At 32.4% G+C, this 72,089-nt stretch overlaps 2 protein-coding genes and 1 long non-coding RNA gene across 3 annotated transcripts in view; 2 read left to right on the top strand and 1 right to left on the bottom strand.

Annotated features, from left to right (window-relative positions):
* LOC143047589 (glucose dehydrogenase [FAD, quinone]-like) overlaps window positions 1-32,274 on the top strand; it is a 35,644-nt gene extending 3,370 nt beyond the window's left edge. The window contains exons 2-13 of the mRNA XM_076220692.1: window positions 4,867-4,911; window positions 11,327-11,454; window positions 13,264-13,472; window positions 22,862-23,051; window positions 24,123-24,251; window positions 24,811-24,932; window positions 25,933-26,100; window positions 26,492-26,642; window positions 27,288-27,436; window positions 27,927-28,101; window positions 30,275-30,497; window positions 31,909-32,274. Coding sequence (XP_076076807.1) covers window positions 4,867-4,911; window positions 11,327-11,454; window positions 13,264-13,472; window positions 22,862-23,051; window positions 24,123-24,251; window positions 24,811-24,932; window positions 25,933-26,100; window positions 26,492-26,642; window positions 27,288-27,436; window positions 27,927-28,101; window positions 30,275-30,497; window positions 31,909-32,068 — 1,849 coding nt within the window. The 3' untranslated portion in view covers window positions 32,069-32,274. The remainder of the gene's footprint in view (window positions 1-4,866; window positions 4,912-11,326; window positions 11,455-13,263; window positions 13,473-22,861; window positions 23,052-24,122; window positions 24,252-24,810; window positions 24,933-25,932; window positions 26,101-26,491; window positions 26,643-27,287; window positions 27,437-27,926; window positions 28,102-30,274; window positions 30,498-31,908) is intronic.
* A 4,877-nt stretch (window positions 32,275-37,151) lies between these two features.
* Window positions 37,152-46,077, top strand: LOC143047588 (uncharacterized). The gene is made up of 2 exons (XR_012969603.1): window positions 37,152-37,638; window positions 45,202-46,077. It is a non-coding gene; the product is annotated as an uncharacterized LOC143047588 (long non-coding RNA).
* A 1,003-nt stretch (window positions 46,078-47,080) lies between these two features.
* On the bottom strand, window positions 47,081-57,311 carry LOC143047587 (uncharacterized). The gene is made up of 10 exons (XM_076220691.1): window positions 57,159-57,311; window positions 55,935-56,102; window positions 54,731-54,950; window positions 53,943-54,057; window positions 53,450-53,641; window positions 52,805-52,952; window positions 51,680-51,816; window positions 51,156-51,525; window positions 50,509-50,707; window positions 47,081-47,844 (listed from the first exon to the last, which is right to left on the bottom strand). The coding sequence occupies exons 1-10, from the start codon at window positions 57,217-57,219 to the stop codon at window positions 47,565-47,567; spliced, it is 1,890 nt and encodes a 629-aa protein (XP_076076806.1). The 5' UTR covers window positions 57,220-57,311; the 3' UTR covers window positions 47,081-47,564.
* Between the last annotated feature and the right edge of the window lie 14,778 nt (window positions 57,312-72,089).

The following is a 72,089-nucleotide window of genomic DNA, read 5'->3' as shown; positions in this document are numbered from 1 at the left end:
TATAGAATATATTTATTAAGACAAGCAGTAGAATACAACAAGCACAGTAGTTATATATGCTATACATGATAGTTCTTTCAGAATTTCATTTTAAGCATTTTATTTTAGCACCATGTACTAGGATGTTAATATCATAGGAAAAGGATTAGTTACATATTTGTTTTTCGTTCATTTTTGTTTTTGTCTTTTTTTACATAAATAAGGCCGTTTTTTTTTCTCCTTTAAATTGTTTTACATTGTCTTATCGGGTCCTTTTATAGCTGACTTTGCGGTATGGGGTTTGCTCATTATTGAAGGCCGTACGGTGACCTATAGTTGTTAATGTCTGTGTCATTTTGGTCTTTTGTGGATAGTTGTCTCATTGGCAATCATTACACATCTTCTTTTTTATAGGTTGTAAAACAGTTTTAAAATTTTATCTTTTAGATGATCTTTTTCTGTAGAGTTAAGATTAAGTTTGAAATTAATATTCACTTAGCTTAATTGTTTTTTGGTACACGTGTTTTAGATATCGCATCATTTGTATTTTTGTTTGATTCTGTAATGTTTTCAGTAAGTTTATGAAAGGATTCTTCTTTCGAACATTCCTAGTATATATGGGAAGAGGGTTTAGTTTTAACTACCTTCTTTGTATACACCTTATCTAAATTAAATTGTAACTCTTTTACCATTTTAAAAAAGAAATTCTGCGTAACAGTCGTTGATATCTGAAAACTATTTCTTTCTGGTAATTGCCAAAACTATTTGTAAACATTACTCTTGCTTTCTAAAAATATCACTTTTACCAGCTGATAACGTAATTATATAGATTCATCTCTAATTTACCGACAATTTCATCAAGATTATAATCTTAAAGAAAAGAAATGGATTTTCGCTTGCTTCAAGCAACTCTATACTTTACAATATGTAAATGAATAACATATCACTTATACATTAAACAAACAAAATATATACTCTTATTAACGATTATATTAAGCCATTATGCTTCGTATGCAGTAACCAGATAATGCTTTTCATTCCGGGGATTCTGAGCTCATACATTGGTTATCAAACTGGTTTTTTTTTTTTTTTTTTTAATTTTTTTTTATCATTGATGAAATAGGAGCCATATAATACATTTATATGTCTCTGATTGAATTATACTTAATTAAGATTCTTAATGTGTTATGAACTTTACATTTTTTATTTATTTTATACAACTTGCCAGGCTTTTTGCCAGAATGCTGTGTCAATTTTTTTTTTTACTTTATTGCGTCAAACATGATCAAAATCTACCATCAGAGGGAAAAACACACACACAGGAAAATAGAATAACACATTTTACGCCATATTAAAATCATTCTTGTTCCAGTATTTTATGTTAAAAACAAACACATCTCTCTTAAATATTTTTATTTTGAACCAATTAATAATTAAAAAGTGCACACGTATAGTTCATACATAAATTCATTTGTTTCAAAACATTTTCTGGATGTCTTTTTCTGTTTGGTTTGGCTCGCAGTTTTTCTAAGTAAATTTCCAGCAAGCGGACAAATACAGAAGACAACTTTGACTTCATTCTTTTATTGATAAAAATGATGATATGTTAGTGTTTAATTTCCAGTGGCAAATATTACATGCAGATCAAGATAGGACACGATATATGAATATGAACTCTGTACATGACAGACATGATGAGCCGGATAAAAACATTCCAGTTCACAAGATAACAGCCTGCAGGAATACATGCCAGCTTACCCAAAACCGGACAGTCTTTTTCTTACGTTTTAGAGTATTCAATACACTTTTTTTAAAACATTTTTTTCTCAACATAAAATAATAGTTAATTAGAGGAAACAGTACTATTTATGTAAGGAATCAATCTACCTCTAACAGAGCGAAATAGCATGCATCACTCGCCATGATACTCATATATCCTTACAATCAAATTTCCATTTAGCCTTGTGATCAATGCGTAGAGAACTGTTTTTTTTTCATGAAATTTTGAAAATTCAACTGTATATAATATTCAGCGGATATCTATCTGTACTAAAGCATCATTTGAGATGTCACGCTAAAACAAATGTCCAGTAACTGCGTAATTCAGTGGTTGTCGTTTGTGCTACACACATTTGTTTTTCGTTCTTTTTTTTTATTTATATAGAGAAGGCCGTTAGTTTTCTCTTTTGAATTGTTTTACATTGGCATTCCGGGGCCTTTTGTAGCTGACTATGCGGTATGGGCTTTGCTCATTGTTGATGGCCGTACGGTGGCCAATAGTTATTGTGGTCTCTTGAGGAGAGTTGTCTTATTGGCAATCATACCCCATTTTCTTTTTTATATCCTATACAGGGTTTACATTTCATGCATATTTCTGACGAGATCAAATAAACAATAAATTCAATATACATAGGCTGAGTCGATCGGGATGAATGACCAATCCTGGAAAATGAGGTCAGTTAGGATCGTGGACGACACTTTGCCTTGCGAGTCTGTTATTGTGAAAGAGTGTGGTACTTCCCCCGACGAAAGGTTTCGGATCAAACGTCCTCATTACGATCAGAAGTTGCTGCGTAAATGTATACATCCCGGACCTCCAAATATATGCATTTTTCAGCCAGATGGACGATTTCAAGTTTGGATTTCCTTATCCCTATATACCTCAGTCAACCCTTGGGTTTTGTTAGATATTTAAACAAAATTCATTAATAGATCATTTATAAAACTGTGCGTTCACTAACTTTATTGCTGTCATATGGTGGTTGATATGAATGGATTATCAAATTTGATGTTAAATTTCAAGCATCCATCATTAATTGCATATAAAAAATCATTGAGATACTTTAGTTCATTTGCACTTTTTTACATTTAATTAGCAGCAGCTGATTGATTATTTTTTCCCGCATATTTATTTACCAATTGACGTCATCAGTTTCTCATAGAGAAATATATCATGTCTATCTTTGACAAGTAATCAGAAAGTTTACCTTGGAACAATTCTTAAATAGACCTGACTTAAGACCGAATTTATTTTAAAGAAACATAAAACTGCATTCAAATTTTATTCATGTTGTGAAATAAGATAAATATTTGAGTAAAAATTAAAACTGCAATATCGAAAGATTAGATAACGTACTTTCTTTTCAAGAAATATGCAAAACTCATATACAAAATGTATGTTTACACTCTTGAATTAATAAAATTAACGGTAACAATTTTCTTGCACCAGATGCGCATCTCGACAATACATGTCTCTTCAGTGATGCTCGAGGCCAAAATATTTGAAATCCAAAGCTTATAAAAGATGAAGAGCTATAACCAAAAAGGTCCAAAAAGTATAGCCAAATCCGTGAAAGGAATTATTTATTTGAAATTAGTACTTTTCTTATAAGAAGATTGCTTTTCAATGGCAGTCGAAAAATGGAAAGACTTTTAAAATGACCACACCCTCTTCCATTTCAAGTTATATTTCTAAAGCTATAAAAACCGATTACATACTATATAGTGGCATGAAGTTCACTACTCAATTTCAAAATAAAAAGCTTTCCTTAAACTAGTATATATTGATAGGGGATTAAATAAGGAATCAAAAACTATTTTTTACAGCAAAAAAACATGTAGAGGTCAATGTGCTTGTTTTCGAGATATTAGCCATTGAAATTTTGGCGGGAAAATATTCTCTCTTGATTTTTCATAGCTTTATAATTGACAAGTTAAAGTTCTCAATAATATTAAAAAATAAATAATATTTTATAAGACTTTAAAATATGGCTTATAGTTATACATGCAAAAGATTTATAAAAAGAAAAATGGGGGTCAACGGGCAATTTTATTGAAAAGGCATTTAAATGGATAAAACCAGAGGATTCCGAAAATCAGACAAAAATTCCAAAACATGACAAGCGAACATCCTTAACATCCATTACAATATTATATGATTTGTACAAACACTGCCATAGATATTTCCTAATCAATCATTTTAAATAATAATTTATTGAACTTTAACATTCTGTACTCTGCAAAATACCCCACTTTTCTCGTTTTCCTCTTTTTAGAAGTAATTTACCATTTCTTTAAACATATTTATTTGTAGTGGATTAGGAAACAAGTTATTGAATTTTTATAAATGTCTTTCCACTTTACGGGTGCGAGTGCTGCCTTTGCTTAATACCTGGAGGCTAAACTTCAAACTGTCAAGAATGTATAATAAATTTAAGATTCAAATTCTAATCGCACGGAACCGGTAGAACACATTTTATGATCTCATATTTCAGAAAATTACATAATCTCTATTTCATTTATAATTTAATATATGTATTGACGTAAGCAAGGAATATCTTAAAGTTGTAAGACATGCACTGTTGATAAAAAGGCGAAGAGAACAAGATCAGTGCTCTCAATAACAAATTTAGCTATAATAAAACACAACATGCTGATAATTACATTTACAGCAACAACACATGAAAAAAACACAGGAAAACACGTAAACTAACCAATTTATAAAGTTTGAAATTAAACAAAAAATAAGTAAGAAACATTTGTTTATATGTACGGTGTATGTAACTCGTCCAAAGCACAATTTGTGTTGTTCCGTCTTTCTATCAGTAGCTTAAAATTAAGGAGTAAAAATATTTATGAAGCATGAACCACTACTGGTCAACCGTACACAAGAGAAATGGATTAGCAACTTTTTCAAAGTCAACAATTTGGACAACGGAAGAAGTGTCAATACATTAAGATGTAGTAAAAGCATAAGATCAAAATAAAAAAAAATTGATTCGAAATCAATATTGTTTTCTCCAGAACAAGGTGTATAGTATATTTGTTTTGTTTTTTAAATGTGTTCAGAAATATCTTTTTAATGTTTCTGTCTTTTTGGATTTTCAGATTTATAACTGCAGCAAACATCCACCATCCTGTGCGAACATCAAGGTAGGTTTCAGAATCAAATCAGTAGTCCTTCGACTTCTTCTATGTTAGGCAATCAACGTTTGATCATCAACAATGGATTCATTAGGGTATAGAGGGTGTACTTCGTTTCTTAATTCTGCAATATTTTATTGCCAATTTTGTTTTTCCGTATTCATATTTAAAAATTTTCTCTATTAATTTTATTTCAACACTCCATTAGTCTTTATTTTTTTCTCATTTTCTCTGTTCTTTAATGTTTGCCTCTTATTCTGCACTTGTTGTCATGTGTACTCCTTTCTGTAAACCTCCCCCTGCTCTTCATTAATTTCTGATTTTTTTTATATCTAAAATGGTTTGATAGTAAACTTGAAATGTTACTACATTACAACATCCATCAAAGGAATTAATTTATTTAACATCAGCTAAAATGTATTAAAACAAGAACGTGTCTACAGTATACGAATACCCCACTTTTATGTTCAGTGGACCGTGAAATTGGGATAAAATTCAAATTTGGCATTTACCGAAGTCCTTAAACTGAAGCGTGGGAGACTAAAGAACGGACGCACAGACCGAAAAACACAATGCCCCTCTACTATCATAGGTTAGGCATAACAATTTCTGACCAAGATTAGAGTAGAAAAATTCAACATTTCAAAAATTGAAGCATTCCGAATACTGTTCTTTTAATAATCAGCGTTCATTAGATAAAGGAAGATTGATAAAGTTTGATGCCAAAAAGATTTTTCCATTTTGCATACAGAACAGTTGCATTCAAAGCCTAAGTCGTCATCCGTGTTTGTAGTATATGGTTTACACTTGAGAACAGTGACATAATATCTGCAACATTGCTTGTCTCATCATTACCTTGATTCACAAATATCACTAAAATCATGTATGTTCAGCTTTTAGGTCATTCTGTTTATGTAGTTTACTATTTAGCATTCAAAACACGAAAACATTATGTGCCGAATATTTGTCTGCATGTAGAAAAAAGTCAGTAGTTATGATGATTCTAACATTTTATTAGTCGTTGATTTCAAAAAACAAAGAAAAGCAGAATGTCATAAATCCTTAGTTGTTAACAAAGGCGGAACAGGTCCGTGTAACACTTATCAATTCAAAGTTTTAAAAAGTTATGAAATTTTATATTTTTGGAATTTTGATCAAAGTTTTAAAATATTAAAATTCCAAATTGTGTAAAAGTTTTGAAATTTTGAAATTTTAACCAAATAATTAAAATATTAAAATTCTAAATACCGTTTTTAAATTTGATAGTTTAGAAATTTGATCAAACTTTTAAAATACTGAAATGAACGTGCAATTTTGATTATTTCACTTTTTGAAAGTTTGATATTTTAAATTTTTGATTAAAATATAGAAAAGGGGCGCAAAGAGGGAAACATATAAACACGGCACTGATTATAATCATGCTTAGTTAGGAATAAATAGCACGAAATATATCAAATCGTTTTTAAATACAAAATAAAAATTAAAAGAAGAAGTTTTTTTTAAATTTAACATTTTAAACATCACATGGAATAACAGTATTGAAATCATAAGATTGTGCATCTATTAAAAAAAATATTCAAACCTATTTAAACCGGCATCAAAAAAGCCAGAGGCTCCTGAATTGGGACAGATGCAGGCCCATAAATGCGACAGGGTTAAACATGTGTCGTGAGATCACAACCATCCCCCTCTACCTCTAGCAAATGTAGAATGAATAACATTCACACAGTTAAACACACTTTAAAAGAAATCCAAGTCCTATGTCAGAATAGGAAACAAAAGAAACTAATCAAAATGACTATGCTAATAAATTAACAAAGGACTACCATATATATATATATATATATTACATTGTTGGGTTGATGTTTAGACGAGTTGTATATACATTATGTACACAGCCATGTATCACCATCATTGATGGCGATCCGATGGATACATCTGTTGTAGGGTTGTCACTGACTCAGACGTACTTATACATCTGTTGTAGGGTTGTCACTGACTCAGACGTACTTATATATCTGTTGTAGGGTTGTCACTGACTCAGACGTACTTATATATATAAGTACGTCTGAGTCAGTGACAACCCTACAACAGATGTATCGATGACGATCCGATGGATACATCTGTTGTAGGGTTGTCACTGACTCAGACGTACTTATATATAACGATGGATACATCTGTTGTAGGGTTGTCACTGACTCAGACGTACTTATATATATATATAAGTACGTCTGAGTCAGTGACAACCCTACAACAGATATATAAGTACGTCTGAGTCAGTGACAACCCTACAACAGATGTATCCATCATATATATATAAGTACGTCTGAGTCAGTGACAACCCTACAACAGATGTATCCATCGGATCGTTGTCACTGACTCAGACGTACTTATATATTATTGTCACTGACTCAGACGTACTTATATATATATATATATATATAAGTACGTCTGAGTCAGTGACAACCCTACAACAGATGTATCCATCGGATCGTCATCAATGATGGTGATACATGGCTGTGTACATAATGTATATACAACTCGTCTAAACATCAACCCAACAATGTTAGATCTGTAAATTTGCTTTCGCAAATTTTTGGTTCTTCCCTCGCCGGGATTCGAACCCATGCTACTGTGATATCGTGACACCAAATCGCCTGCACTGCAGCCGTCCCGCTAGACCACACGACCACCTGGGCTCTCAAAAAAGAGCTTTCGCTGGCCGTGTGTTACCTTTCCAAGTCAGTTTTAATCTAGCGGCGTACTGCAGTACATGATATATAAGGCATGAAGATGTTATTGTTACAGATCAGCTAAATTATCTATAGTAAAGGATCCTACAATTTAATGTAAGATACAGTCACAGAAAATAATTATATTTATAAGTAGGTCTGAGTCAGTGACAACCCTACTGCATGTACTGCAGTACGCCGCTAGATTAAAACTGACGTGGAAAGGTAACACACGGCCAGCGAAAGCTCTTTTTTGAGAGCCCAGGTGGTCGTGTGGTCTAGCGGGACGGCTGCAGTGCAGGCGATTTGGTGTCACGATATCACAGTAGCATGGGTTCGAATCCCGGCGAGGGAAGAACCAAAAATTTGCGAAAGCAAATTTACAGATCTAACATTGTTGGGTTGATGTTTAGACGAGTTGTATATACATATATATAAAGCCAGCTCAAGAGCTCAATTAAACTTATTGAAAGATAATGTCTTCATCATATGAATAACAAGCACAAATCCTCCCTGTTGTATTTCTTGCTATCATTCATGAAATATTTATCACTGGCAACCAACCATCGATAATTCAAAATAGGTTCTTTACATACAAATTTCAAAGAAACTTAGGATTCAGCTCGCTCAGGCAAAGTAGCCCTTATAGATGGATTTTGATATGTTTAATAGATATAGGAAGATGTGGTATGAGTGCCAATAAGACACTCGACATCCAAATAACAATTTATATAAGTAAACCATTATAGGTTAAGTTAAGGCCTTCAACACGGAGCGTTGGCTCACACACACAGCAAGCTATAAAGGGCCCCAAAAATAACTAGTTGAAACCATTCAAACGGTAAAACCAACGGTCTTATCTATATCAAAACGAGAAACGAGAAACGAGAAACACGTATGAACTACATCAACAGACGACAACCACTGTACATAGATTTACTTCATTTTGGCGAAACACCTCTTCAATTAATTCGGTTCTTATATATACTTCACTTTCAAATATTTAGTTTTCAGCGTTCTGAAGGTGAATGCTTTACTTGAAATTCAGCATTTTACAATAAACTGGTTTTTCGAGAGCAACATTAGTGTATGGCCAAAATGGAAAAATCCATCATGCAGCTGACAGCGTGGCACTCTCTTAAATTTACACGTCCCATTCTGATTTGACGTACCTGTGTTATTTTTACTTTGATCAAAGTTGATTATCGTACGATAACTTAAAAATGCATAAATATTAAATAACAAATACGGAAAAACCTTTTCCTTTTATTTGCTATTTAAAAACATAGGTTGATTTAGAGCCCCTTATGGAGCTACGTATATGATAAATGCATATACTTTTTACAAGCATCAGTCCAAACGTTGTCTAAGGGAGCAACCATTTAACTTCAAAAGATGTTTTATTGAAGTGAAAAAAATCGCACAAAGCGCTTAAAATTTAATTTATTAAGTTTTTTTTATCGCTAATGATCAAATTATTTGGTTCAAAATTTAACACTATAAGGTATGGGGGAAATCGGGATTCAGATATTTGTTTTGTCCTCTGCTTGCACAGATTGTTTTCCCATCAAACTGGTGTTCAGAATATTTTTATGTACCATCATTGAAGCCCCTCGTGGAAGTATCGAAGTAAAATAAAAAAAAGTGTCACCTTAGTGATAATATTTATATATTAGATTCTCAAATAAGATTTATCGCTGATATAAACTATTCCAAATATTCTTTTTATTTTCAAAATGCCGACGCCTACAAATGGATAGATGGGGGCATAATGTACAGCGGCAACTTTTTCATAAATATGAAGGATGGAAGTAATGTTTATGGTATACGTTTATAATAAATATAATGAATGTGTTCAGCTTTTACAAAACCAGAACGATAAGTTGGATGTTAACGTTTCTTATTTTTTTTTTTACCTTTTTAATTTAATTTGACTTTATTGGTTGATTCGAGCGTCTTTTGTAGACGAAACGCGCGTCAGGCGCAAATACAAAAATTACACCCGGGTAACTATCTATAAAGAGTTTATGTAGATAAATTTTTATAAGGTATGATACCTTATAAAAATTTCCTGACTCCAGGCTACCAATAATTGATCTTACTCTTAATTTCGGCTTAAAAAGATATTCAAAACCTCCCCCATTGCAGACTAGCACAACATTCATTTGGACACCATGAATTCAGATTTCCTACCGTACCAATACTTAAAACTGAAATCATTGATACAAGGTAATATACGATCGTCATGCAAACGATAAAAAAATGAATACAAAACGTTAAAAGTTACGACCGAAGCGCTTTTCTGGATCAGGACCGCTCAAAGCTGAATATCTAAGGCCAACAATTAATAAAGAAAGGAAATTGTTGTTGATTAAAACGTTAAAGATGATCGCTAAAGATTTATTCTACCGACATGATTGCAGGAAGTAAGAAATCGTAGAGCAAAACAAAAAAAGTTGAAATCAAATGAGATAATACAACGTGTATTGAACAATTTTTGTTTAAAGTCCAGCAGAAAACACATTTATACTCAACCTAACCATACTATTTGACCTACTGCGAGTTTGTCAGTTTTTACTGTTACTCCTAAAATATGGGTACTGAGTAAACCATCATGTAAAAATGGTCATTATCAGAGCCGTGTGTCTTGTTTTAAAATGAATTATCTTCTTTTGAGAAATATTTATTTTGTCATCCTATTTTTCATCTCATAGAACTGTCCGTACCTGTGGTTTTATTTTATACATTTACTGTTATGTATCAGCATGTTTTCATTTCATTCTGTTTCGTTTCGTTTCGCAGTTTACAGGTACCCCTCTTTTTGCCCCTTTTCAATTTTTGATATTTTAATCAAAAGTTTAAAAAATCAAACATTCAAATAGTGAAATAATCAAAATCGCACGTTAGGTTTAGTATTTTTAAAGTTTGATCAAATTTTTAAACTATCAAATTTAAAAACGATATTTAGAATTTTAATATTTTAATTATTTGGTTAAAATTTCAAAATTTCAAAACTTTTACACAATTTGAAATTTTGATATTATAAAACTTTGATCAAAATTCCAAAAATCTAAAACTTCAAAACTTTTTAAAACTTTGAATTGATAAGTGTTACACGGACCGGAAAACAATTGACCCAAATATATAAAAAAAAAATCAACAAAAAGAAAACAACAATCACCAAACCACACAAAATAAGACAAAGTCTCTCTGTTCTCAATAGCCCATAACATGTACTTAGTAAGTCATATGAACCGCATTAGTTGTTTCGTGGTAGCATGTTCGATTCCAGTGCGGAAAATCGTTGGTTCGAACACCAGCCGGGTCAAAAAAAAGACTTTAAATTTGCATAAGCTACTTCTCCTCTGAGCATGCGACATTAAGGAGTAAGAGAAACGTCGGCCCAGAGACTTAATAATATTTCCGGGTATTGTGACATGTCTTCCTGCGAACTTTAACCTTGAGAAGTAGCACTTAAAAATCCTACTCAGCTGGTCAGTTCACTACAAAGCATGGTTAATATTTATATTACTTGAACATGTTCTTGTCCGGAATATGCATTTACTTCGTCATGCACTGGACGTGAAACAGCTATTAATCCCCACTTATGTACATCGCCCTGTCTTTCACTTGTATAACTTTATTTTCTGAATTCAATGTGAAACAATAATACATTTGATATTAATTTGTAGAGGTACCATAGCATGGTGGATTTTATTAGGACTTTTCGTTGGACTTTTTGGTATCGTGTATGTCCATACAGTAGGTGTTGGATATGCAATAGTAGAACACATTAATGGTACATATGACTTCGTGATAAGTAAGTACTTTAAGAAATTAGAGATTTTTTAATTAAAAGACTGGAAAGATGTGGTACGATTGCCGATGACACAACACTTCATGAGAAACTAAGTGACACATAAATTAACACTGTAGGTCATTGTACGGCCTTCAACAATGAGTAATTCCCATACCGCATAGTCAGCTATAAACGGCCCCAACATGACGAATGTAAAACATTGATTGATAATGACGTACAGTGGCAAATATTTCATGAATAAATACATCCGCGCAGTTAAACCAGGACCTTTAAGTTAAGCAATAGTTTTATTTTTGGATGTTTGTTGTTTTTGTATGTCGTTTTTGTATGTCGCTCAATATTTTTGTACATGAATCATGTCGTTAGTTTTCTCGTTTGAATTGTTTCATGTTTGTCATTTCGTTGAGTTTTATAGCTTACTATGTGGGTAAGGGTCTTACTCTTTGTTAAAGGCCCTATGAAAACCCTTTACTAAGTCTAGTAGTTGTTGTCTGTACGTCATTTAATATATGATGTAGACTTGTATCATTGGCAATTACACCAGATTTTATTTTTTGATATATGGATTGTTTTAGATATAGGATACACATTAAAGAATTACTTTGTAGATATTTATAAATATAAGCATTGAAGCATCCCTTCCAGTCTTTAATCTTTGAATTATTGGAGTAAGGTAGTCAGGTAGTCAGTTTCTTTATGAAACATATCTATTAATATACTGTATACTTGAAACAGTAAAGGTAATTAACCTGATACAAAAAAGATTTGCTATTCCACTAGAACAATGCTGCTAATTAATGTCCCGGATTTTGATGGATGCCAAGACTATTACAGTATATAATATTAATTGCAAACATTGTTTAATTATTACAACAGAAACGGTTCATTGTTTACCAACCAAGTACGTCATTAGCAACATTTACCCAACACTTACTAAACTGTAACTAGTATGTAATATCAAGATATTTTTTTTCTCTTCCTTTCTCTCCAAATGTATGCATGATGTTTGTTTCTCTTGACTTTATGTATTTTGGGCTATAATTGTATTTACAGGATCATACAGCAATAAAAAACTCCTTTTTTCATTTTCATTTCTGCTTTTCTCTCTTATTCTCTTGCGTTTACAATATTGTAATCATATTGTTCTAGCCTTCTTTTTAATTCAATACCAAACCCATAACTTCCGTCTCATGGCAACTTAATCATTTGATCGAAGAAGCGTATCCGATCTGTCGAAAGTTTTCTTCAGTCATCTCCAAACACTAAATATATAACAAAACTCGTTGTGTTTTTTATTAAACATGTTCGGTCGCCTTACTGGTAGATCTTGCTTTTTTGTAAATTGTCTATCTTTCTCTAATTTTAAGTTTCATTATTAATATACATTGTATCTCCTATTATTTAATAGAGATTTTTAAACAAATAACAAACAATTTACTCTTAAATCATCCGAAATAGTGCACACTGTCAATTCAAAATAAAGCCATTGTTCATACTAGTAATTAGATATAAGAAGATATGGTATGAGTCCCAATAAGACAAATCTCCATACAAGTCACTTTTTGTAAAAAGTAAACCATTATACAAATTCTTTTATAGACCAATGTATGACCTTTAACAGAGAACCTTAGCTCACACCGAACAACAAGTTACAAAGGGTAAAAAAAGACTAAATGTATAAAAACCATCAATACAGGAAAACCAACTGGCTAATCTGTATACAAAACGAGAAACACTTAATAAAACATTAAACTTTTTTTTTTAAATTTTATAACCATCATAGTTAATGAAGTCTCTTATATATCTAAGTTGGTGGCGGAACAGCAGGGTCGGTGCTTGCCAATCGTCTTTCAGAAGACCCAGGTATAAAAGTCCTTGTTTTAGAGGCCGGCGGAGAGGAGGATAGAATTCCAAATGTAGACATCCCTCTTCTTTCTTCGTTCCTGCGTTATAAAGAGTTTGATTGGAATTACTTTACGGAACCACAGTCAAAATCATTCCTAGGATTCAAAGATAAGGTAAGGAATTTACTTTAAGTTCCCTTCTACGCCCATCCCTCCCGCCGAAAAAAAAAAAACAAAATCAACAGCAAAACCCAAAGAAATCATTGATATCATTTTATCATTTAACATGTCTGATAGTTTGTGCACTACTTCTTTTTCTTTTTCTTCTTAAAACCAAAAACCTATTTTTTTATTCGAGAAATTTTACTAACCTTGATATTTAGATTAAGTTCAAGATATAACAGTTTAAATATTTTCGACTAATTTACTTCACAAATGCTACATTCACCATGATGGGTCTCTCTATTCTTAATGTTCCGTCCTTCCCATTTTCGTTTGAAAAGAAAGCTTCAAGTGCAGCATTCGTGTCCTGGGATACTATCTTATTTCCCCCCACTTACCTATCATTTAATGTTAGAAATTTTTTTTTAAATGTTGAGGTTATGCTAACTGTTTGTTGTTTCATAAAAAAAAAATTGTCAATATCGACAGTGATGGATCAAAAAGGGGTTCCAGGCCTGGGAACCTTATTTTTTGACGATCAATGCTCAGTTTTAAATGGGGTTACATGGCCCCATTTTTATCCTGGATTTAAACCCCCATTTCTCTTTAAATTGTCTGGTTCTGACCCTGATCTAGTCCATACACATTTGTTCACTGATAACAAATCAAATTATAAGTTGAATTTAACCTTTTCTGATGACTTTTTGATATAAAGTGACCATTGATGAAGACGCCAGTGAGCGATACAGGCTCTTCAAAACCTCCAGCTTTGTTCTCGTATATTCCTTGTAAAAAAATTGACATTGCTGCGAAATGATTTAAGCAGTCGCATAACAGTTTAATTCATAGGTAAATACTAGATTGTTTCAGTGAAAAGAAAACTACGAGTACACATGACAATCAATTGTAAAAGATAACAGATCTCACGCCAGCTTACATAACGCTAATGAATGTAGCAGTTGCCACTAGGATGGTATTTATTGGTATAAACAAACATTTGTGTTAATATGAAAAACACAGTGTAGTCAGAATGATATGTTTATTTCAGCTAAATAGGATGTTTCGAATAGACAAATAGCAATGAGATTGCTAGTCAAAATTGAATGATTTAAGCATTAAAGAAAGTAATTACTGTATTCTGTTACCAAGAACAAACAATTGAAATCTACTGCTGTTTAAATATCTTAGAAACCACAGTGACAGGGACCTTAAACAAATAGTCAAAGATAGACCTAGGTGGCCGCGTGTTCTAGGTAGTTACTACTGAAATCACTAGCCAGTCAACACTGCGGGTGCACTCGACTTCAATCTTTATTGACTAGGATTGTCAGTTGTTCTACCGAAGGTGGTTTGTCTCCGGGCATTCCAGCTTCCTCCGCAAATATAATCTGACAGCCACGAAATAGCCCAATAAAAAGTGGCGTTAAACACAATACTAGTTATCAAATCAACTAGTTAAAGCCGTCATAGGTCATGTTTACTGTAAATCAAAGTAATTGGAATCTTAGTTATGAATAACCCTAAAGTGCTCAACAGAAATTGTAAGAACTGTATCAATAAATCATGTCAATGGTGAACCGCTGACTACTGGGTTGATGATACCATATTAAGGATGTTTGCTTGTCATGTTTTGGAACTTTTGTCAGATTTTCGAAATCCTCTGGTTTTATCCATTTCAATGCATTAGAAAATTTTGCCCATGAACCCCCATTTTTCTTTTTATAAATATTTTACATGTATAATTAAAAGCCATCTGTAAAAGTTTTATAAAATCTTATTTATTTTTAAATAGTTTTTGAGAACTTTAACTGGTTAATGATAAAGCTATGAAAAATCAAGAGAGAACATTTTCCCGCCAAAATTTCAATGGCTAATATCTCGAAAACAAGCACATTGACCCCTATATTTTTTTTGCTTTTTTGATTCCTATATTAATCTATCAATATATACTAGTTTTATGGAAAGTTATTTATTTTGAAACTGAACAGCAAACATCCTTAAGCGATTAATTAGCAGTCCACCAGCAGCAGCATACAATTAATTGATTAATTGGATCTATTGATTCCCTCCAATTTCTGTTGACAGGTCAATTGAGGATTACGACCTGTGCCCACCTTGAGTAATGGGGTCTCTCGTTATCAAAACCCGTTTTGTAAAACCAAATATTTTGAAATTGGAAGCCAACATTACAAGATCAAGAGCGAATGGAATCATATGCGTGCGCATTGAATGACCATACGGTATTACTTTTCTTCGAAGCTAAGATGTTAAAATTCTCTAAGATCATTGGAATTTTATAAGACAATCATATTGTAGAGAAAGTTCCACGAAGGATGTTACAACAATTAAAATATACCACCTTCATATTTGAAAAAAGCATGCAGATAAGATGTCCCATTAGAAAGAAATATTACAGAACAGAAAAACAGAAGAGTAAAACAAACAAGAAAAATAAAGGCAACAGTAGTATACCGCTGTATGGAAAAAAAAACAAAATCGGGGTAACAAACTAAAACTGAGGGAAAGGCATTATATATAAGAGGAGAACAACAACACAACATTAAAATGTAACACACACAGAAACGGACTAAGCATTAGACAAAATCCGATGAGAATAACAAATATAACACCAAAACCAAATACATGAGTTTGGGATAGTAAAGTACCGTGACACGTCTTACAGTAATATGAATTCACACTCAAATATAAGAGAAAATAAACGACACAACGGAAACACAAAGAACTTTTTGATTGTACTAATGAACGACAAAAATAACTAAACAGCATATATAGGGAAGCATAGCGTTTTCAACAAAGTGCTGGTCACTTAGTGTAATCGTCCAGAATCTAGCAAAGTTGTAAAACATTTAACAAAAACAATAAACGTCTCATCAAACTATAAAAAAATCCAACAATGACCGTATTCAGAGAAGTCATACAACAATTACCGACAAAGGCCGGACATGGAATTCGAATAGTCGCAGGAAAAAGTGGCGGGGTTAAACATCACTTGAAGAAACAATACCAACACTATCCCCTATCATTAGCTACGAAACCTAAATACGTATGAACAGTCTACGAAGTATGGTCACAAAACGGCTACCTTGGGTAATATATTCACAACTAGGAAGAATTATGCGATTGTAGTAGTATGAATATGTCAGAATATTTACTACTTATGAGCAATAATGTCCCTTTAGTATCGCCTCGCTTTTGCATTCTTTTTAGTTCACCTGGCCTATAGGACCAAGCGAGCTTTGCTCATCACTTGGCATTCGTCGTCCGTCGTCGTTAACTTTTACAAAAATCTCCTCCTCTGAAACTACTATGCCAACTTTTACCAAGCTTGGCCACACTCATCATGTGGGTATTTAGTTTATAAACTGTGTCCAGTGATCCGGCCAACTAACCAAGATGGCCGTCATGGCTAAAAATAGAACATAAGGGTAACATGTAGATTTTGGCTTATAACTCTAAAACCAAAGCATTTAGAGCAAGTCTAAAGGGTTAAATTGTTCATCAGGTCAAGATCTATCTGCCCTGAAATTTTCAGATTAATCGGACAACCTGTGGTTGGGTGACTGCCCTTGAATAAGTAATTTTAAGGAAATTTTGCCGTTTTTGGTTCTTATTATTATAGATATCGATAAACTGTAAACAGCAATAATGTTCAACAAAGTAAGATCTATAAAAAAGTCAAAATGTTCAAAATGGTCAGTTGACCCTGTTAGGAGTTAGTGCCCTTTATAGTCAATTTTTAATAATTTTCATAAATTTTGTAAATTTTTGTATTTCTTTACAAAATATTTACCGTTATCACTACTGGGCTTAGTTCATTATAGATAGAGATAATTGTTAGCAGCAGTAATGTTCAGTAAAGTAAGATCTACATGCACATTACCATCACCAAAACACAATTTTGTCATGAATCCATCTGTGTCCTTTGTTTAATATGCACATAGACCAAGGTGAGCGACACAGGCTCTTTAGAGCCTCTAGTTTAAATATTAAAATAAATCTTGTTGAGGTATACTATTTCTGGTATATTCGTTTCATTTGTAAAAATGGAAGTAAAACTCTCATAACCATTATCTATCTGCACACAGCTATTAACCGCTGCTGATATAAACAGAAACGAATATATACAATAATAGCAATAATATTGATATAAAACAATGATTCTTACCTATCTTATCAAAAATAACCCAAGTACTTCTTCGATTTAATCTTTTCATTAGGTTTAATCATATCGCACACGTCAGATAAATGTATACGTTCCAAAGGCGTTGATTTTGTCTGATATAAACGTCATATGAAGATTCATTTTTGTAGCCGCCGCTAGAATTTTCAAAGCAAAACATTTATATTATCAAGCTATAAAATAACACTTTTCAGATATTAATGAAGCATATGTATCTGTCAGATATCAGTTTTTACATTTTAGAATGTGGGCTTTGTTTTTCGATTACATTATTTATTTGTATTAATTCTATAAAATGTATTGCATGCAAAACTGCCAAAATTGCCATAAAAGAGCACAATTGTTTGAACTTTTCAATAAATATATCATGCGATTTAAAAGCTTTATTGCCGAAAAGGAAATTTGGTACATAAAAAGTATAACCAAAGATGGTATGGTTGGTACAATAAATCTTTGTTTACGGTTGCCGCACGTGTCTATTTAAAAAAAAAAAACAATTCGGATAACGCCAATAAAGGTTATATATTATTTTCGGTATGTTTGTGAGGTTCCAACTGACATTTTTTGCACAATAGAACGCCACTATAATTGTCGTTTATTAAACTATCACGTGTTGATACAATGAAAAGAAATACAAATGTTATTATGTTATCCATTTCGTCTCAATGGCAAATTCATCAATATACATCCACATCTATATATATTTCATATTTGCGGATCTTTTTTTTTACCTCGATCACACTGTTAAAGAATAGGATCATCCAGACTTCTCATACCAAGCCGGCAGTCAAACAAATGCTGTGAGGATATCCGTTAACTGATATCATGCTGTATAAATACTTTCGATTGGAATGGGGTCTTTTAAATCTAATGGAACTTGTTTGGAGAATATTACGATCTTTGTCATTTTAGAACCATATACATAAACGTTTAAGTGCAAGCTTGTGGCTGTCCGTATTCGGATTGTTCTTTTTGCTCAGGGGCGGTTAAAATTTCCACCTTCATTACAATTTTCCAATTATACAGAACTTACCTATAGGACTTTATGTTTATTTGTGTACATCCTGATATGCATGGACGATTTCACTAGGACATTTAGTAAGCACAGACATCCAAGTCGAAATATATCCATGTACTATTTGACACTGGACATTAAGCAAAACACAATAAATCAACAGTACTGCATATTAAATATTCTTCGACATGACTAACATCAATTTTGAAACTTTGGTAATGACATATATTTTACTATTTAATATCTTAGACGTTGATATTGATATAGAATATTAATTTTGACATCACTATAGTATATGTTGATGGTAATGAACACTACTACTTGTTTTATCAAAATCATTGTCTTAGTTCAGACAAGATTTACGGTATCTGATTCAGTACATCAACTTGTTCACATTTGCACACGAAATGACAAAACTGTTGTGAAATGTAAAAGTTTTAATTAACAAAAATACCAAACTCCGAGGAAATTCTAAGCAAATGGCAAAATCAAAAGCTGTAACACATCAAACGAATGGATATCAATTGTCATACTCCTGACTTAGAACAGGCGTTTTCCTGTGTAGAAATAATCAAATTTGGATTTAACCGGGTTTTATAGCTAGCTAAACCGCTCATGTAAATGGCAAGTAACATTTTGACATGATACTTCCAAATAATTTAACTATACGTACGGTATCCAGGCAACGGAAACTTATTACGTCAATCATTCTTTTTTTCAAATTGTGGACTTTAATCTTGGAATTAACAAAGATTCCAAAATTAAAGTTGAATATTCAAAGATTAAAGTCGACAATGTGAAAAAAAAAAAAAAAAAGGATGGCCCTAGAAGGCTTCCGAACCAGGCGTATATGTTCGACATACGTATGTTACAGATTTCTTAGGACAACCTGTCACAATATCTTTTACGTGTTACATGTTCGATGCCATTACTTTTAATGAACACCAAGTTCACCTCCATTTTTGAACACTCTTTGTGCAAAGTTTATATTCCCCTTATCTACCTCACTGGTGTAATATATGTATCGCTTATTCTAGAAGTTCTGATACCTAACAAATTTGCTGGTTGTTCGTTTTTACAGACTTCTTAGACCTTGAATTAGAAATGTAAATGTTTTAAATCAAATTGAGAATGAAATTGGGGAATGTGTCAAAGAGACAACAACCCGATCATAGATCAGACAACAACAGAAGGTCACCAACAGGTCTTCAATGCAACGAGAAATTCCCGCACCTGGAGGCGTCCTTCAGCTGGTCCCTAAACAAATATATACTAGTTTAGTGATGATGAACTAAACTCCAAACTGTACACAAGAAACTAAAAGTTAAAATAATACAGGACTAACAAAGGCCAGAGGCTCCTGACTTGGGACAGGCGCACAAATGCGGCGGGGTTAAACATGTTTGTGAAATCTCAACCCTCCCTCTATACCTCTAGCCAATGCAGAAAAGTAAACGCATTACAATACGCACATTAAAATTCAGTTCAAGAGAAGTCCGAGTCTGATGTCAGAATATGTAACCAAAGAAAATAAACAAAATGACAATAATACAAAAATAACATCAGACTACTATCAGTTAAATGTCATGCCAGCTCCATACTTCAATTAAACTGATTGAAAAATTATGTCTTCATCATATGAATATCAGGCACAATCCTCCCCGTGAGGGGTTTAGTATCATACCATCATAACATATATGAGAAGTCATACCAACAACTGGTTTTTAAATAAATGTGTTTAGTTCCGATGCAAAGACCCTATAAATGAATCAATATTAACGCCAAAATATGCAATCTTTAATGACCTAACAACAAAATCATAACTCTATCCCTTCTTAATAAGTCTATTTAAAGGTTTTGTTAGCTTCTGAGGTGAATACTGATATTTTTGTGCTTTATAAAGAATATTCCCATAAAATATTGGATGTGAAATACTTGAACGTATAAGAAGTCTGCATGTTGAGCTATATTTACGAATGATACCCTTATACCGATGATAAAATTTAGTAAATGTTTTGACTAGTTTGTGATATCGAAAACCCTGGTGTAATGATTTTTCAGTAATACATAAATTTCTCTCGTTAAAATCTCAGTATCATACCATCATAACATATATGAGAAGTCATACAAGTTGAGATACATAAACACTGTGTGGACAAGACGCGTTTTTGGCGTATTGAATTTTAAACTTGATGCTTTTGTTGTCTATTAATCATGCTTTTCTTTGTCTAATATGGTCTCCTTTTTGTTTGTATTGTAGTCCTGTAATATTATGTTGTCATTTCAATGTTATATTTAACTTTGTCATTAAAGTGCGAGGTTTGGCATGCCATAAAACCAGGTTCAACCCACCACTTTTATTCCCCTTTAAAAGTGTCCTGTACCAAGTCAGGAAGATGGCCATTGTTATAATATTGTTCGTTTCTGTGTGTGTTGCATTTTAACGTTGAGTCGTTTGTGTTTTCTCTTATTTTTTAGATAAGACGTGGCACGGTACTTATCTATCCCAAATTTTTGTATTTGGTTTTGATGTTATATTTGTTATTCTCGTGGTGTTTTGTCTGTTGCTTGGTCTGTTTCTGTGTGTGTTGCGTTTCGGTGTTGTGTCGTTGTTCTCCTCTTATATTTAATGCGTTTCCCTCGGTTTTAGTTTGTTACCCCGATTTTGTTTTTTGTCCATGGATTTATGAGTTTTGAACAGCGGTATACTACTGTTGCCTTTAAAATCTCAAACATTGTTACATATTACGTACAAGTTGAGATACATAAACACTGTAAGATGGTGACAAGGAAACATCACCATCTAAAAATGGATAATTAACGATAGGAAATGAAAAATCATCTCTTTTATCATAAATTTTAGTATTAAGCTTTCCGTTAATGATATAGATATCAAGATCGAGGAAAAAGCAGTGGTCATTGTTAGTATTAGCTTTATTTAAAGTCAGTTAAACAGGATAAATTTCTTTAGTATACATACTGAAGTCGTCATTATTGAGAGCCAACATATCATCCAAATATCTAAAAGTATTATTAAATTTGTGTATCAGATGTTGTTCGATTGATCTATGCTGATTTTTGTCATATATTGTAGCTCATAGCAATACAAAAACAGGTCCGCAATAAGTGGTGCACAGTTAGTCCCCATTGGAATTCCGATAACCTGACGATATACGGAATCTCCAAAGCGAACAAAAATATTATCTAGTAAAAATTCAAGGGCAGATATAGTATCAAAGCATGTCCAACTGACAAATTGTTTTTGTTTATTGCTACTAAAAAATGACATAAAAGAGTTTGAACATATATATTCACATTCTGACTTTTTAAATGCCCATTTAATTAAGTGTGTGATTTTTTTTTTAATGAGAATGTGAGGCAATGTGGTAAATAAGGTAGAAAAATCAAAACTTTGAACAGATTCAAAATCACCAAGATAAGCATGCAATTTATCAAGTACTTCCAACGAGTTTTTGACACTCCAAAAGTAACTAATTCTACTATTTTCGAAGACCTTATTTGAACAATTTTTTATCAGGTTTTTGATTGTACCAAGTGTACTGGTAAGAAGAATAGATTATTTAGTAGTGGAACAATGGGTTGAAGATGAAATAAATCTATATTTGTAAGGTGGTTTGTGTATCTTCGGAAGCTCGTTTAAAACATTGGTGAAAGTCAGAGCTAGATAGTATATTATTATTAGTATATTTATTCTCACTTCAATGCATAATGAAAACTGAAAGTTTCTTGCAAACACTAGTAACCGTTTTTACAACTGAACAGGTCATTTGAACTGAACAACTCTTGATATTATAAATTCTTGCACTTATTGTAAGGGGAATAAATGAAGATCTTTTCAGTTGTCCAGCACACTGACTATCGCGATATCTTGCTCCAATCAGTGTTGGTTCAGGTAATTTAGGAAAGAAACGCCTAGCGTGCAATCATGAACTGTTAAGTACACGTCAGTTCATCCATAGAATAGCTGTTTGAACATTTTCAGTAGCGTTCAGAACCAGGTACATTTATAAATTGGGACATACAATTATTTGTGTAGATCAATAAGGGTTGTCTTCCTTTATGCAAGATTGTTTACACTCCTTTACTTTCTTAAACTTTTTTTCTTTGAAAAAAAGTAATGGCACTATCGATTTTTTAACCATATTACATTACTTTGTATTTCAGAAATGTCACTTGCATCAAGGGCGTGTGATAGGAGGGTCCAGTACATTAAACAGAATGCTATATTTAAGAGGTAGCCCTGCAGTATATAACGACTGGGCAGAAAATGGAGGATTTGGTTGGAGCTACAAAGATGTAATTCCATATTTTCTTAAGTCTGAGGATCTACAGATTGACGACTTGAAACTAAGTGGTATATTTTAATCATTTGATGTAGATATATATTTCATATGATATTGGCTATATGATTGTGCATTCTTGCAATGTGATTAACACACTAAAACTCAAAATTTTTGACAGGACCAAATTCAATAAATCTACTTTGAAAAAAGAAAAATTGGGATGTACTGTTTAGAACCAAAACGTTGTACTGAGTGTTATATTCAGTTTTTCGTGGTTGTTTTGAAAATAGTACGCCAGACGCGCGTTTCGTCTACACAAGACTCATCAGTGACGCTCATATCGAAATATTTATAAAGAAAACTTGAAGTATGTATATTTCGATTAGTGTAATTAGCTTTTTAGTTTTCAATTGAAAGATATAGAGTTTTATTTTACTTCAGTTTCGATCAATGAAGGCAAAATATCGAAAAACGTTTTTTGAATCATCGCAAACATTAATTAAAAAATGAAATGATGATGAATGAAATTAGTTAAATTTAATGCAGTATTAGTAAGGCATGTATGTTTGTTTAAATAGCGAGAAATTAAAAATTTTAAAACCTTGAAGAATTTAATTATTGAAGATTGAAGTGATTACATATAAGAGAATCTATTTATATAGAGATGTTTCACGTTTTGTAGCATTTCCCGAAATATGATTATTAATCAGTCTAAAAAATGTTTTGCGAAAATTTTGGTAATAAAGAAATCAACCTAGGTTTAAACATTTACATCTTTTGTATCTACATACAACACATAGTTTAGCGTTCAACATAGTTTTGGTAGTGAATTAAAAAGTAATATCACAAAAATACTGAACTCGGCGGAAAATTCAAAACGGAGGGTCCCTAATCAAATGGCAAAATCAAATGCCCAAAGTCATCAAACGAATGGATAACAACTGTCATATTCCTGACTTGGTACAGGTATTTTCTTATGTAAAAAATGGTGAATTGAACCTGGTTTAATAGATAGCTTGTTAGACAAGCGCATCAAATTTCATTATATTGATAACGATGCGAGAGCAAAACAAACAGACATAATAGGTAAAAATGTCAAATATACAGCAGTCCGCATTGTGTTATTTTAATTCGTTTATTAGCCTATCATTCCACTGGTGGTCCTCTGACAGTAACTGACGGATCTCACCCACAGCTAACTTCTATAATGCAAACTGGAGCAGCTCAGTTAGGATATAAATATACAGACTGCAATGGAAAAGATCCAGTTGGTAAATTAAAATATGCATGTTATATTATACATACATGAAAATAAGCTTGTACTTGCACCTGCTGTGAATAAAGTCAAATTCTATAGAACAAACATGCCCACTCAAAGGATTTTACAAGAAGACAACAAATTTGCTTGGCAACGGTTATGATCCGTTCTTCTTCTATGCATCGAAGAACAAGTTACTAAAAATACGAAAAACGTTTTCAAATGCAAGTGGGGAAAGCGAATAGCTGCAATTAAGTTCCTAACAGGAAACAGCAACAAAGAAAACGCATTTACTATTATTAAAGATATAAAAAAATATTTAAAAGGAAAACGAACATCGTACTAACATATATTTTAAACTTTACTGAGTTCGAGTGTTGTACATCTAAATACTCAGTCCGATGTTTTATCAATGAAGAACGAAAAGTAAAAGAAGCATTTGAACTACTAGTATGCATTTAATAAGTTTTTCTTTACTTTTAGATTACGAACAATTTAAAGGCAATTACTGTTCAATAGAGCAATTTTACGATAAATGTCAGGTAACGAAATTTATTTTTACATTTGTGCAGGTTTTTGTAAAAACCATGTGACAATTAATAGAGGAGAAAGGCTTCACACAGCAGCAGCCTACATACGGCCAAGTATGAAGCGTAAAAACTTACACATAGCTCTCTACTCTCACGTTATCAAGGTAAATATGTCATTTACACCTGTTATTATATATATGATGGAAAAAGACAAGGAGCAGCTTTACTCAATAAATACTAAACCAATTATATGCTAACATCTGTTTTATGACGTTTAGTTGCGTCAATTGTTTGATAATTCTTTTATCAACTGCTTTGTGATACATTTTGTTTAAGCTGATTAAAGCAGTTAGGTTGGTTTTTTATTAAATGTTTTTAATAGGTACCAGCTTTATAATTTTATACGCTAGACGCGCGTTTCGTTTACATAAGACTCATCAGTGACGCTCATATCAAAATAGTTATAAAGCCAAACAATCAGTGACGCTCAAATTAAAATAATTGTAAAGCCAAATAAGAACAAAGTAGAAGTGCATTGAGGATCTAAATTACCCTTGGTAACGAAACGTCCACCAGCAGTAGCATCGACCTTGTGGTGTAAATAGTTATCGAAGGTACCAGTAGTCTTTTTCACAAAAAATCTTAAGTGTAAAATTAATCTTATGATAAAAATATTTAGTTGAATTGTTTAGGAATATTTTGGACTGACGATAAATTTTACACTTAAGATTTTTTGTGAAAAGGGCTACAGATTTATAATTTGATACGCCAGACGTTGAACCTGCATTTCTACTGTAGAAATCACTCGAGTTTGCGCGACACATTTACACTTCTACATCTTCTCTGTTGAACACTATTCTTCTTCTATTCATTACTCTCTAGTTAAGATAGATTGATTGCTATTTTTGTTTTTTTTAAAACGTCATATATATTATACATAACTGTCATACAAGTGATCGAGAGGGTAAGCAAACCAGGTTAATCCGGTATTTTTTAAATAAGGAAATGCCTGTTAACTATGTTATGAGTATGCCAGTTATTTTCCATTCGTTTGATATGTTTGAGCTTTTGATTTTGGCATTTGATAAGAGACTTTCCGTTTTGAATTTTCCTTTGAGTTCTGTATTTTTGTAATTTTCGTATTTTTAAATTTCAATGAAACAGATACTTATTTCGAATGGTAAAGCTGTGGGAGTCGAATATTTACGCAATGGCAGAAAAGCAACAGTTGGCGCGACAAGGGAAGTAATTTTGTCAGCAGGTCCAATATCATCGCCACAGATACTTATTATGTCTGGAATAGGACCTGAAAAACAGCTTCTTGATTTGAAAGTAAGTATTAAATTCAAAACAAGGATGGAATCTCGATCAACCGGAATACAAATATAGTTTTTGATTTTGGGGTTGTTTGGAACGTCCACGACATGAATTATATATGCTACTGTAATATACTGCTGACACATGTATTAAATGGTTTGTACAATTTTTTAGGGATCTAATAATAAATGAGACGGGGAAACCTTTTGAATGTTTATTTTTAATCGTAGAAAATGTTTATGAACTTTCTAATTATCAAAAAATGAGGCATATCTATCAACTACAGAAAACTTCACTTCAAGTTAAAAATAACAACAGATTTTAACAATTTACAATTTTTTCCTAATGTACCAAAGACAAAAATATATTGTTTACACTCTTATAATAACTTATTATTTTAATGCAGATACCTCCGAAAGCTATATTACCTGTTGGCGAAAAATTACAAGATCAGATTATATTTCCATTAACATTCCATATGAACGAAACATATACAATAACACCTGCCAGATCTACAAGTATTATCAATAGATTGAAGTATAAACTAACAGCCAAAGGTAAGATTTAGTATAAAAGCCCAATTATGTGATAGCCGTAGCAGGAAGAGTCACCATTGATAATCATATGTAATAAACAAACTACCGTATTATATGTAATCAGTATCAGTGGCATATTATCTATAACTGAAAGTGTTGTTCAGTTAGCACCAAAAAAAGAAGGTTCAGCACTGTACATCCTGTTTGAATTAATTGTGTCCATTATTAAAATTAGTAACTAAAACAAATTCATGTATTACTGAGGTCAATTTTACTAAATTCGTGTTGCTGAAATCACGATATTGGGATTCCAGTCCGTCATACGGAGCGGGATGTATAGATACAGAGCTACATGCCATTGTACACGGTACATTAAATACGACCATCTTTGTACTAGAAAGAACCTTTACAAAAACACTTGATGGTCCCATAAGCAGTCTCATGTAATGTAAAATTTTCGTCTCATATCAAACAAATCGATTTTTAGTTTCTTGCCAAATTTTTATAATCTGAAGTGGATAAATATCATAATCCTAAATCACTCTGACACAATAAGAATTCGATATTTGCAATCACGGCAATTGATACAATATTAATCACTTATGTTTCAAAGTAAGCAAATTCGATGTTCGATTCCTCAGAAGTAGATATTGGGTTTTGTTATAGGTATGTTGGCATCAAACGGTGGTATTCTTGGTCATCTGCTACTGGACACCACGAATTCATCCTCAGCCAACAAACAGGCGGACATCATGATAATTATGGCCGCCATTTTATCACAACATTGGGAAAGTTCAGAAACAACTGAACGAATGGTTTGTATAAGAATATAAAGAAGAGTCGATAAAAAGGGAGACAATAAAAAAACAGCATTTTATTGTTCCATTTTTGATTTGGAAAAAACGCATCATACAAACATTCCATAGAATATATGTTCTAAACAAATAATAGACAATAAATGAGGTGGTAAATTTGCAGCAAAACAGGTTATTTGGAAGATGTTTTTCACATTCGGTTTCTTATCCAATCTATAGGACCATAACTTCTGACTATAAAAGTTAAAGTCGTCAATTTTTAACTTGACATCCATTTGTCAGCAGTAAAGGCTAATTAGAATTTGAAAAGAATTGATTTAACAGTTTATAAGTTATCCGCGCATACTCCATAAAATGATATTTTCAAGTTTACGAAAAACCAAAACTAGTGAAAGGTAAAAATGAAAATCATTGCTCTATAAGAGTTTAATTGTATCATTATGAATAAATGTTTAAGATTTTAGTTATTAGACATTTTGGTATTTTGTAGATGCAAAATGGACAAGGTAATGGAAAGGTAACGGAAGGATTTACATTATATATACAGTTACTATCGCCCGCTAGTAGGGGTAATATGTCAATTACAAGTACTAATCCATTTGATCAACCAATCATAGACCCACAATATCTGACAGAGGAACAGGACATCAAAGCAATAATATATGGTATGGTTTTTTTTTGTTCATCACCGTAATAGAGGTCATCTGAAAGGAATGTTTTGACTCGTAAACTTGTCCCACCTTACTCACAAGCTGAAAAAAACATCTCCGCGATTTAGGTTATATATGGTATGAGTTCAAAGAGGAAGATATCTTTGATAAATAGGATATATCAAAGCAATAATAACTGGTATGTTGTTCACTACTATTTCAAATAGTAATGAAGGTGATTTTATTTTTAAACCCTGTTTCTGGTACCCTTGATGATCAGTATTAATGTATTCAATATAGACCGATACTTACAAAACTATAAGGATCACTGAGAAATAGAAATATAGTAATCCCGTTCAGGACAAACTTGCATTTTTTTTTTATAAAAACGCTGCCACGATTAGTCGGAACGTTGTCATTAAATCCGTTACCTCGTGTCGCGCCCTCTGCAAGTTAAATAATCCAAAAAATCCAATAATAAAGTAGAATATAATTTAATTCACTTTTTGGGCGCTTTTTCGAAAGCCAAATAAAAAGAATTTAATTTTGGTAAATACAAGTAGTAAAGAAACATGAAACTAATAATCAGATATATGAAGATGTGGTGTGAGTGCCAATGAGACAACGTCCATCCAAATAACACTTCATAAAAGTAAATCATTATAGGTAAATGTACGGCCTTCAACACGGAGCCTTGGCTTACACCAAACAACAAGCTATAAAGGGCCCTAAAATTACTAGTGTAAAACCATTCAAACGGGAAAACCAACGGTCTAATCTATTTAAAAAACGAGAAACAAGAAACGAGAAACACGTATAAATCACATAAACAAACGACAACTACTGTACATCAGATTCTTGAGTTAGGACAGGTGAAAACATTTGCATCGGGATTAAACGTTTCAATGATACCAAACCTTCTCCCTTTTTATGGAACAATTGTATAACATCACAACATAGAAAAACACACGATAAAATATCAATTGGAAGGCTTGATTTTTTAAATTTTTTTTTAAAAGCAAACCATAATCAAGATGGCTTAAAAATTGGAGGCTCTTAAGAGCCTGTGTCGCTCACCTTGGTTTATGTGCATATTAAACAAAGGACACAGATTGATTCGTGGCATTGTGTTTTGGGGATGGTGATTTGTTTGTAAATCTTACTTTACTGAACATCCTTGTTACTTACAATTGTCTCTATCTGTAATGAGCTTGGCCCTATAATTACAAAGGAAAATATTTTGTAAAAACTATAAAAGGCAATAACTCCTTAAGGGGTCAACTGATCATTTCGGTCATTTGACTTATTTGTAGATCTTACTTTGCTGAACATTATTGCTGTTTATAGTTTATCTCTGTCTATAAAAGTATTCAAGATAATAACCAAAACCAGCAACATTTCCTTAAAAATTACCAATTCAGGGGCAGCAACCCAACAACCAGTTGTCCAATTCATCTGAAAAATTCAGGGCAGATAGATATTGACATCATAAACAATTTTATCCCACGTCAGATTGCTCTAAATGCTTTGGTTTCAACGTTATAAGCCAAAATATACATTTTTCCCCTATGTTCTATTTTTAGCCATGGCGGCCATCTTGGTTGGTTTAGCTGGTCACCGCACACATGTTTTAAACTAGATACTTATGGCCAAGTATAGGTAAATTTGGCTTAGTAGTTTCAGAGGAGAAGATTTTTGTAAAAGATAACAAAAATTTACGAAAAAATGGTAAAAATGACTATAAAGGGCAATAACTCCTTAAGGGGTCAACTGGTCATTTTGGTCATGTTGACTTATTTATACCAATTACCAATTCAGGGGCAGCAACCCAACAACCGGTTGTCTGATTCATCTGAAAATGTCAGGGCAGATAGATCTTGACTTGATTAACAATATTAACCTCTGCCAGATTTGCTCTAAATGCTTTGGTTTCAAAGTTATAAGCCAAAATATACATTTTACCCCTATGTTTTATTTTTAGCCATGGCGGCCATCTTGGTTAGTTTAGCGGGTCACCGCACATATTTTAATTTAAACTAGATACCCAATAATGATTGTGGCCAAGTATGGTTATATGTATGAGCTAAATAGGGTAACCACAATTATTTCCTTGTTTTTGTTATTAAGATAGCCAGACATCTGGTAATTATTGAATATGCTACTTATATTTGTTTATTTGTACTTGCAGGTATAAGAACTGGTATAAAGTTGACGAAAACAAAAGCTTTCAAAAAGATTATACCTAGATTTCCACCTTATTTATATAAAAAATGCAGTGGTCACAAACCAAACAGCGATGCCTACTTTGAGTGTGTTATCAGATATACCGCAATACCAGCAAGCAATATTGTAGGCACTAACAAAATGGGAGGCAATAATGATAACACTTCCGTAGTTGACCATCAGCTAAGGTAATAAGATAAATAAAGGCAACATTTGAGTAACGCTGTTCAAAAGTCACAAATCGATTGAGAGAAAACAATTTCAGGTTACAAACTAAAAAACGAGGAAACACACCAACTACAAGTCGTATGAGACTCTCATATGACCATATGCCATTTCGGACACTACCGTCACATCCCTGATAACTGTAGGAATGAGTAATCTGCCCTTATCCTTTTATGTGAATGCATTTAGATTTCATAAGGATATTAGTCAAGTCATTCACTCATACAGACCCCTGTTAATGTATTGGATTATAACGTATGGTATACTTAAATTATAATTAGACGGTCAAAATTGGGATGTTGAATTCGATGCCTTATATTGCATGATTGATATGCTCTACACGTTACACAACCGTTACGCCAGCTCTTTCAACATCGATAGATGGCCCGTCGAAACAACAACCAATAAACATTCAAGAACAGTGCAGTCAATTTAAAAACACAAAGACTGCATTTTCTACTACTTAGCAGAATGTTAGTCTTGCTCCGGGTCATATCTTTAAAGGGTTGTTGTAAAGGAACAGTAACATGTAGAGCATGGCAATCTCCACAGATTAAACTATCTGATTAACGTTTCAAACTCAAGAACTTGTAGACTAGTATGTTGTACCATCCAACGAAGCAATCGGCATTTAGGTGTAATATGTGCCACTGGATGGAAAACTTTCATCCATTCATCCAATCAACGTTCAAACCATCAACATGTATCTGTGATATCTGTTGCACCATAATGTTTGATATATGATAAACAGTTCTGATCGTTTTCATCATATTCCTTTCTTCCATATGCATGCAACAATAAATAACAGTTACTTTTTGTAAATTTGTAACAATTGCATTAGATTCAGCAAATTTAACATTTAAAATAAAACCGGCTATATAGAGGCAACTATTTGTTAATAACATTACCATTAAAAATGTCATTCAATTTATAATAAATTGAGATGTATTTATCCCAAATATAACTTATTTCTAAAAGCAGTTTGTAGCAAATGTCATTACTCATCAGGGCGAATACAAATCATTCATTTATTTCTGTTTTATGGATTGTTCTGTGTTCTTTGACATTTGTATTTGAAGCTGTAAGTTCCAGGTGTAGATACAAGTGAGGTGATTATAAAATATAGTCAAAGTTATCATTTAGTTTTGACTTTAATTTGTCCAGTTGGATATTTTTTGGGGACAAGACGGCGAGTCAAAATACAAAGTAAACAAAAGTTGGTGAACATTTATTTTACATAACTGTTTTTCCCGATTTTTAAGTCTTGAATTGGAATCTCCGTATCTATGACATGTTTTTACTACCATTTTTTCATTGCATTTTAATTGAAAACGATTTCAACCTTGAACTTGTACTGATTTTTTTCAATTTCAGGGTCAAAGGTATAGATAAATTAAGAGTGGTAGATTCGTCGGTTATGCCCTCTCATGTTTCTGGAGATCAATATGCACCTATTGTTATGATGGCGGAGAAAGCTTCAGACATTATCAAGTCGACCTTCAGAAAAACATACAAGAAAAACAGATTACGCTAATTTATAGGCGTTGAATTGAATCAAACAATCTTGTTATTAATATGTCCTTGAACACAAAGAAATGTTTGCCAATAAGACGGCAGATTAAGCAACACACTAAAAAGACTTATTTCTTTGTTGTATGGTGTCAGAAGATTCTCTCAATTATTGACAATATATATTGATTCTTACCAGCGAACATGGAAGTAGATTACACCTCACAATAATGTTGTAGCACGATTTTCTTATTGCCTCTTTTCTGAATGTCATGGTTTCATATACGGCAAGTAAATGACGCTTTCCTGCCAGTTGTTTATATATAGAGGTGATGGGTCCGTGTAACACTTATCAATTCAAAGTTTTAAAAAGTTTTGAAGTTTTAGATTTTTGGAATTTTGATCAAAGTTTTATAATATCAAAATTTCAAATTGTGTAAAAGTTTTGAAATTTTGAAATTTTAACCAAATAATTAAAATATTAAAATTCTAAATATCGTTTTTAAATTTGATAGTTTAAAAATTTGATCAAACTTTAAAAATACTAAACCTAACGTGCGATTTTGATTATTTCACTATTTGAATGTTTGATTTTTTAAACTTTTGATTAAAATATCAAAAATTGAAAAGGGGCAAAAAGAGGGGTACCTGTAAACTGCGAAACGAAACGAAACAGAATGAAATGAAAACATGCTGATACATAACAGTAAATGTATAAAATAAAACCACAGGTACGGACAGTTCTATGAGATGAAAAATAGGATGACAAAATAAATATTTCTCAAAAGAAGATAATTCATTTTAAAACAAGACACACGGCTCTGATAATGACCATTTTTACATGATGGTTTACTCAGTACCCATATTTTAGGAGTAACAGTAAAAACTGACAAACTCGCAGTAGGTCAAATAGTATGGTTAGGTTGAGTATAAATGTGTTTTCTGCTGGACTTTAAACAAAAATTGTTCAATACACGTTGTATTATCTCATTTGATTTCAACTTTTTTTGTTTTGCTCTACGATTTCTTACTTCCTGCAATCATGTCGGTAGAATAAATCTTTAGCGATCATCTTTAACGTTTTAATCAACAACAATTTCCTTTCTTTATTAATTGTTGGCCTTAGATATTCAGCTTTGAGCGGTCCTGATCCAGAAAAGCGCTTCGGTCGTAACTTTTAACGTTTTGTATTCATTTTTTTATCGTTTGCATGACGATCGTATATTACCTTGTATCAATGATTTCAGTTTTAAGTATTGGTACGGTAGGAAATCTGAATTCATGGTGTCCAAATGAATGTTGTGCTAGTCTGCAATGGGGGAGGTTTTGAATATCTTTTTAAGCCGAAATTAAGAGTAAGATCAATTATTGGTAGCCTGGAGTCAGGAAATTTTTATAAGGTATCATACCTTATAAAAATTTATCTACATAAACTCTTTATAGATAGTTACCCGGGTGTAATTTTTGTATTTGCGCCTGACGCGCGTTTCGTCTACAAAAGACGCTCGAATCAACCAATAAAGTCAAATTAAATTAAAAAGGTAAAAAAAAAAATAAGAAACGTTAACATCCAACTTATCGTTCTGGTTTTGTAAAAGCTGAACACATTCATTATATTTATTATAAACGTATACCATAAACATTACTTCCATCCTTCATATTTATGAAAAAGTTGCCGCTGTACATTATGCCCCCATCTATCCATTTGTAGGCGTCGGCATTTTGAAAATAAAAAGAATATTTGGAATAGTTTATATCAGCGATAAATCTTATTTGAGAATCTAATATATAAATATTATCACTAAGGTGACACTTTTTTTTATTTTACTTCGATACTTCCACGAGGGGCTTCAATGATGGTACATAAAAATATTCTGAACACCAGTTTGATGGGAAAACAATCTGTGCAAGCAGAGGACAAAACAAATATCTGAATCCCGATTTCCCCCATACCTTATAGTGTTAAATTTTGAACCAAATAATTTGATCATTAGCGATAAAAAAACTTAATAAATTAAATTTTAAGCGCTTTGTGCGATTTTTTTCACTTCAATAAAACATCTTTTGAAGTTAAATGGTTGCTCCCTTAGACAACGTTTGGACTGATGCTTGTAAAAAGTATATGCATTTATCATATACGTAGCTCCATAAGGGGCTCTAAATCAACCTATGTTTTTAAATAGCAAATAAAAGGAAAAGGTTTTTCCGTATTTGTTATTTAATATTTATGCATTTTTAAGTTATCGTACGATAATCAACTTTGATCAAAGTAAAAATAACACAGGTACGTCAAATCAGAATGGGACGTGTAAATTTAAGAGAGTGCCACGCTGTCAGCTGCATGATGGATTTTTCCATTTTGGCCATACACTAATGTTGCTCTCGAAAAACCAGTTTATTGTAAAATGCTGAATTTCAAGTAAAGCATTCACCTTCAGAACGCTGAAAACTAAATATTTGAAAGTGAAGTATATATAAGAACCGAATTAATTGAAGAGGTGTTTCGCCAAAATGAAGTAAATCTATGTACAGTGGTTGTCGTCTGTTGATGTAGTTCATACGTGTTTCTCGTTTCTCGTTTCTCGTTTTGATATAGATAAGACCGTTGGTTTTCCCGTTTGAATGGTTTCAACTAGTTATTTTTGGGGCCCTTTATAGCTTGCTGTGTGTGTGAGCCAACGCTCCGTGTTGAAGGCCTTAACTTAACCTATAATGGTTTACTTATATAAATTGTTATTTGGATGTCGAGTGTCTTATTGGCACTCATACCACATCTTCCTATATCTATTAAACATATCAAAATCCATCTATAAGGGCTACTTTGCCTGAGCGAGCTGAATCCTAAGTTTCTTTGAAATTTGTATGTAAAGAACCTATTTTGAATTATCGATGGTTGGTTGCCAGTGATAAATATTTCATGAATGATAGCAAGAAATACAACAGGGAGGATTTGTGCTTGTTATTCATATGATGAAGACATTATCTTTCAATAAGTTTAATTGAGCTCTTGAGCTGGCTTTATATATATATATATACAACTCGTCTAAACATCAACCCAACAATGTTAGATCTGTAAATTTGCTTTCGCAAATTTTTGGTTCTTCCCTCGCCGGGATTCGAACCCATGCTACTGTGATATCGTGACACCAAATCGCCTGCACTGCAGCCGTCCCGCTAGACCACACGACCACCTGGGCTCTCAAAAAAGAGCTTTCGCTGGCCGTGTGTTACCTTTCCACGTCAGTTTTAATCTAGCGGCGTACTGCAGTACATGCAGTAGGGTTGTCACTGACTCAGACGTACTTATAAATATAATTATTTTCTGTGACTGTATCTTACATTAAATTGTAGGATCCTTTACTATAGATAATTTAGCTGATCTGTAACAATAACATCTTCATGCCTTATATATCATGTACTGCAGTACGCCGCTAGATTAAAACTGACTTGGAAAGGTAACACACGGCCAGCGAAAGCTCTTTTTTGAGAGCCCAGGTGGTCGTGTGGTCTAGCGGGACGGCTGCAGTGCAGGCGATTTGGTGTCACGATATCACAGTAGCATGGGTTCGAATCCCGGCGAGGGAAGAACCAAAAATTTGCGAAAGCAAATTTACAGATCTAACATTGTTGGGTTGATGTTTAGACGAGTTGTATATACATTATGTACACAGCCATGTATCACCATCATTGATGACGATCCGATGGATACATCTGTTGTAGGGTTGTCACTGACTCAGACGTACTTATATATATATATATATATATAAGTACGTCTGAGTCAGTGACAATAATATATAAGTACGTCTGAGTCAGTGACAACGATCCGATGGATACATCTGTTGTAGGGTTGTCACTGACTCAGACGTACTTATATATATATGATTGATACATCTGTTGTAGGGTTGTCACTGACTCAGACGTACTTATATATCTGTTGTAGGGTTGTCACTGACTCAGACGTACTTATATATATATATAAGTACGTCTGAGTCAGTGACAACCCTACAACAGATGTATCCATCGTTATATATAAGTACGTCTGAGTCAGTGACAACCCTACAACAGATGTATCCATCGGATCGTCATCGATACATCTGTTGTAGGGTTGTCACTGACTCAGACGTACTTATATATATAAGTACGTCTGAGTCAGTGACAACCCTACAACAGATATATAAGTACGTCTGAGTCAGTGACAACCCTACAACAGATGTATAAGTACGTCTGAGTCAGTGACAACCCTACAACAGATGTATCCATCGGATCGCCATCAATGATGGTGATACATGGCTGTGTACATAATGTATATACAACTCGTCTAAACATCAACCCAACAATGTAATATATATATATATATATATGGTAGTCCTTTGTTAATTTATTAGCATAGTCATTTTGATTAGTTTCTTTTGTTTCCTATTCTGACATAGGACTTGGATTTCTTTTAAAGTGTGTTTAACTGTGTGAATGTTATTCATTCTACATTTGCTAGAGGTAGAGGGGGATGGTTGTGATCTCACGACACATGTTTAACCCTGTCGCATTTATGGGCCTGCATCTGTCCCAATTCAGGAGCCTCTGGCTTTTTTGATGCCGGTTTAAATAGGTTTGAATATTTTTTTTAATAGATGCACAATCTTATAATTTCAATACTGTTATTCCATGTGATGTTTAAAATGTTAAATTTAAAAAAAACTTCTTCTTTTAATTTTTATTTTGTATTTAAAAACGATTTGATATATTTCGTGCTATTTATTCCTAACTAAGCATGATTATAATCAGTGCCGTGTTTATATGTTTCCCTCTTTGCGCCCCTTTTCTATATTTTAATCAAAAATTTAAAATATCAAACTTTCAAAAAGTGAAATAATCAAAATTGCACGTTCATTTCAGTATTTTAAAAGTTTGATCAAATTTCTAAACTATCAAATTTAAAAACGGTATTTAGAATTTTAATATTTTAATTATTTGGTTAAAATTTCAAAATTTCAAAACTTTTACACAATTTGGAATTTTAATATTTTAAAACTTTGATCAAAATTCCAAAAATATAAAATTTCATAACTTTTTAAAACTTTGAATTGATAAGTGTTACACGGACCGTGATGTGTTTTTTACTCGTATTGAATTTGAATCGAAGTATTCTCGTATTTGATTATATCGAGTTGTTAGAGAAATATGAAGAAATTGAGGTAATACAAGTTCATGAACTGGATGTCAGATTGAATAACGTCAAGGAAATCACGATATTTGTTGTAAATAAGTCGTATGTATATAAGAAAGGTATTGAATGACCTATATACTATGACGAATATAATGCTTATTTTTCAGCATCTTCGTCGTTGAGTATGGTTGTTATAATGTAAATAATTTTATTGTAATTAATATTCATTACCATAGATATAATTCAAATGGACGAATTACTTACGTTGATATCGTTTTAGTTTGTGCATCAAAAATTGTGAGCAATTAGTAGGGTATCAATTAGATGACTACCTTGTAGAACTTAGCAGCTACTAGAATATCTAGGTAAAATTATTTTCGACGTTGCAAACCAATCAAATATGATGAAACATAAAGAATATTTGAGTTAAGGTAACACGATACCGAATGGCATATCTCCCGATTTCCAAAAAATTTGGTATACGTGTTCTTTGAATCGAGTTACATCGGAATATGTAATAAAAAATGGGGGTCACCATTTTTGTTTTTTTGTAATTTTCATAGAAAAACGTCAATTTTGGCGACAAATTTACTTAGGTATATATGGGAAATGCCTTTTTTTCGGATTACCTTTTTAGATTTTCGGATGGATGGCTATTTTTTTATATACGAAGAAAAACAAAAAACTAACATAATATCCAGGATAACATAGTGAATCCATACACGTATAGAAACTCATATGTCACCATCCTTGTTTTTGAAATAAATGGCTTCAAAATTGATCGATAGGCCTAGAATTTGACCAAAAAAGTGTGACGTTATGGTGTACGGAATATAACGTTATTCCTTCTCAGAGAAATGGAGAAAAAAAATTGTTTAGTAATGCAATATAAAATTCTACTGAATCAGATATAATTTTATTTCGTTCTGCACATGGAATTTCACTCATATGAATTAATATTAATATCGTCTGATTTTCACATCAAACGAGCATATACTTGAAACTTGCGTGAACAGCTTCCATGTGAATCTTATGATAATAGTTCATGCATAAATCACCGGATTTTGTACACGTTAAATTCACATAAATATTTGAAATATAAATATTTAAATAATATCTTTGTTCTAAAATTTGATTAAAACCATAAAAAATACCTTTAGATTTTTGTTAAGTTTACGTGAAAATTAAATGAAACATTTCACGTGAGATTCATCTGAATTACTGATTTTTAACTCCATCATATTAGACAATGGTGGTATCATCACTGCATCCCGTGATGCAGAAATATAGTATTTTAAAAAATTTGATTCATTTAACAGTTTTTTAAGTGCTCGGTTTGATGGTTGTTTAACGTTCTTTGGCAAATAGTTCATGCATGTTCGGGACGATACAATACAATTTTGAAAACAGTTGTTTATAAACATGATAAAAGACACATTTGATGCACAAGTCAAAAAAGGTTAAACATTCTGTTATGTGTGAAAATTATGAGGAAAAATAATGATCCTGTTAAAACACATTCCAAAAAATAAAATAACAAAACTCCAAGAAAAATTCAAAACGAAAAAATCCCTTATAAAATGACGAAATCAAAAGCTGAAAAACATCAAAAGAATGATAAACAGCTGTCATATTCTTGATTTGGTACATGTACATACAATACATGTAGTGTGGTGTAAATACACTCTGCGTGGTGTAAATGTGTTACTTGTTTGCTCAGCAAGTCGGACAAACCTTGCAAACTGTTAACCCGAATAATTCAGTCGTTATATTTCGCTTACTACATTAAGTAAGTAGGAGAGATCGATTACGGGGAGGGACTGAATTATTCGCGTTAGCAAACTGAATGCAAAATTTCACAAATTTCAACATTCTGTCATTTGTCAAAAATTATTGACAACAAATCTTGAGATCATATATACATTCTTTCATAAACAACTGCGAAATTTAAAAGTACCAGCTTGAAATTCAACCTGTATCAGATGTAAGCCGGAGTCTGTACTCTGTGTGCCTTTGTATTTTATCAAAATGCCTAATCCAGCAACCTGTCATGAAACAAAAAAGAAAATCCAAACGATATGCGCACCTATTATATGAGTAGTAACACCAGGTACATAGTTTTAAAGTTAAAGCAAAACGACTGTAGTCCTAAATAATTAGCCGAATTAACCCGATATATACTAAGTGCGGGATTAACGGTCGAATGGAAAAATGTTAAACAATATGAGGATACGTGCTCTATAAGTAGTTTTGAATATGCAGTTCATATAATGGAATGGTAATTTGGAGATCTGAAATGTAGTAGCAATGTAAGAAGGCTAGCATTTCCGTAATTTGTCTTTGGTGGAAAGTTGATTAATTGGAAAGACTTAAACTAATATTAACCAAGAGACTGAAATGTTACTGTGACAATTATACTACACATACTCAAAATTTTCCAACGTTTACTAAAACTACAAATGAGAAGTGTAAAGATACTATTCCAATTAGCATTAGTCACGATTTTCTTGATGTCTTTGGTGTTGATGTCGTTTAAATAATGCCCAGCTGTTGCTATCTTATAAATTGCATATCACATATCTCCATTTATCATTCTATCAGCCAAATTTTTTACAAATAACATGTACATGTACACAATTCTTTTTTTTATTTGTACTTGTACTTTTACAAATAAAGTCTCATGTTACTCACTTCCATAATGAGCAAGCGGTAACGTAGATATTTAGTTTTGCGTAACTGTTCAATTTTAATCTTCCTCGTGGTCTGCGTTTAAACTTTGTCGAATTTTTTGAAAAAATTAGAGGCAAAGATTTGAATTTTAACAACTAAAGTTCCAAGTGACGGATGTAAATTGTAGGATTGATTGCTTTGATTATTAGTTGCTTAACGTCCAGTGGAAAATATTTCATGCATGTTCAGGACGAGAACAAGTTAACAATAATTTCCGGGCCTTTTTCGACGCCTAGTATGCAGCAAATATGGCCCTCAGAGCCCTAAAAGGTAACTTTGTTAATTTTTTTTCAGTCGTTTCGTCTCCCAACTTGTACATGTACATTATTTCCAACTCAAAACTAAAAAAACACCGAATACCCAACAAGCGTAAATTAACACGAATATCAAATCTGAATGATTTCAAGATCTAGCTTTTTTACAGTATCTTGCCGTTTGAATAATAAAAAGTCAGTCGTTTACATGTAAATTTCAAGAAAAAAATTATAACGGAATCGGGGAAAACGAAATCGGTCTGACGACAGCCAGCCCCAACTATCAACTTGCGTTTGTAGACGCAAGTGGATCTTCGGGCCTGGCTTTCTTGAGACTGTAACAGAACCTAAATTTTGTTATTTTATTTCTGCCGAATCAAGTGCCCATGTATTTCTCAGCCTTCGTTAACTTTCTAATGCTTCATTCCGCTGTTGCTGTCCGTCCTGAGTAGACCTGGTTTATACGATTACAAAACTGGCACTGTATTTCAAAATATTTCCAAAACTATATCGAATTTACTCTGTACAGACCAAATAACTACTTTTTTACATTCCATACAAGCAAACTATTTTCTGTATGATTTTCAACGTCTGCTTGTATTGTGCCTTTCCCCCTAATTATATCCGTATTCTCATCCAAATAAATTTCAATTTTGTCCGAGCGGTGTTTTTGATGACCATATTAAAAAATGGTTGTAAAATTCCCCGGGTTTTTTTTCACACATCATTCAAGCTTCTATAAATTAAATTTCTACCTCCAAAACAAAATTTCATGGGGATACGGCGTGAATCATGAATAAGTACTTATTGCAAAAATAAACCAAGGTTTACTTTTATAAATTGTTATTTGGATGGAGAGTTGTCTCATTGGCACTTACATCACATCTTCCTATATCTATACCAAGAATAAAAATAAAGTGATAAAACTGTGTCTGTTATGCATAAGAACATATATAGATAAAGCGTGCAGATGCTTAAATATCAAAGAAACAGAATATTTAAAAAGTAAAGTAATACTTTTTAAAGAAAAAACAAAGAGCAGAATGATTGCCGGAAAACGATAAAACAATCTATGTCAAATAACCGCTACGTATTGCATCAAAACTCTCGGCACACAAAACCCGGTGCATTGGCTTATATGTGTGAACGTTATTCGATAACGTCAGGAACGATAACTCATGGCGTAACGTCATTCGGTATCGTGTTACCTTAACTCATGGCGTAACGTCATTCGGTATCGTGTTACCTTACCTTAATTAAGGTAACACGATACCGAATGACGTTACGCCATGAGTTATCGTTCCTGACGTTATCGAATAACGTTCACACATATAAGTCAATGCAGCGGGTTTTGTGTGACATTTTTAACGGTAACTTTCCCTAGATGCAGAGTGCCGAGAGTTTTGATGCAATACGTAGCGGTTATTTGTCATAGATTGTTTTATCGTTTTCTCGTAATCATTCTGCTCATTGTTAATCTTTAATACTTTACTTTTTTTAATATTCTGTTTCTTTGATATTTAAGCATCTGCACGCTTTATCTATATATATTTTCTTATACATAACAAACACAGTTGTATCACTTTATTTTTATTCTTGGTATAGATACAGGGGCGGATGCAGGAATTTTCGAAAGGGGGGGTGCTAACCCAGGGCACCCAGGGCAAAGGGGGGGGGGGGGGTGAAAAACATATGTCCCGATACAAATGCATTGATCGGCAAAAATAAAGGGGGGGGTGCGCACCCCGGAACCCCCCCCCCCCTGGATCCGCCACTGAGATATAGGAAGATGTGCTGTGAGTGCCAATGAGACAACTATCCATCCAAATAACAATTTATAAAAGTAAACCTTGGTTTATTTTTGCAATAAGTACTTATTCATGATTCACGCCGTATCCCCATGAAATTTTGTTTTGAAAGTAGAAATCTAATTTATAGACAAGCTTAGGATGATGTGTGAAAAAACGGGAAATTTTACAACTATTAATTCGTTTTAAAATGTTCATCAAAAACACCGCTCGGACAAAATTGAAATTTATTTGGATGAAAATACGGATATAATTAGGGGGAAAAGCACAATACAAGCAAACGTTGAAAATCATAGAGAAAATAGTTTGTTTGTATGGAATGTAAAAAAGTGGTTATTTAGCCGAATAACTTTTCCTGTGTTCCATGTGTAAACAGTCTCTGAAATTCATTGGTCTGTACAGAGAAAATTCGATAATACTTTTGGAAATATTTTAAAATACAGTGCCAGCTTTGTAATCGTATAAACCAGGTCTACTAAGGACTGACAGCAACATCGGAATGAAGCATTAGAAAGTTAACGAAGGCTGAGAAATACATGGGCACTTGATTCGGCAGAAATAAAATAACAAAATTCAGGTTCTGTTACAGTCAGAATAAAGCCAGCCCGTGTATCCACTTGCGTCTACAAACGCAAGTTGATAGTTGGGGCTGGCTGTAGTCAGACCGGTTCCGTGTTCCCCGATTCCGTTATAATTTTTTTCTCGAAATTTACATGCAAACGACTGACTTTTTATTATTCAAACGGCAAGAGACTGTAAAAAAGCTAGATCTTGAAATCATTTAGATTTTATATTCGTGTTAATTTACGCTTGCATGGGTATTCGGTGTTTTTTTAGTTTTGAGTTGGAAATAATGTACATGTACAAGTTGGGAGACGAAACGACTGAAAGAAAATTAACAAAGTTACCTTTTAGGGCTCTGAGGGCCATATTGCTCGCATACTAGGCGTCGGAAAAGGCCCGGAAAGTTTCTTTCTTAAAATTAGTTTTTAGAACAAGTATACAAGTATATATATACATGTATAGCGTCAGTTAAAATTTTCCCGACCATCATCGCGGATGCCCTGCCTCTATTGCAAAACCTACCTATTGTATTTATTGTTAACTTGTTCTCGTCCTGAACATGCATGAAATATTTTCCACTGGACGTTAACCAACCAATAATCAAAGCAATCAATCCTACAATTAATCCCGTCACTTGGAACTTTAGTTGTTAAAATTTAAATCATTGCCTCGAATTTTTTCAAAAAATTCGACAAATTTAAACGAAGACAGCGAGAGACAAAAATTGAACAGTTACGCAAAACTAAATGTCTACGTAACCACTTGCTCATTATGGAAGTGGGGTAACATGAGACTTTATTTGTAAAAGTACAAGTACAAATAAAAAAAAATAATTGTGTACATGTACATGTTATTTGTACAAAAGTTGGCTGATAGAATGATAAATGGAGATATGTGATATGCAATTTATAAGATAGCAACAGCTGGGCATTAATTAAACGACATCAACACCTTAAAGACATGACAGGTTGCTGGATTAGGCATTTTGATAAAATACAGAGGCACACAGAGTACAGATTCCGGCTTACATCTGATACAAGATGAATTTCAAGCTGGAACTTTTAAATTTCGCAGTTGTTTTACTTATATAAAGAATGCATATATGATCTCAAGATTTGTTATGTAAATAATTTTTCACAAATGACAGAATGTTGAAATTTGTTTGAATACAGTTTGCTAACCCGAATTATTCAGTCCCTCCCCGTAATCGATCTCTCCTACTTACTTATTGTTGTAAGCGGAATATAACTACTGAATTATTCGGGTTAACAGTTTGCAAGGTTTGTCCGACTTGCTGAGCAAACAAGTAACACATTTACACCACGCAGATTACACTATACTTACTACATGTATTGTATGTACCAAGTCAAGAATATGACAGCTGTTTATCATTCTTTTGATGTTTTTCAGCTTTTGATTTCGTCATTTGATAAGGGATTTTTTCGTTTTGAATTTTTCTTGGAGTTTTGTTATTTTAATTTTTTGAATGTGTATTTTATCAGGATCATTATTTTTCCTCATAAATTTCACAAATAACAGAATGTTTAATCTTTTTTGACTGGTGAATCAAATGTAGTCTTTTATAAACAACTGTTTTCAAAATTGTATTGTATCGTCCCGAACATGCATGAACTATTTGCCACTGAACGTTAAACAACCATCAAACCGAGCAATTAAAAAACTGTAAAATGAATCATTTTTTTTTTAAATACTATATTTCTGCATCACGGGATGCAGTGATGATACCACCATTGTCTAATATGATGGAGTTAAAAATCAGTAATTCGGATGAATCTCACGTGAAATGTTTCAGTTTACGTAAACTTAACAAAAATCTGAAGGTATTTTTTATGGTTTTAATCAAATTTTAGAACTTTGATATTATTTAAATAATTTTATTTCAAATTTTTACGTGAATTTAGCGTGTACAAAATTCCGGTGATTTATGCATGAACTATTATCATAAGATTCACATGGAACCTGTTCACGTAAGTTTCAAGTATATGCTCATTTGATGTGAAAGTCAGACGATATTAATATTAATTCATATGAGTGAAATTCCATGTGCAGGACGAAATAAAATTATATTTGATTCAGTAGAATTTTATATTGCATTACTAGGAACTTTACGGCAGTCGACAGGGGATATGAAAATAAAATATACTCATTTAGATCCTGACACATATTTTTTTCTCCATTTCTCTGAGAAGGAATAACGTTATATTCTGTACATCATAACGTCACACGTTTTTGTCAAATTCAAGGCCTATCGATCAACTTTGAAGCCATTTATTTCAAAAACAAGGATGGTGACATATGAGTTTCTATACGTGTATGGATTCACTATGCAATCCTGGATATTATGTTAGTTTTTTGTTTTTCTCCGTATATAAGAAAATAGCCATCAACTCAAAAATCTAAAAAGGTAAGCCGATAAAAAGGCATTTCCCCTATATACCTAAGTAAAATTGTCGCCAAAATTGACGTTTTCCTATGAAAATTACAAAAAAAACAAAAATGGTGACCCCCATTTTTTATTACATATTCCGATGTAACACGATTCAAAGTACACGTATGCCAAAAATTTTGGAAATCGGGAGATATGTCATTCGGTATCGTGTTACCTTAATTAATTAAGCATAATTATCTATTGTTTTACATATTCTTTTCTTCTTTAAAAACATTTACTAAAGTAACCCAAATGGAGTTGTCTTTATAAAAAACCACTTAAATTAGATAGAGTTGTCTTTATGATAATTTTGATAATAATTATCATAATGGATTGTAGGATTAAACATATTTTATATTTTAGCAGTGTTATTTCATTGTATGAATGTATCAAAGATTATCGGATCATGTTGTTAGTAAATTTGGAATACGTTAAATCTACATTCCGAACTATGTCCATTTTAGCGACAATACTTGTATGTCTTAGCTTCTCAATTGCTTTAAGCAAAAGAATGATATAATTCAATGTCTAAGCAACGCAATGTTTATTTAAGAAGGATGCAGAAAATACAAAATTCTTATTAAAAACTCTTTTATTTTAAATCGAAGACAAACTGACGACGCCATGACAAAAAAAAAAAGATAAAAAGGCAAACAAGAGTCTACAAAATACCAAAAAGAAATTTTTAAGGATTGGACGACACGAACGCAACCAAAACTTCAGGGGGTGATCTCAGGTGCTTCTTCAGGGAAAGAAAATTCTGCTAAACATTTAAAAATCTCACACCCCTAAAATGAAAGCCGAAGACCTTTAAATAGTAGAGCACTTGAGGAAATATCTAACCGAAAGGGACCAAACAAGAAAAGCCAGTTCCATCTTATGTTAACTTTTGTTGAGGAGATTAGAATTGGTAAGATTCATAATTAATTTTAAATATATCAACCGAGAATTTTAAGAATGGTGAGTAATAAATAATTTAGGTTTCGAAGCACTGACTACTTGGCTTATTCAACCCTTTGGGAAGCAGCAATATCGACCCAGAGCTAATAAAAGAAAATCACACTTTCTTGCATTCGTTTTCATTTTATCTCTTCTGTTGTTTAAATGTATACAGAACAATCTGGTAAAAGCAAAGACAATTGAACTCAAGTCAATATGCATATCTATGCGTCACTTAAAAAAAAGATGTGGGAGATACAAAGGACACTTATCATTAGAACTCATTATATATATCAAAGAAAAACTGACAATGCCATGGGAAAATGCGAAACACGACAGAAAGTACAAAAAAATCCGCAACACACCTCATAGAAAACTACAAATTCAGCAATACGAAAGCCACAACTAATTGACAGAAGTTAACTCAGTTGCTCCGGAAGGGTAAGCAGTTCATGCTTCACTTGTGGCATTCGTCGTGTTGCGCATGTTCTGTGATATGTCTCATTCAGTGATGTCACACTAAGAAGGTTATGACAATTGGAACATATCCGTGATTATCTGTGACAAATACTGTCCTTAAAAATGAACTGACTCGTGAGGGAGTCGGTAAAACTTTCGACCTTTTTTTATGAAATTTTATTGATATTGGAAAAGAAAGTCACGAAATACAAACGTCCGGTCAAAATGGGGAAATTAAATAAGATGTCTCATCTAAAGAGAGTGCCACGCTCTCGGCACGGTATGAATCCTTGCAACAACTCTTTGAGGTGTCCGTAGGTGGCCTGTTGATGTGCAAAATTTCTGTCCCTATCCAATATATCCTCATTTTCCAGTGGCAGTCTAAATATCCCCGACCTTCATCCTGGATGGACTCTATTACAAGACCTACCTATTGTATTTATTTTGTAAAACTGATTCTTGTCCCGAACATGCATGCAATACTTGCCACTGGACGTTAAGCACCCAACAACCAATCAATAAATCATGAAATACACTATAACATTCATTTACTACTACTACTAGAGTAAAACACTAATATCCCGAAATCATTAACATGGATAGGATTCAAGAGTTAACACAATAATTGTTTGAAATCACTATATATATATTAGATAGAAGAGTTAACAAATACTGTGAATAATTTTAATGATTAAGTGCATTTAATGCCAAATGTAAAATCAACAAAACAATAAAATAAAAGTGTTTAACACTGCTAATTTCTCCCTATTTCTCACTCACGCACGCGTTCTTTCACACTGGTTGATGCAGGTTCAAATTCTAGCTCTTAAATCACTTTCTCTCTGTGAACTGGTTCTCTTTCTTTCTCTCCTCCTTCTCACTATCATTCTCACTCTCTCTTTGAATCTCATGTCTTATGTTAATCTCATTGAAAACTTCTGAACACATACGCTTCATTTTCAAATTAGGAAATTTAGTACATACATTGTATATAGTTGCATAGAATAGCCCTAGCTTATCGCTGAATCCAGGTGAGCAAATACAAATATTTTGTATTTGCTAAATAAATAATGAATTAAATGTACACCATGGTTCAAATGAAAAAAATAAATTAATGTATCCGATATAATGTCGCTATAAAGAAAGTTGAAATGTCAGATTCGTTTTCTTGATTTTTCACTCCTTGATTTCTTATTTTTATTTCGTCTCCTTCTTTTACGATTGTTTTTGTTTTTTCGTCGTCTGCGTGAATTATCATCGATATCATCATTGTCCTCGTCACCTTCATCGTCCGTTACTTTTTCATCATTATCATTTGTTATTGCCTTCTCATTGTTTTCATTTTCGTTGACGATTTGTTTGCTTTCATCTAATTCACCTATTTCCGTATCGTCTTCATTGTCATCCGAATCGTCGTCAACGTCTACAATTGTCCTGTTTTAAATGGAAAAAATAACGGTTAGAGGACAGCATGGTAACATAAGTACTGGAACATTAAATTTGTATGATTTCATACTTCAATTTGATGTAATGTTACAAAAATTAAATTTGAAAATTATCAAAACAAAACAAATACAAGAAATTCTTTGTTAATTTGTCTTAATAAAATTTAGTTTTACAAAAAAAGAAGAAATACATTGATCTATATGTCCAAAAACATAGCAGATTGGAATACATTCACTACAGATATAAATTAAAGCAATTCGAATGACATAAATTATATAAAATTCTATTCAGTTTTAAAATCAAAACATTCATCGATGCCAACTTTCAAAGCAAGGTTGTCGGCTCTCCGGACATTCCCGAAGTCCTGTGTTTTATTGCCGAGTTTATGAGCTTCGTTCCTTGCTTGGAAGTTGCATCAGTGCATGGAGGGTTAAAACATCACAAACATGTGTTGTTGAAAACTTTGACCCAAATACTAACTTGAAAAATTTTATTTTGTTTTGAGGTTAGTTTCGGAGATATATAATAATTAATGTTAATGTCAATGCAGCATATGATTAGGTTACTTAAAATGAGGACAGAAGCAAAATGAATTGTCGAAAATCACGTGATTTGATGTTGGTGTGTTCCAATTTTCAAGATGATCAAAATACTGAACAGGAATAAACATGTCAATTTAACAAATGTACTGCATTACACCACTTGCTACCATACAAAACGTAAAACAAACAGGTCCCTCATTTAGTTGCAAAAACTATAAAAGTGAAGACAATAACAATCAAAACCAAAGAGTAAACAAAGACTGAAAAAACCAAAGGACATTTACATCAACAGTTATAAACAACAAATAAAAACAACACGAAATCCACTAAAAACCGGGAGGGAAATCAGGTAATTCGGAAGGGTAAGCATTTCCTGCACCGTATACGGCACCCGTCGAGTTATTTCTTTGTTCAGTTCGGTAATGATGGAAGGTTATTATGACTGAGGAATAATATCAGATATGATTTCTGACACACTTTTGTCATAATGGCCAATCAGCTCATGATGGCGACCGTAAAATTTCTTGAGTGATGACCTTAATTTGATTGATTCATATCCCTGTCTTGGCAACTTTTGAGAAAGCAGTATTCCTCGTTCAACAAAATCAAGGTACTTTGAGCTAGCTCTAGAGTAACTTATCAATTGAGACACATATACTCCATATGCTGGTGTCCCTGGGATGTTGCTACACAGAAATGGAAAATTGACTATAGGAAAATTAAAATCCTCGCGTTTGTCATAAATTTTGGTATTCAACCTACCATCAGTAGTCATTTCGAGAAAAAGGTCTAAATATGAAGCAGATTTATCTGTGTCGGTAGTATCTTTAATTTCAAGTTCACTTGGATATATTAAATGTAATTGATCACTGAATCTATTATTATTAAGAGACAATCGGTTACTACAGATTAAAAAAAGAAAGAACTAATTTGTAATTCCCCTGGAAAAGTGTATGCAAGAAAAGCAGCAACCCCTATATCAGAAGAACTGCTCCGCTTAGGATTTAGTATTCCATGTGCTTTATACAAAAGATATGACATTTTACAAGAAAATTCGTTAGTTTTGACTGAAATTTTATAAGAATTTATAATAATTATTTCAGAAAAAATAAATTATTTATAAACTCTACAGTTAACCTTATCTTTTATGTTTCAAGTCTTTTTTGAAGTCATCAGCCGTCGCGGTTATGCAAATTTTCAAAAAATATACCATAAGCAAAATGAATGAAGCATGCACAGAACTATGATGATGAAAAGCAATGATCATATTACCATTTAGTCACGTGACATGCCATGCTCATGATACTCCGAAGCCATGTTGTTTATTTTCGATGAAAAATCTATAACCGATATCCCATTTTTGATTTTCGTAGTTGGTAGTTTGTTTCTTTTTATCTCTTTATTATTATCTATGCCATTCGTAGGTGAGTGTAATTTTTTGACTAATTTCGAATCTGGGTTACCAAGTTTCTTAATTAGATTTTCAATGAGTTGAACGACTTCATTGGCCTTTCGTCCATAAGTGTATTTGGAATTTCCGTTCAGTGGAATAATCACTTTAAGAAAATATCTTAGTATTTCCAGATGATTTAGTATGCGTGGAACAATTTGTCTGGTAGAAGAACGAATTTTAGTTAAAATTCTGAAAAAGTACAGAATAAAAGCTTATTTTTTTAATTTTTTTTTTAAATATCACAACATAGTTATCACACCAATAAAATATAATGTCATGTTTGTCCATTCGAATGATATTAACAGATTTGATATTGGAAATGTGTTCCTCTTAACAAAACAAATAAGGATAACAAATCTGAATCCAGATTTACCCAATAACTTATATATTGTGTTAAAAATGACAAATAATTTGATTGATACCATTAAAAACCTAAATAAAATTGAGCCGACTCAGACAAAAAAACATATTCCCCCCCTTGAAGTTCAATTCTTGCTCCCAAATATATTTTATTTAGATTATACAATATTGTTTAAGACTATTCAAGCATCAGTGCTAATCATGGCAATCAGAATACAATGTCCATGTGCATTTATATCTTGTGATTATTACATCATTTAAATTAGATGCTAATAATAACTGAGCATGAGTTTTTACCTTTTTGAATGTTCAATGCAGCAGCGCATAAAGAAGTTTTTACATCGTCTCTTTCCGGCTTTGTATTGTTTTGCTGTAACGTGAGCCTCGTTTTCACACATGTCCCAAGCATCACCATGGATGTTACCAATACCATACTTCTTTCCCAGATCACAACACTGAAGTTTGGTCTTAGTTCTTTGAAATTTTCTCTTCAACACTAAAATATATATAATTCGACATTTCATAAACGAAACGCAAACACCATAATGTGTTGGATATGCATTTTAATGAGTTTTGATTACCACGTTAGACATACCTTCCGGCTTGCCTTTACATGAGCAACACGACAGTTGCCACAATAGGAACAGGATCTGCTTACTCTTCAGGATCCCTTGAAACCACTCTTGTTTTTGGTGGGTTCCATTTAGCTCAGTCTTAAGTTTTTTATGTTGTGTTGCGTTTACTGTTTTTCATTTTACACTGAATATGTGTACTTAGTTTCAAGTTGATCTGATCATAAGCTAAAGCCATTCTTATCATACGTTAGTTAAAACTAAACTTTAATCTAATAAACGACTAACGGATAGTAGCAAATACCGAAAAACATAATGCCTCCTATCGTATGTGAGCCATACAAGTTCAAATCCTCATATACATTAACATACCCTTGGAAGTTTCCGTTGTAAAAGTTGATGTCGAAGTAGTGATGTCGTCCTTTTTTTGTCTGGATGGACTTGTAACAAGTTTAACTGTTGTTTCATCTAAATCATTTTTATGCTTGTTGTTCGTTTGTTTTTCTTCCTTGGGTAAGTTTTCGCTTTCATCGACGTTTTCGTTTTCGTTACTTTCATCGTCTTTCAATTCGTTGTAATCATCTGTTTTATTTGTACTAAAACTTTCATCATGGGGAATTTCTTTTTTATCGGCCATCTTGCCAACTGAATGAATATTGTCATCATTCTTTGGTTCGTTCTTTGTCAGGATCATTCGGTTGTTTTGAAGGTCATCATCCATATCATTTTTCGATTGTACAAGCTGAAATAAAATAAAATTTTATTAAAATATGTCGTTTGATTAATTTTTTCCTGAAACAAAAATTGATTATTTAAAAATAAAACAATTTCAAGCTTAAAGTAATTATAATCACAATGATACAAATAGTTACAACAATAAATGTTATACCATCTACCTTATAACCAATTTCTGTTCGGAAATCCTCCAAATCATTAATAGGGTCCGATTCATCCATGTTTTCTATGGCATCAACATGACGACCTGTTCCGTCCATCATAGAGCCACTTGAAAAACATTGGTACCTCCCTTCGCCTGAAATTTCACTGATAATTGAAGGGAACATATCTCATAATAACATCTCATATTCATTAACAGGTTGGTGTTAGCTGTTTCGATTTGTTTTGCTCTAGCAATGAAGATTTTGTTATTTTTAATTTGTCACAAGTCCACTATATTTTAATGGATTCCAAAGTATGCAAGTGATAAATAGATAAATACAATTCATTAATACATTGCTAAAGCAGAACAAAACAAAAGAAACACTAGCTTTGTATTACACTCCTGACAATGACGACATAAAAAGATCAAAATGTCGTTCTGGTATATTTTAGGTAAAACTATTACTGGATGACATATACAAATGTCAAATGTCATATTTGGAGTATAGCTGCATTCGAATTTTAATGAATATTCATTAATCTAAAGTTCGCATATCGTCACGCGTTTTCAAACGGTAACATTTCAGTCGATCCTTTGAAAGTTGCAAACAGACTTCATGACAATAATAAACAAATGAAAACAGTACGCTTAATTTGACGACTCCGAAACTAGGGCTGCAAAACAAACCGACGAAGAACAAATAAGTTTTGATTGGCTTTAGCAATCCAATCTCACGTTCATTTGTACGATCTCTTGAAGTTTGTTATCAAAAGCTCGATTCATCCTGCAACATTCATGAATTTTTTGCCAATTTTAATTCTGCATGGTCTACGTGATTGTTTGACGTATTCTGCCTCTAAATATGCACGTGTATTTGCCACTGGGCGTTAAGTATACAGAAAAAAAACTTGTTTACAAATCTTTAAAGCTACCAATCGTATACAAGTGATCTAGGCTTCAACTGTTTTAAATTCATCGATGAATTATCGACAAATGATTAGTACTTCATCGATGTTAGATATAATTTCATCGATGTTGGATACAATTTCATCGACAGTAGATTTTATTTCATCAATTCATAATTATATAGTACCATCGATGTTAGATATTTAAACGATGTTTGATTAGTATCGATACCTACCTAGCCTCCAGCAGCATTCATCCTGCCTCTTGATCATAAAATCTCTTCTTTTATCAGTAAAAGCTACAATGGACTCTCCATAAGCGCAAAACTTGTCTATCCTGTGGCGTCTGACATCAGACAAGCAGTTCTCTTGCTCAGAGGAAATCTAAGATAAAAACAAATTACACGGTATAAAAATATATATCCATGACGGTTTTTGTTATTTTCTATATAAGTTTTGGATAAGTTCCAAGTAGCCCTTTATTCTCTTTTTTTTTCTCTCTCAGTATTTCTCTCAATATTTCTCGATTCGTTGACCCCCCTTTTTTTCTCGATTCTGAAAACCCAATCTACGCTTTTTGTTGTTCATTCAAGGTCCTTCTTATATGGGCAACACAGCGTTTATATTTTGTACAAGTTAACTACTGAACAACTCAACTTGAAATATAATGAGGCCCTTCGTGGGGTGACCAAGTAATCACATAACCACAATTGTTTTTGCCAATATAAATACATAATCATTAATAAGATACTGAAGTAATTGAAAATATCTGGAATATCAAATAATCATAAAATATTTGGTCTGGTAATCAAATAATCACTATAAAAACGGTCAAGTAATCACATTAATCAATAGATAAAAAAAGGCGGTATTTATCTCACCATTTTACAACACTGCTGTACTTCAAATATTCTTTGGTCAAAGACCAGTATCCAAGCTTCTTGTTCAATCCATGGCATTTTACTAAAGTCCACCTTTCGTCTTGTTTGGACATACGTCCGTCTGGCAACGTCATCCGCTGTAGCACCGTCCGTTACTTCACATAGAAGCTTGTATTTCTCTTGTTTCGACATCTTAAAGAAAAGATATAGAAAAATTAAAAGCTGCATGTATCTAACCCGAAATCAAAATTAGATGAATTCTTACATTTTCCTTTTACAGAAAATATGAAAGTACAAAAATGTTTTGTTACTCATTTTCTTGACTTTTAACGAAACTGCTAGAATTATTTAAAAAATATTCAAAATATGAGATCAAAGCTTTAATGCTTTGAATATCAACAGACCTTTACGTAGATATAAGAAGATGTGGTATGAGTGCCAATGCGACAATAAACATGGCCGCCATTATAAAGTCAACAAATCTATTGTCTACCTGTTTTAATGTCACCGAGCCTTCTTGGGGGCAGATTCGTTTAATCAGGTAACCATTAACGACATCTTCATCTTCCATAAAATAAACGCTTTTGTCAGCAGATTCCACACGAGCTCTAAAATAAACAGTCGAATATACGTACATGTAAGTAATTAAAATATCATATAAGAACGGATTGAAAACTTTAAAATAGAACAAAACCCTAATAATAACTGTAAACTAGAAATATAGTTACAGGATATGGGGTATTCATCCGTGACACAAAATTAGTACATGCAAAAAAAAAAAAAAAAAAAACACACAAAAATAAGGAACAGCGATTTTATTGATGTCCTTCATCTCAAAGTCACAGTGAGGCCTTAAACACGGAGAGGTCGTAGATGGCCTATCGCGAAGCCTAACTTTTCTAGTGGCAGTCCCAATTTCCAAAACCTTCATCGCAACAGTCTCTATAACAGGACCGATCTATTCTATATTATTAGTGTATTCTCGTCCTGAACATGTGCATGCAATATTTGCAACTTAAATAAATCAATCAATCAATCAAATAGAACAAATGTCCACTTTAAAATGAGACTTATCATGAAAATAATAATTATAATACATCAATTTACAAAAATACGAAAATAAAATACAAAAAAACAATTTAACCAAACTACATACAATGTTAGAATTTCGTGTAAATCAGACTATATATATATGTATAATTTTACTGAACCTCGGAGTAATTGATAAAAATTCCATTTGATAAATATCGATATTAATAGTAAAAATATAAAGTAGAATACCTGATAAGTATGCAGCCACAAGCAGGTGCCGTCCACTTGAAAGTAAATTTATGTGCTGCAGGTTTCGTGTCTTTGAAAACCATGTGTGGACAGTTTTCTGGTTGAAGATACAATCCCTTGGTTGCACCGAGTTTTCCAACTTTGCATCTATCCGATTCTGTTTGCAACCAGAGCAGAACATCTCCAAACTGTGTATTTGGATCTTGTGCCAAAACATTGACTAAACAAACAAGTAAATATATGTAATGACAAATAAAAACTAAGCCTTTAGAAAAACTGATATCTTGTAATGTTATATTACACTAGAACTCCCGTAAAAGGGTCCGGACTTGGTGGGAGTCTTTATTTTGGTTATCTTTATTTTTTAATTATAGGCCATTTTCTAATTTTTTTTTAACATTTATTATCGATTTTCCCGTTTAATTCCGCATCACCCCTCTCCGACCCATTATTATCTGTTCGTTCTTGTGCAGCTCATATTTTACTCTCCTTTACCTGAAGCCCATTATTCTTTATTTTGTTTAACAACATCCAGACCCTCATAAAATGTAAGCACAATGACATTATACCAAAATATCTCGATACGGTTTTATCAAGTTGAAATGCCAAATAGTATTATCGGTCTCTAAAAAGTTTTGAATTAACTAATTGTTTACATATTATGTTCCCGTCATATCAAAATGTATGAAATATTTGCCACTGGGTTCACAACTAACATTCACGAAAGAAAGTACTCAGCAGAAAAAAGAACATGTTCCCGAATATTTATTTCAATCATTAAAATCATATACTTATGTCTTGATTTATTTATTGCTCATTGTGTAATCAAAGTGATGACTTTATAGTAATTCACTAAAATCTATAGATTATTCTCGTTGAAACAATTAAGGCCAAAGTTTTTTTTTCCCTGTGTTACGGTCCGCTTTATTCGCAGCTATATGAGAGTATAAAGCATCTTTTAACATCACTTTTGGATAAAAAAAAGATATTCCAACTTGTCGTTTGCTTGATCTTTTTTTCAACAAGATTGATTTCGGTGTTTAATAAGAAATATGCATCAAAATGGTTGCTTGATCAGTTTATAAAAAATGCTTTAGTTTAACTAAATACCAAACGAATTCAAAAAATGATGAATTCGCCACGACCAAATTTGATTCGGTAAAAATTGGACAATAAAAGGGTTGAAAGTTCAATCAAAACTTACCTTCATATTGTTGTCCTGATTCATATCCATGTTTCTGTATTCCTCCAACATCTATCTTAAATACTGGCTTGTTGTCGTGTCTGACATTGACACCCCTCTGAGAGCCTTGTGGAATGCCGGTTGACGGACAACTTCTACGAATGTCCGACGATGGTCGGGCATATATACCTACATATAACATAAATGGTCATTGGAGGGTTTGAATTGTTTGGACGGGCATATATACCTACATATAACATAAATGGTCATTGGAGGGTTTGAATTGTTTGGACGGGCATATATACCTACATATAACATAAATGGTCATTGGAGGGTTTGAATTGTTTCATAATTGCCATGTTGGGTGCCTTTTATATAGGATTTTACTCATCGTTGAAGGCCGTACGGTGGCCTGTAATTGCTTGCAATAACTTCATTTGAACTTTGATGGGTAGTTGTAGTCTTATCTTATTTCTTTATTTTAAAAAAACGTACAGTTCTTTTCCTTTATTCACACTTATGGTATGGAGAACAATGAACATTTGTTCCAAAATTCGTTGAGTTGGATAGATGAGTTTTTATTTCCTTCTATTATTTGATAATGACCAATTATTATAGGGATAATTACAAATTTAAAGGAAATGGTTACTATACATGTAGGTTTAGAGATAGAAGGCAAGGTCAGTTCATTTCTTTTTATCACTCTTATGAAATAGGCTACAAAGACATACATCCTTAATGATTTAAAAATTCGTTAAGCTTTAAAGGTGTTTTTTTTTTATTTCCTATGAACAATTTGCGAGGGTTTGTTTCATAATATTTTTTTGTTATCTCAGTTCCTGTTACAATACCACATTTTACTTATTATATAATCAATATCAGAATTTACACAATTAAAAAAACTGTTTCAAATTATTAAAACGAAATGGTGAAATAGTAAAGGTACAAAAAAAAAAAAAAAAAAAAGAAGCGAACAGTCCAGCTGAAAGATGACCACGTGCTAAATAAAGAACAATTTTAAATATACCCAAAAATAATCCGAGAATAGAAAACGACAAGTAGATGACCCTGTAGCCTAGGTAACATGTTTTTCTAGAAGTGATGTTACTTAATATTTATAAAATTCGATAAACAATCCAAAAGTGCTTAGCACAATAGAAAACTTAAAAAAAACCACCATCAAACATTTAAAAAAGTATTTTCATTAAACTTAATAAATTAATTAGTTTGTCTAAATATACTAACCCTTCCGCTGTATCTGAATCCCCAAAACCAACAGTAAGAAGAAAGTGTTGACAAGGAACATCTGATTTTGAATCGGTCCCACTTCAAAAGGTCCTTCTGCTCAGGACAGTGACTTTGAAATACAGCCATACCCGCGCTAAGTCTAATATTATATAGGTCTGTCCCACGTGACATCACTCATGTACACGATGAATTTATGAATTAAAACACTCATTTCGATTAAAATTTTAAATCATTGTTTATATTAATAAGATTTCTAAATATTTATATTTTACGTTTAATTATATATTTATTTTTTTTTATTTCGAATTAAAGAGAATTTAAGTTACATTTAGTACGATGAAATGTACATGTTTCACTCATGATATTTCAATACAAATTTAAATATCAAATATAGACGACCACCAGGCGTGTCTTTAACAATAATGTTAATGTGCTATTCGAATTTAAATCTGTATGATAGCTTTGTTTGATACTATTTTAAATCAAATACCAATGAAAAGAGGAGTGATTTTTGAATGGACCTAGTCATATTATCTTTTTTCAAATCGGTCTTCCATGTCTCAACCTTGGTCAAACTTATTACACCGTAAAGATTTTCACACGAACTACAGTCTAACGAGATTTAAAAATTTCCATTCAGTTAGAAAAGATTCTAAAAAAAATGGAGACAAGACATTTTTTTACCCTCCCCCTTTTTTCCAAAAATCCGTTATTTTTCTGTTTTCTATTCATTTCATTTTTTCCCGTTTTTTGGATTATATGAACATACATATAATTTAATATTTTGTAGTTGCTATTCATTATCCCTCTCAAGTTTACTATCCACAGCGGTCAATGATATATCTAAACTTGAAGTTGTAATTGTATTAGCTAACCAGAAATTAATTTGGGAAAAAATCGTATTATTTTCCATAAGCACAAATTCAAATCCCGAGCCTCCCAGTAATTGCCTTTATTCTTTTCTATCGTGTGCTTTGCAGAGTATACGAAATTTTAAACTATTGTGTTCATGTTCGTTTTTTTTTCAGACCAGGAACAACCCACACAAGCTTCGTGTATAACGGTCAGCGGCAAATATTACATGAAAATGGACGAGAATAAGTTGATGTGGAATGAACCCTGTTTCGTACTAGACAAACTGAGTTCACAATGGAAAAGACCCAAAACATTTCGTTCTTTCTGAGCAGTTTATTCCGACTCGAGTCCATCAGTCTTTGCTCCAACTATTTTAATCCGCGTGCTGAGACTGAGAGGCGTAGTAGCAAATATTGAATTGTTATTTTTTTTTTGATTTTTTTTTTTGCCAGGTCGGAGATACAACAATTCCAGCAATCGGACTTAATTCAGTGGTTGCCGTTTGTTTATGTGTTACATATATGTTTTTCGTTCAATTTTTGTACAAAAAAAAGGCCGTTAGTTTTCTCGTTTGAATTGTTTTACATTGTCATTTCGGGGCTTTTTATAGCTGACTACGCGGTATGGGCTTAGCTAATTGTCGAAGGCCGTACGGTGACCTATAGTTGTTAATTTCTGTGTCATTTTGGTCTCTTGTGGAAAGTTGTCTCATTGACAATCATACCACATCTTCTTTTTTATATTAGTATATAGACGGTTGTTGTAGTAACATGACGAAAACCAAATATGATAGGTATGTTTATATCTTATCGCTGACTTAAGAAAAAAAGTTCGATTTTGTCAATTAAAAAACAAAGATGTTTTATATCTTTATCTTATATTGTTTTGAACTTTTACCTTATACAGGTTTTGATCACAACCGCTACCCAATTGTTGCTAGCAGTTACATACAATTGATAATGATTTGACCACGATGATCATTAACTCTTAATATTTAAATTGAATTGTAAAGAATTTCTACATCTGATTATCCTGTCGCGGTCAATTACCTCAAATCAACCTATAAAATAGTTCCGTTTCTAATATATTTACACCTTTGTCATTACCCCCCCCCCCCACCCACCCCCACCCTACACCCTCCACACTGGTTTTCTGAGATTAATGTATATAAGAATTTGTTTAATAACGGGTATATTTATATTAATGAATTATGAACATTAAATTAGATTTTTCATTTAGTCAGTCATTTATGCTGTAACTTTTACCGAGGTTCGTTTGTATACAGGTCCATATTATATACAATCTCTACCACTAAAGCTAGGGTCACACTGTCGATCAGATCAACTCGATGATCCCTATTGTCCAAATTTCCACGACCAAGCAAGACCAAATTCTTGATCGGGCCTGTTTACGACTTCTACCCGACTGCTTCACGACTATACACGAACTTAACTCGACCACTCACGACTCCTTGATGACTCCATCACGACTCTAACCCGACCACTAATTGAATACATATTCGATAATTCCGACCAATTCACGATCTCTTCACGATTTTTACTCGACTAGCTAGACCAAATCGACTATACTCGATCTCAGCCTGATCTCGGCCAGACCAGATCGACTTGATCGTAAAGGTGTCGTAGGGACAGTCGGGCATTGGTTCGGTATGTATAATTTCAGCATAAAAACGTCTGATTTTTTTTATTCAACCGCTGCAGCAGAGGAGGCATTAATTGTTACCCGTGTCCGTCCGTGAGCATGTATACGTACGTCCCAACAATTAGTTTCCGTTCTCTAATTTTATTTTGCCTCAAACTAATTTCATGAAACGTATTCACAATGCTTAAGACCACAGATCAAGTGCGAATTAGGTTGGCGTTATTTTGTTCTTGGGTTATGACTTTTTATAACGCTATATGCAAGCATGGACATTATCTGTGTCCCATGGACACATTTCCCGTTTATTTAGTAGTTCACAGATGATCTGCGTAAATTTATACATTAAAATATTTACATGGGAATAAAGCAGTTGGATTATTTGGCAAGGTGGTTAGAGCTCAGATAGACAGGTTAATAGCTGTGACGGAGCTTGAAGAGAGCGTAGAAGACGAACAAAAAGGGTAGACAGCAAAGGGAGCGAGGAAATATAGATGATACAGTGACTGACACGGTGACCACTGTGTGGGCAGTATAAATTGCCATCACAAAAATACTGAGCTCCGAGAAAAATTAAAAACGGAAAGTACCTAATCAAATGACAAAATCAAAAGTATGAGAGACTTGAAGGAGCTGAACAAAGAGGACCCCAATGGTAAATAAAAACTTCCTGAAAGCAAAGTAGGACGCTGATTTGTTATGTGAGTTTTACTGCTCTTTTCTTCAAAATGAGATTTGTCACTGGATTAGTACTGATGTTAGATAGCAATATACATACATTTTACCATCCTCTTTTCCTTATTTTCTTACAAATTAAGCATACATGTACTGTTTGTGTCATATATGTAAATATGTATGTAATCAGTATTTTCCATATATCTGATACCAAGTAGTTGAATGATTCAAGATATTTCTTTTTGGTTTATCCATAGCATCAACCTGCTTTGTTTTACTAATAATATTGAAAAAAGGGGGTAAAAATTTTACATATTTTCCCCAAAATTGTCCAAAAGTAGAATTTCAATCCCCTGGAGGATACCTTTTCTGAAACTGTTTACATAAATCTATCATGAATTCAAATAATTATCATTTGTCTTTCGTCTCATTTTTTTTTTATAAAATTGCGTCAAAAAGCGTATGAAAAAAGTGTTTGTAAACATTCGACCGTACGGTGCCATATATTTGTTAATTTCTGTGTCATTTGGTGTCCTGTGGAGAGTTGTCTCATGGGCAATTATACCACATATTCTTATTTTTATACTAAAAAAAAATCTGGACATACGGAAAATACGGACAGTCATACAATAATAGTCCATTAAACAGGCAAATATAATATTCATTATATTGAGGTTAAATAAGTCATCAGCTGTCTAATGAAGAATTTTAATGCACAATTACTTTCATATTTGAAAAATCTGTTGGAGCCAAAATGCAGGACCTACTACCCTTCCGGAACATATGAGATCATCCCAGGTTTTATTGGGTTTCGTGTTACTAAGTTTTTAGTTTTCTATGTTGTGTTATGTAGACTGCTGTTTGTCTTCTTGTCGGCTTTTGTTTTTCGCTATGGCTGTTTCGGTTTGTTTTCGACCTTTGAATTTGGTTGTTCCTTTGGTCTCTCTTTTGAAATTTTACACCTCCTTGCAAATGTATAGACGCGTACTGTACACGGAGGAACTTGTGTACAAGTAAAAATGAATAGTGACAATATATTTTTGCAGAAGCAAAGTTATGAGAGTTTATCAGAGCTGCACACATTTTTAGAGAATCGTGTAGCAGTCATGTATACTCGAGTATGGCCGACTAGAGATCAAAGAGTGGTCGAATGTAATCGCGTAGAGATCGGGTATTGGTCGAGTTGGTCTGGGATTAAAAACATATAGAAGTCGCAGTGATCATGAAGCGATCGGACATTGGTCGAGTAAATCAAGACCACATATCGAATAGGTTGGCGTTGATCGGGAAATGATCGGATATTAGTCGAGCAAAGATGGAAATGATCGAGTACTGATCGGTAAACTATTTGTATCCCGACCAAACTCGATCTCTTCACGATACTTTTCCGATCAATTCGACCGCTACTCGACGAATTCTCGATCTCTTCTCGAGTGACTAGCTTCCCGATTCTTACTTGAATGTTTTTGACATGTCAAAAACTCTCGGGTAGAAAGTCAGATCGATGACGACCAAGGTAGACCACCCCGAACATTCTTGTCGATTGGGTCAGACCAGTCTCCCGATCGCTCTATTTGTCTTGATCGAGATTGATCGAGTTGGTCTGATCGGCAGTGTGAACCTAGCTTTTAAAGGAGGAGACCGATTTCATTGAGCCGCAACTCCTCTGAAACCACACAAAGCCGGACAAATTTGTTATAGCACGTATAGACGTATTGTTTTTTACTTCCTAAATAATCGTTTTTACTACAGAAACCGCCAAATTTTGAAAAAAATGTCCTAATACGGAGACCGTTATCATTATTCATTATTCATATGATCCTTCATTTGTATGTAAGTGCAGCATTTTTCTAAATTGAAAGACATCCAGCTTTTTTTTTACTCAGGTGCAAAACTGTCCAAAAATGAAATGGACTTCGAACATGTCGAAGTGATCCTCACTCTTTTTTTATGCAAACACAGTTCAATTAATTAAGGAAGTTCGCTACTCAGTTTCAAAATAAAAATGAATAGTATATATTGATAGGGGATTAATTAAGGAATCAAAAAAGCAAAAAATATATTGAGGTCAATGTGGTTGTTTTCGAGATATTAGCCATTGAAATTTTGGCGGGGAGATGTTCTCACTTGATTTTTCATTTTCTCAAAAACTATTAAAAAATAAATAAGATTTTATGACACTTTTATAAATGGCTTATAATTATTATACATACAAAAGATTAATTAAAAAAAAAAATGGGGGTCAATAGGCATTTTTTTTAAGGCATTCGAATGGATAAAACCAGAGGATTTCGAAAATCTGACAAAAATTCCAAAACATGACAAGCGAACATCCTTAAACGTTGGCTTCGGGCAATAGAACAATGAGCTGATCTTCATACCTCGGGAAATATATTTTGCATTTATTGCATAGTTGCATATTAAATAACTGTATACTGTTAAATCAGATAAAGGTTCTTTACTTATTTTACAATTTAAACATTGTTTGTTAAGAAAGAAATTTGGAATTTAAAGATATACAAATAATATGCAAGATAAGAATAAGTACCCATCCCTTTTATTCATGAAAGATGTTTCGCCGGTAAGTTATATTCCAAACATATAGAATGATCAATCTGCACTAGTTGACACCTCGTGGAAATTACCGATACATAACAAGACATTTCTTGCTCTAGACGATTTTTCGTAATTGTCAGTACCAGTGAAGACATACTTACAATCTTTATGCTATCTAACCTTAGAACCCTTCAAACCTTTATATCTAATGTAGAATGTAATGGAATTGTTGTCCGAATTAGATTTGATTATTGTACAGCTGCGCGACTTCTTGCAGAAACTAATTATGTGGAATAACAAGTGTTCACTTATGTACATTTTATGCATTTATTTTACGCACTCATGACATTGTCAAATAAATCCATGAGAACCAGGTGTAAGGGTGATATCGAACAGTTGACAATATAAAGAAAAATGTTAAATTTTCAAATGCAGTGGAACGCGGTAACTTCATTAGTTAATTATTTTAATTTCAATTTCTAGTTAAAACTTTCTTACACAAAACTGATCAATTTTTAAATTAAAATTCTTGCTGAATACATTTTTTACAAATCTAAGATACACAAAATAAGAGATTTTAAGATATGTATTATTCCTATTTAAGGGCATATGAAAAGCAAAGTGTAATTTATTATAATATTACTTTTATTTTCATAATTATCATAAATACATTTATCAATCAAAAAAGAAATATGAATATGATCAACATATTATTTTTTATATTAACAGACAAATATTCCTCATGTGTTACATATACACATATATGTACTTTATTAAAAGAAAAAAATAGTTCGAAACATATTATACTAATATAAATTCCAAAATGTTTCAATACATCTAGGTTTTTTGGAATGAAAAACGATTGAATTTGGCACTTGTGTTTAACATTTCGAATATTTACAATTCAACTTTTCGAAATTTTATCAAAGAACTCTTATCTCAAGAAATTGTAAAGGTCAGATTTCCTTTATAAAATATTCTTTATCATCAACTTTATCTAACATGCATTTTTACATTGTCTTTGCTTTTAAACTATTTACTAAAGGAAAAAGTAGTTATACAGTTTGCAGGCTCTAGGTTGAAGGAACTTAGGAGCGATCAGGGTACATTATATATTTTTTATTTGTCTATGAATAACTGCAGTGCGTAAATTTACAATGAAAATTTTGAAACCCATTGAAATATTTTCTTGACAATTATTGGAAAAGACTACCAAAATGTCATATTTTGGTGTAAAATGACGGTGGGCATGGATAATATAAACAAGCTCCATTGAAAGTTTATTCACAAAAAATATCGACATTATCTAAATATTATATTAGTCAATACGTTTAGTAATTTATGTGATGTATATACTACATTTACATGACTTTTCCATAAATCAATTTTAATATTTGAAAATTTATATATCTTATGACAAGTCTCAGGATAGCTTCGTGAAACCGCCCTAGAATTTTTTCTATGATTATTCTTTTTCATTTTTATAGGTAATACTGTTAAATCAGATAAAGGTTCTTTACTTATTTTTACAATTTTAAAATTTTTTTGGCACAGAAATATATTTTGAATTTAAAGATACACAAGCACTTTGCAAGATCACAAAAAGTACATATACCTTTTAATAGAGACGGATAGGTATGCAGAAAAACTAAAAGAAAACATAACAACACTTTCTAAATTTTCCACTTTTTATTAAAAAAAATCTGGAAAAAAGAGTTATGTGTTGTATAAGTACTTTATTGTTCTGTTTTAAAAATTGAAATCAATGTCAAAACTTTTAAAGAAATGTAAAAAATGCATGTTGGATAAAGTTGAAGATGATAATCATTTGATATGTGAAATATGCCCTTTATGATCCCTTGAGATACGAGTTCTGTGATAAATTAAAAAAAGTAGTAAACTTTCCAAATTTTAAACACAAGTGCCAAATTCAATAATTTTTCATTCCAGAAAACCTAGATGTTTTGGAAATTTTTGAATTTATATAAATAAATCTTTTGAACCCTGAAAAAAATTAATACAATACAGATATGTTTATATTTAACATATTAAAAGAGGGACGAAAGATACCAAAGGGACAGTCAAACTCATAAATCTAAAACAAACTGACAACGCCATGGCTAAAAATGAAAAAGACAAACAGAAAAACAATAGTACAACCAACTCGTGATGGCGTCCGTAAAATTTACGAAGGGATGATTTCAACTTCACCATTTGGAACTCTTGGTTTAATAGCTTCTTTGTGAGCAGTAACCCTCTATCAAGAAAATCATGATAGGAAATGCAAGCACGAGAATATCGTATCAATTGGGAGATATATACCCCGTATGCAGGTGCTGCTGGAATGTTGCTACTTAGAAATCGAAAGTTCACAATTGGAAAGCTGAAATCATCTCTTTTGTCGTAATATATTTGTCTGTTAATTTAAAAAAAAATATGTTTTATTTCTGCTTTTTACTCATATGGTCATGGCTGTGGCTTAAGATCCTAAAACTTACATTTGTGTAGTTGATCATATTCATATTTGTATATGATTGATTAAATTATATGTGATGATTAAAAAAATAAATATCAATAATTACTTTAATTTGCTCTTCATTGCCTCTGTAATAGGAATAGTAAATATCTAAAATTTTCATATCTGAGATATCTTATTTTAAATAAATTATAAATATCTTATCTTGAAATATCTATTATCTTTTTTTGTCTTATCATTAAATTGTTTTTTAGCAAGAATTTTTATTAAATGATTGATCATTTTTTAGTAGAAATTTTCTAACACGAATTGAAATTAAAGAAGAATCAATAGTTTTTCTTTATATTGTCAATCGTTCGATTTAACCCTGACACCTGGTTTGCACGGAATTGTTTGACTGTCACAAGTGCAGAAAATAACTGCATAGAAGGTGCATAAGTGAACGCTGGTTAAAATTAGTTTCTGCAAGAAGTCGCACAGCTGTACAGCGATCAAATCTAATTCGGGCAACGATACCATCGCATTCTACAATAGATATAAACGTTTGAAGGATGATACTAGTGTAGATAGTATAATGATTGTAATTGTTTACACTGATATTCACAATTACGAAAAATCTTCTAGTGCAATGAAAAGTCTTGTTTTAAATTGCTATTTTCTACAAGGTGTCGACGAGTGAAGAATGCATACATTGGAAAGAAAACGACGAATCATCTTACATGATAAAGTATCTAAAAAAAATTACCGAACCCAAAAGTAAATTCAAAAAGGGGAAAGTCTATAAAACTATACTATACCAATCAACAAAACGAATGAAAAAATAACGGACATTTTTACTGAAGAAAATTACCTAAGAAGTTAGCAGGTTTAGCTATCTTAACGTCCCGCTAGTATAGCAGTTGTTTATAGTTCCGTTTTAGCAGAAAAACACTTCTTCGTCTGTAATGTAAAATAAAGGATTCCTTATACAAGGATCTGAATAAGGTGGTATCATTCGTATCTTTTTAATTTGTTAGGTCATATTTCTATATTCTCTATATTTCTGTCCAATATTCTCAATTGTTTATTTTTTTAGGAACCGAATATTATTTGCATTTGATTTATTCATTATCATTATTTTTTTTTAATTTTTTTTTGAAAAAAGGGTAAAATGATTTGCATTATGAAATAAGCGCATGACTTTCGTGAGACAGTTTTACGTGCTTTTTTTTTAAGATACTGAGAGAAATTTACACTCTTTATGTTATCAAAGGTAAAAGAAAAGAAAAAAAAAAAACTTCAATCAAACGTACCAAATGTACATGTTTGATAATGATAAAGTTAAAACGGAACAATCATTTAACTAAAAAAAAGGGGGTGATTAGGATATGTGTTTTTTTTTTGTTTTTTTTTTATCTGAGATAAGTTTTGTGTCAGTTATTCGATGCTAACAATCAAATTTGTTTTTAATTTTACACTCTAAGGTATAGGAAATATCTGGATTCAGAATATTGTTTTGGTCATCTGCTTGACCACAATATTTTTGTCATCAAATTGAGGATCAGAATATCTTTTAAAAACATACTCCCCTTGAAGTTACATGGTTGTTTGCTAATGATTGGCATTCATAATTGTACATATATACATGAAAAGATGTGGTATGAGTGTCTATGAGACAACTCTCCATTTAAGTCACAATTTGAAAAAAGTAAATGATAATAGGTTAAAAGACTGCCTTCAACACGGAACCTGAGGTCACAACGAACAACGAGTTCTAAGGGATCTAAAACTGACAAGTGTAAAAATTAAAACGAGACAACCAACGTGATAATGTATATAAAAACGAGCAATGATAAACCTTTAGGAAGCACATCAACAAATATTACTTATCCAGAGTTCGTTCTACTAGTATATAATACCAAATAACTCATAAAAATGCATTTGTATGCCCCACTAAATAGCATTATGTTTTTTGTCAGTGCTTCTGTCAATCCGTTCGTCTGTCCCGCTTCAGGTAAAAGTTTTTGGTTGAAGTTAAAGGTCAAAATAGTTTTTGATGAAGTTAAAGTCAAATTAACTTGAATCTTAGTACAGATCTTCCCTTATGATCTTTCTATGAGTTTGAATGTTCCTCTGGGGCCTGGTTTTCGAAAGTATCATAAGATATGTCATAAGATATATCTTAGGACATATTTTATGATGATCTTATGACTATCATATGATATGTCATAGGATGTAAAGCAAAGCTGTCTTAAGAGAGTCATAGCTTTGATGCTCTTATGACTGTCATAAGGGAACATTATTTTCTATTATTTTAAATAATGATTAAAAAGTGATGAATATAAAAATGAAAATGAAAAGTATGAGCATATTAATTATTGCAATTCTAAATATTTACGACTTATTTTTTTTTCTCATTATAATGAACTTGAAATTTTATGCAAAAAGGAATTGAAATATGAGTTGATAATTTGTTTAAATTTAGTTTGTAATATATAATAAATCTTGAACTTCGCTTTCGTGTATTATCATATCATGCATTGTTATTTAACTGTGAATACTTTTTAGATTCGATACATCGAGTATCCGCTTAACGAAATGCCCGTGCACCGTTAATAAAGTACAGTCACTGTCAAATATACTAGGAACGAAATAATAGGTATATTCATTATACAAAACTAGGAAAAAGAATTCCAAATTTTATGTCGCAGGAGATTCAAATTTTAATTCAAGTAGTTGAGAAAATAAAATCTTTACTATTTAGCATACTGAGAAACACAACAAATATTTGTATTGCAATTAACATGAAATTATACATGAAAAGTGATTAAAATTTTAGTTGACAATCATAACACCATCATAAGTCATGTCGCGAGGGGTCTTAATTTTACGACAAACGTTATGACAAATCGTAACTTGGGACACTTTCGATAACATATTTTACGACTATGACATGTCATAAGACCATCATAAGACATGTCTTAGTCTCGAAAACCAGGCCCCTGGTATCTTTCGCCGCTATTTTCTTACTTTAATGCAAAATTATATTTTTGACCTCAATTTCGTACGGTCCACTGAACATAGAAAATGATAGTGCGGGTTGGCAACCGTGTACTATAGACACTTCTTGTTTTATGTGTTTGTTTATTGATGTTTTTTCCAAAAATGATAGGGAGGGGTCAGTTAGGAATATGTTTTATTACAAGTCTTATTGTTGACTGCGAGGTAACTTTCGTGCTGTGGTAAAGTGTTTCAATAAACATACTAGAAAATTGACACACAACTGTAAAATCAAAAGTTTTACGAAATGCACTTCATTATTTTACGTCATTTGGCATTTGCTGAAGAGTTGTCTCATTGGCAATCATATCACATCTTCTTATTTTCGTAGTTTCATAGTGATTTGTTATCATGGTCTTTTGTCCTACTAATATGTACGTATTGACGAATATAAAATTTATTATTTATAACTTGAATTTGTACAATAAATTGACCATATACTTTAAAAACTATGTAAATTTGTTTCTAGGGCTACTACGGTTTTTGATTATTAGATTATTTCATTAGTATGAAAACGGACTGAACAATAGGCACAGCCATTAATAGCTCCCTCCGCATTATTTTTCAACGGTGATCATAAGATGTATAACTCTATCATTTAATTACTTGGCTGTTTCAAAATCCAAAGGTAATTGGATTATTCCTACCCAATAATGAAACTAACGTCACGTCAATGGTCGAATTTCTATTGATAATATCATTGTTAACCAACCACGTCTTCTTTGTGTACATTTTTGAAAATATTACCAAGATTGCTCTACATTCTTTTACGGTGACATTGGTCATCTCCGACTAACAGAAGGTCTGAACTTTAATTTAAATATTTTGCTGAAAGTCGGTAATGTTGCATATTTTAAAAAATAGACAACGACTCAAGACCTTATCTACAATAGTTGTTCATTTGCTTCTTCTTCTTTTCTTTTTTTTTCTTTCTTTTTATACTCTTGTGGTTACTAAATGTTTCTGTTTTTTATTTTATTAGATTACATATCTTTTGGAACACTAGAGATTAAAGAACAATTTGATTATTGGATTTATCTTAAACATACGCAGTTATAACTACAAGTCGTTGGTTACTTCACTACTGTTTTCAAACTAGCTTTAAATGATAAATTTATTAAATCATACGAGTTCAAGGGGGTTAATTCATCAAAAACAAATGAAGTCAAAGTTTAATTTTAAAAAAGAGCAGTTGAAATCAATGGCGTCAGAAATTGCCTTAGATAACATATCTCGACTTTGTCCGCTATATAAACGAGAATTTAACATGCATTTTCATGTTGATTCTAAAAATGAAAAGTAGAATTACAAACATGGATATCGGTCGAACCCTAATCATATTGCTTGGTTTATCGTTTGTTGGGGTTTCATCAAATTCGATCGGATCAGAATTCGAATCTTCACTCTCCTGTTCAAAGTTTCATTTTGAAGAAAAAGTTCTTGAAAAACTTGTGCGACTGGAACATAAGATGCAAATATTGGAGGAGAAGATGGACGTTCGGGAAAAATTAAATACTGTTAAAATGGATGAAATAAGCAATATTATGGACGCTAGGGAAAAATTGAATACTGTTAAGTTGGATGAAATAAGCAATATTATGGACGCTAGGGAAAAGTTAAATACTGATAAGATGGATGAAATAAGCAATATTATTGACGCTAGGGAAAAGTTAAATACTGATAAGTTGGATGAAATAAGCAATATTATGGACACAAGGGGAAAGTTAAATATTGATAAGTTGGATGAAATAAGCAATATCATGGATGCTAGGGAAAAGTTAAATACTGCTAAGTTGGATGAAATGAAAAATATTAAGAAACAAACAGAGACATTTGTTCAATCAGTACAAGATGCTCAGATACAGGATCAAACGAGATTTCATAAATCGTTCCAGGAAACTGTGGAACATTTTCAAATTCAAGCCACAAACGAAACTGATATTTATGAAGACCAGATGAATGCTTTGCTGGAATCTTTTTCCTCGAAATTGAAGTGTTCACTGAAGCAGAAAATAAAAGAGAAGAAAGTGTTAAAAAATCAATGCAGTTGTCTTTTGACAAAGAACAGAAAAGATTCAATTCCTCGTTTGATCAGATTGTGGAAAACTTTAAAGAAAGCTCTCACAAGAAGTTACAGGAGATAATTTCAAATATACAAACAGGTAGGAATTAATTATCAAAATTAGAGGGTTTTTGTGTTTTAAACTTGTAATTTATTTGTTCTTTTTTTTTATTTCCTACGTTAAATATAGAACGAATATTTAATATGTGTTAAGTCTGGATTTTTTTGGTATATGAAAAAAAGCATTTATACTTTAATAAGAAAATATGGAAATATTGTCAATGAAACAATTCTCAACCGGATACCAAGCTAATAACTGTTGGTCACCGTACGGCCTTCTACAATAAGTAAAACACGCCCAACATAGTCAACTATAAGAGGCCAAAAAAAATAAAAACAAATGATAACAATGTAAACGGGAAAACTAACGGCCTGATCTATAAAGTTATCAAAGGTACCAGGATTATAAATAAGTACGCCTGACGCACTTTTCGTCTACATAAAACTCACCAGTGACGCTCATATAAAAAAAGTTAGAAAGCCAACAAATACGAGGTTGATGTGTCTTTTTAAATGTATATATTGTAAAATTAATCGTTGTGCAATATTAGCATGTTACTTCCAAAACAAGGCTATTTCAATTTGAAAAATCAATTGTCCAGAGAAAAATTGAAGTTCTTTTCCACATTACATTTCTGTATAATTGATAAGAAGCTACTTTTGATTGACTCAAAGTTACTATTGTCGTATAATCATTGTTTTCTTCATATTGATTAAAATAAATATATAGTTTCTATATACTTTTTGCCTTAAATATTGGAGATACGCTGCTGCTTCCCTTTTATGAAATGTTATTTGATGTGATTGGTAATAATCTGTGGTATTACCTACTGTTTAATATTAAAGTTATTTCAAACCAAGCTATAAATAAGTGTAAAAATAAAAAAAAAGAAGATGTGGCTTTATTGCCAATGAGAAAACTCTCCACAAGAATTCAAAATGACACAGAAATTAACAACTATAGGTCACCCTACGGGCTTCAACAATGATAAAATCCCAAACCGCATATTCAGCTATAACAGGTACCGAAGTAACCTTATGTTTTAATAAAATTAAAATTGAGAAAGGAAATGGTGAATATGTCAAAGCGACAACCACCCGACCATAGAGCAAACAACAGCCGAAGGCAACCAATGGGTCTTCAATGTAGCGAGGATTCCCGCACCCGTAGGTGTCCTTCAGCTGGCCCCTAAAATATGCATAATAGTACAGTGATAATGGACGTCATACTAAACTCCGAATTATAAAATTATATTAAATTATCGACTGCTGACTGAATATCAACATTTGTATAATCATTTCATTTGCATCGATCGACATGTAAAAAAGATATATCTTTCTCTAACGAAATGAAATTTGAAAAAAAAATGTTTGATCATCCTTATGTTTAATAAAGACAACAGTAGTATACTGCTGTTCGAAATTCATAAATCGATTGAGAAAAAAAATCTGGGTCACAAACTTAAACTGAGGGAACAACATCAAATATAAGAGGAGAACTACGACACAACAGAAACACAACACGTGTTGTGTTAGAATGTGTTGT

Source organism: Mytilus galloprovincialis, chromosome 10 (genome assembly GCF_965363235.1).
Source record: "Mytilus galloprovincialis chromosome 10, xbMytGall1.hap1.1, whole genome shotgun sequence".
Lineage (NCBI taxonomy): Eukaryota > Metazoa > Mollusca > Bivalvia > Mytilida > Mytilidae > Mytilus > Mytilus galloprovincialis.
The sequence above is the reverse complement of the archived record's forward strand: the minus strand, read 5'-3'. Positions and strand labels throughout refer to the sequence as shown.

What these genes read in the sequence shown, in the direction of transcription:
- LOC143047587 (XM_076220691.1), bottom strand. Translation starts at nt 57,219, where the DNA reads ATGTTCCTTGTCAACACTTTCTTCTTACTGTTGGTTTTGGGGATTCAG. An exon ending in GCTCGGTGACATTAAAACAG is followed by an intron (nt 53,642 to 53,942) that starts GTAGACAATAGA and finishes CTTTTCTTTAAG; the next exon opens with ATGTCGAAACAAGAGAAATA. An exon ending in TACAGCAGTGTTGTAAAATG is followed by an intron (nt 52,953 to 53,449) that starts GTGAGATAAATA and finishes TTTTTATCTTAG; the next exon opens with ATTTCCTCTGAGCAAGAGAA.